This window comes from Grampus griseus, assembly GCF_964374135.1.
Source record: "Grampus griseus genome assembly, chromosome: 1".
Taxonomy (NCBI): Eukaryota; Metazoa; Chordata; class Mammalia; order Artiodactyla; family Delphinidae; genus Grampus; species Grampus griseus.
This window is the reverse complement of record NC_139017.1, coordinates 87,434,073-87,499,431: the sequence shown is the minus strand read 5'-3', so window position 1 is coordinate 87,499,431 and position 65,359 is coordinate 87,434,073. Positions and strand designations below refer to the sequence as shown.

At 48.9% G+C, this 65,359-nt stretch overlaps 3 protein-coding genes across 12 annotated transcripts; 2 read left to right on the top strand and 1 right to left on the bottom strand.

Annotated features, from left to right (window-relative positions):
* Nucleotides 1-15,656: 15,656 nt before the first annotated feature.
* On the top strand, nt 15,657-31,752 carry SYPL2 (synaptophysin like 2). Of its 3 annotated transcripts, XM_082650389.1 has the most exons (6): nt 15,657-15,927; nt 16,088-16,162; nt 23,341-23,465; nt 24,526-24,727; nt 25,667-25,858; nt 27,230-31,752. In XM_082650389.1, the coding sequence occupies exons 1-6, from the start codon at nt 15,874-15,876 to the stop codon at nt 27,374-27,376; spliced, it is 795 nt and encodes a 264-aa protein (XP_082506515.1). In that variant the 5' UTR covers nt 15,657-15,873; the 3' UTR covers nt 27,377-31,752. The 3 variants fall into 3 exon arrangements, with proteins under 3 accessions (XP_082506515.1, XP_082506516.1, XP_082506517.1); XM_082650390.1 differs by lacking the exons at nt 15,657-15,927; nt 16,088-16,162 and adding an exon at nt 17,133-17,743; XM_082650391.1 differs by lacking the exons at nt 15,657-15,927; nt 16,088-16,162 and adding an exon at nt 20,375-21,546.
* A 60-nt stretch (nt 31,753-31,812) lies between these two features.
* LOC309819891 (ataxin-7-like protein 2) lies at nt 31,813-43,816 on the top strand (the record flags this gene model as incomplete). Of its 6 annotated transcripts, none has more annotated exons than XM_082650339.1 (13): nt 31,813-31,943; nt 33,845-33,910; nt 34,295-34,399; nt 34,815-35,025; nt 35,324-35,610; nt 36,234-36,316; nt 36,654-36,907; nt 37,721-37,919; nt 38,060-38,181; nt 38,663-39,458; nt 42,066-42,174; nt 42,708-42,745; nt 43,316-43,816. In XM_082650339.1, exons 1-13 carry the CDS (start codon nt 31,817-31,819, stop codon nt 43,814-43,816), a joined length of 2,898 nt encoding a protein of 965 aa, XP_082506465.1. In that variant the 5' UTR covers nt 31,813-31,816. The 6 variants fall into 6 exon arrangements, with proteins under 6 accessions (XP_082506465.1, XP_082506466.1, XP_082506467.1 ...); XM_082650340.1 differs by lacking the exon at nt 43,316-43,816 and adding an exon at nt 42,978-43,158; XM_082650341.1 differs by lacking the exon at nt 42,708-42,745 and having other exon boundaries at nt 43,316-43,452.
* An 875-nt stretch (nt 43,817-44,691) lies between these two features.
* AMIGO1 (adhesion molecule with Ig like domain 1) lies at nt 44,692-56,680 on the bottom strand. Of its 3 annotated transcripts, none has more exons than XM_082650371.1 (3): nt 56,558-56,680; nt 54,493-56,077; nt 44,692-44,815 (listed from the first exon to the last, which is right to left on the bottom strand). In XM_082650371.1, the coding sequence occupies exon 2, from the start codon at nt 56,010-56,012 to the stop codon at nt 54,531-54,533; it is 1,482 nt and encodes a 493-aa protein (XP_082506497.1). In that variant the 5' UTR covers nt 56,013-56,077; nt 56,558-56,680; the 3' UTR covers nt 44,692-44,815; nt 54,493-54,530. The 3 variants fall into 3 exon arrangements, with proteins under 3 accessions (XP_082506497.1, XP_082506496.1, XP_082506495.1); XM_082650370.1 differs by lacking the exon at nt 44,692-44,815 and adding an exon at nt 51,383-53,337; XM_082650369.1 differs by lacking the exon at nt 44,692-44,815 and having other exon boundaries at nt 51,383-56,077.
* Nucleotides 56,681-65,359: the final 8,679 nt, after the last annotated feature.

The window sequence follows — 65,359 nt, the reverse complement described above, 5'->3', positions numbered from 1 at the left end:
TACTTAAAAACTTTTTTTTATAAATTTATTTCTTATTGGCTGTGTTAGGTATTCGTTGCTGCGCGTGGGCTTTCTCTAGTTGCAGCGAGCAGGGGCCACTCCTCGTTGCAATGCGCAGGCCTCTCACTGCAGTGGCTTCTCTCGCTGCAGAGCACAGGCTCCAGGCATGTGGGCTTCAGTAGTTGCAGCACGTGGGCTCAGTAGTTGTGGCTCACGGTCTCCAGAGCACAGGCTCAGCAGTTGTGATGCACGGGCTTAGCCGCTCCACAGCATGTGGGATCCTCCCAGACCAGGGATTGAATCCTTGTCCGCTGCATTGGCAGGTGGACTCTCAACCACTGCACCACCAGGGAAGCCTGATACTTAAAAACTTTTATGAGTCTTTTATCCCTGCTACTCTTCTAAGACTACCTTTACCTGGCTTCTACCCTCTTGATCACTACTACTGTAGTCCAAACCACCATCATCTCTCACCTAGACTTATCAAGGTCACCAATAACCTTCGTGTTGCCAAATCCAATTCTCAACTTACTTGACCTAACAGCAGCATTTAAGCAGTTGATCATTTCCTCTTTCTTGAAAGACTATCTTTACCTGGCTTCTACCCTCTACTGATTTTCTTCTCACTTCACTGGACACTTCTCAGTCTCTGTTGGATCTTCTTTCTCTTCTCAACCCTTAAGTATTAGAGTATTCTAGTGTTCCATCCTTGGACTTCTACTCAGTTTTAGCTTACACTCATCTTAGAAAATCTTAACCAATTCCATCATCTTAAATGTCACCTATAAGCCAATAAATCCAAAAATGTATATCTATAGATTTAACCTCTCCCCTGAACTCCAGACTCATATCTCCAATAACTATTCTACTTGGAAGTCTAACAGTATTCCAAACTAAACATGTCTAAAATCAAACTCTTGAGTCCCTGTTTATCAAACCTAATTCCCTTCAGTCTTCTCCATCTCAGTAACTGGCTCTGTGATTCAGCCTGTTGCTCAGGCCAGAAATATTGGGGTCATTGTTGACTGCTCTCTTTTTCTACTACCCTCATTCAATCCATCATCACATTGCATCAGCTCTGCCTTCAAAATATATCCCAGGGCTTCCCTGGTGACGCAATGGTTAAGAATCTGCCTGCCAATTCAGGGGACGTGGGTTCAAACCCTAGTCCGGGAAGATCCCACATGCTGTGGAGGAACTAAGTCCGAGTGCCACAACTACGGAGCCTGTGCTCTAGAGCCCGTGAGCCACAACTACTGAGCCCGTGTGCCACAACTCCTGAAGCCATCATGCCTAGAGGCCATGCTCCACAACAAGAGAAGCCACTGCAATGAGGAGCCTGTGCACCTCAACGAAGAGTAGCGCCTGCTCACCACAACTAGAGAAAGCCCACATGCAGCAATGAAGACCCAACACAGCCATAAATAAATAAATACATTTATAAAAATATATATATATATCCCAAGTCTGATCAGTTCTCACTAACTTGATCACTACTACTCTAGTCCAAACCGCCATCATCTCTTACATAGATCCCTTCCTTGTAACTGGCTACCCAGCTTCCACACTTCCCCCATGATAGTCTTTTGGGAGTGATCCTTTTACAGTATAAGTTAGGATATGGTACTCCCCTATTCAAAAATCCTCCAACGATTCACATCACACTTAAAATAAAACCCAAGGTTTTTTCCATGATCTACGAGGTCTTTTGCTATATTCTGACATTATCTTCTCCCATTCTCCCCTTCCTTTTTTTTGTGCTTCAGTCACACTAGTCTCATTGTTATTCCTCAAATATATGACAAGCACATTCCCATCTCTGGACATTTGCACTTGCTGTTCACTCTGCCTAAAATACTCTTTCTCCAGATATTCACATGGCTCATTTCTCTGTTCAAATGTCACCCCCTCACAGGGACTACTTCATCTAAAATAACTCCTTCATTTGCTGGGATTTTACTCTGCTCTATTTTCTTTCATAGCTTGTAACATTAAAGGGATTATATCATGTATGCATTTGGGTTTTTTTAATTATTTTTTTTTATTTTTTAACATCTTTACTGAAGCATAATTGCTTTACAATGGTGTGTTAGTTTCTGCTTTGTAACAAAGTGAATCAGCTATACATATACATATATCCCCATATCCCCTCCCTCTTATGTCTCCCTCCCACCCACCCTATCCCACCCCTCTAGGTGGTCACAAAGCACCAGGCTGGTCTCCCTGTGCTATGTGGCTGCTTCCCACTAGCTATCTATTTTATGTTTGGTAGTGTATATATGTCCATGCCGCTCTCTCACTTTGTCCCAGCTTACCCTTCCCCCTCCCCGTGTCCTCAAGTCCATTCTCTAGTAGGTCTGTGTCTTTATTCCCACCCTGCCCCTAGGTTCTTCATGACCTTTTTTTTTTAGATTCCATATATATGTGTTAAAATACGGTATTTGTTTTTCTCTTTCTGACTTACTTCACTCTGTATGACAGATTCTAAGTCCATCCACCTCACTACAAATAACTCAATTTTGTTTCTTTTTATGGCTGAGTAATATTCCATTGTATATATGTGCCACATCTTCTTTATCCATTCATCTGTCGATGGATAGTTAGGTTGCTTCCATGTCCTGGCTATTGTAAATAGAGCTAATGAACATTTTGGTACATGACTCTTTTTGAATTATGGTTTTCTCAGGGTATATGCCCAGTAGTGGGATTGCTGGGTCATATGGTAGTTCTATTTGTAGTTTTTTAAGGAACCTCCATACTGTTCTCCATAGTGGCTGTACCAATTCACATTCCCACCAGCAGTGCAAGAGGGTTCCCTTTTCTCCTCACCCTCTCCAGCATTTATTGTTTGTAGATTTCTTGATGATGGCCATTCTAACTGATGTGAGATGATATCTTATTGTAGTTTTGATTTGCATTTCTCTAATGATTAATGATGTTGAGCATTCTTTCATGTGTTTGTTGGCAATCTGTATTCCTTCTTTGGAGAAGTGTCTATTTAGGTCTTCTGCCCATTTTTGGATTGGGTTGTTTGGTTTTTTGATATTGAGCTGCATGAGCTGCTTGTAAATTTTGGACATTAATCCTTTGTCAGTTGCTTTGCATTTGTTTATTGGATATATTATCTGCCTTCCACACTAGAATGCAAGCTCTATAAGGGCAAGGATTCATGTTTTGTTCAGTCACCAAGTCCTATCAATTCTACCCCTTAGAAATATCTTCATTCCATCTTCTTCTCCATTATCACTACCTTCGCCTTAATTCAGTTGCCATCACCACTTGCTAGGACTATTATAGTATTCTCCTACTTGACTTTCTGCCTTCACCTTCTTTTGATGTCTTTCTCTCCCATTACTTACCAGTTTGATAGCACTGTAGTTGATATGTATTCATGTCTCTCCTACGTAGAATCCTTTGTAGGGGACACCCTCTTTGCCTACTGGATAAAATTCAAGCCCCTCAACACAGCATCCAAGTCACCTCCTGCAACCTCCTCACCTTTACCAGCAGCACCAAACTGCTTATATCTCCTCATGTCCTTGCCTGTGTCCTTGGGACATACTGGTTCTTCTACTTAAATGTCCTTTCCTGACTCTCAGAGATAGATAAATATTTCTTCCTTTGGCCATACTTCTATTGCATTTATTACACTGTGGTGGAATTTTTTTCTTTTTTTGCTTACATGTAGGTCTCTTATTAATCTATGAGCTCTTAAGGGAAGAGAGTTGTGTTTTATTCAGGCCACAGCTTCTGTCACACAATAAGGGGTAGATGAAGATTGGAGTAGGGCATGGAGAACGTTCACAGTAGAAGGGACTGTGTGTGTAAATACTCTGAGGCATGAGGGGGCTTGGCATCTTCAGAAAAGAGAGAAGGGCTGTGTGACTGACCCAGTGAATAAAGGGGAGAGCGGCAGGAGGCAAGCTAGAAAGACTGTGGGAACCAGATCACGCAAGGCCCTTGTCGAACATGCAAAAGATCTTGAACATCATCCTATGAAGCCTCTAAAAGATTTTAAGGAGAATAAAGGTAAAATTTGCACTTAAAAAGAAAACCCTCATGAAGCTTGCTATGTAAAGAATGGATTGAATGAGTACAAGAACAAATAGAGAGAGACCTGTTGGACACTAGTGCAGTCATCCAGGTGAAAAGGGATGATGCATTGGCCTGGGTTGGCAGCAGTGGGGATAGTGAAAAGTAAACAGATTCAAGATATATCTTGGAGGTAAAATGAACAGAACTTGATAGGACAAAAGGGGGTGAGGAAGATAGATGGCACAACTGAATGGCTGATGGTATCATTTGCTGAAATGCAGATTTGTCCTAGGAAGTTCAAAGGAGCAATAGCTAAGTTTTGAGAAGTTGAGTTTGAGATGCCCGAGTATGAGACATATAAAGGGATATGCTGAAAAGGCGGCTGAATATGGAGGTATGAATTTCAGAAGAGAGGTCTGAGCTGGAAGAATAGCTAGGAGTCATGAGCACACAGACTGTGTCTAAAGCCATAAGAGTTGATACGAGAGCCAAGGAGACATGGTAGCATGAAAACAGAAGAGGATTATGGATGATGCAGAGTTGAGAAGAAATTCATTGGATTGGAGATAATGAGAACAGGAAGCTAAGAGGCCACATGGACTTTATAATTGCCCAGGGGAGTGGCAGAAGTTGAGGGGACAGGAAGGCCATGAGCCAGGTGCTTGCAGATCTTCAGAGAATGAGAAAAGTGGCCAAGAGTTTGGAAGATCATTGCATTCAGAAGGGAGAAAAGATGAATGGATAGATGACATGAACCTGAAAAAGGCACATTTTGCAAGAGGGAGAGGGAATAGTGAGGAGAAACAACCTAAATTTCCCCTTAATTGTATTCTCTGTTTCAGATAATGAGGATCTTCAAGAATGTCTTCGAACTGCAGGTTAAATAGGCTCAAAGAAATCCCACCCCTATTGTTCCAGACTAAGCCCATCCCCTGGGGCTTAATCAAGGCAGAGAAGCTGCCAGAGCGAGGAGGCCAAACCTGTGGGAAGGTGGCATGGAATAAGAATGGCAACTAAGAAGCTGTACTAAGAGTTCAGGTGAGAGCAGGTGAGAGATTGAATGAATGCAGAGGCAGACAGGACAGCAGGGAGAGAGAGCTTGAGGAAACATCTCTAACATAGCTGGAGACTGAGTTCAATCATGTGACCAATGATCCAATCAGTCATGCCTTCCCAGTGAAATCCCAATAAAATGTCTTGATGCTGAGGTTCAGAGGAGTCCCTGGTTGGTGAACACGGGTGTGCTGGGAAGGTGACATGTCCTGGCTCCCCAGGGAGAAGATATGGGAGCTCCATGTTGAAGACCCTCCCAGACCTCACCCTATGTGTCCCTTCATTTGGCTGGCCCTGGTTGTGTCCTTTAAATAAAACTGTAATTGTTAAGTGCAGTGCTTTTCTGAGTCATTTAGTTCTGTGATTTATTCTTGTGAATTATTGAACCTGATGGGATAATGGGAACCCTTGAATTTCTGCCAGTTGGTCAGAAGTGTGGGTGACCTGGGGACTCTCAAACTGTGGATGGCATCTGAAGTAAGGGCAGTCTTGCTGAGGACCGTGCCCGTAAACCTGCGTAGTCTTACACTACCTCCAGGTGGTTAGCATCAGAATTGTATTCAGTTGGGGTTTGTGTTAGAGTAACAGGTAACAAACAGAGAATTCTACTCAAACTGACTTTAAAAAGTGAAGGGAATTTATTGGTGCACATTACCAAAAACGTCCACAAGTAACATGGCTTCAAGCATGGCTTGACACAGCAACTCAAATAATGTGACCAGGACCTAGTTTTTCTCTCCTAGTTTTTCCTGAGACTGGCGTCATCCTCAGCAAACTCTCCCTTCCTGGTGCAGGATGGCTGCCAATAGTTCCTGAAGCTGTGTGCATGTGGATTTACATCCAATTAAGAGAGAGATTTTTATTCATTCAAATAGATGTTCAGGAATTGAGTATAACTGGCCAAAATTGGGTCATATTCCCATCCTTGAATGAATTATTATGACCAGAAATAGTGCCATAAGTCAATCAGAACCTACTTCTAAAACCAGAGGTGGGATTTATCTTACTTAAACCATTTGGCCATAAATGGCTTGCCTTATACAAAATCTGGGTACTACTGTTGGAAAAATGGGGAAATAAATACTATGGAAGCAATCAGTAATGGAACCGTGTTCAGTTGATATTTATTTAATTGACATCTCATTTTGAAAATTAGCTGCATTCTGGAAAACAATCCCAGATTCCTTTAGTTCTTAAATTCTACACTTAAGAGTTGTTCTGTCTGTACTCCAGGTGGCTTAGATACCCTGTGAGGTTCTCTTTACAACCTAATGATTTGCTGGTACAATCCCAAATGAGAGAAATACAGCTTGTCAGATTATGGTACAATTCATCTTCTCCAGAGATCATTTATGTGACAACTTAATTATTCAGAGAATAAAACCCTAAGAGGTGCCCACACTTAAAGAGCTGACAGAAGATGATTCTGCAGAAGAACATCTCCATACCCTCAGTTCTGAAAAATCACTTGAAACTACTGAAAGAGATGTCACAAAGTTTACATACCAGAGTTCATGGACTTTATTTATGGGCAACATTCTTCGATCCTCTCTTAGAGTCAATTTGCCATGATTCTAGGTGCAGTTCTAACAGGTTTGTTACCTGATGTAATGATCATCTTTGTTTTTGCTTGTTCACTGTTCTTTATTTAGGCAAAAGCACCCTGATTTTCCATTGGGGAAACTAGTTCTCTCTAACTTTCAGTTTTGTGGTTTTGATAGGACTGATACTACCCACAAGGTCGAAGAATGAGTACAAGGATCTGGCCAGTCCCTTGGCCACACCGTGACTGATTCTGAAATGGGAATGTGGCCCAACCTGGGCTATTGAGAGCCCTACCCAGAACTTCGCCTGCAACTCTTATGGGGTTGCTAGGTTGTTACGATGTTAAGACCAGACATGTTGTTGGGCTATCAAGGGGGAGAATCCAGCTGGAAAATGAAACCGACATAGAGAGAAAAGCAGAGGAGAGATAGACAGAGACAGAGGCAGAGAAGGAATCCACTTCTGATGTTATTTGGGCCCCTGGAACGAGTCATGACTAAAACTCTTGGATGTTTCAGTTACAGGAGGCAACAAATTTCCTTTTCTGCTTAAGCCTGTTTGAGTCAGGTGTCTGCACTAAAGTAGTTTAAACTAATTCATCTGGTTTTCTGCAACAAGCAAATTGGAAGCAACAACAGAGGAGGGTTTTTGCTTGGAGGCATATGAATCAGCAGCAGTTTCACTAATTTTTAAAAAATGTTATGAATTCTGCACACTTAATGAAATAAAATCCAATATTTTGGTACTTGGTGCTGACACCAAAGGAAAGCAAAGGAAAACTACAAAATCTCTCTCTCTAATTTAAAAAAAAAAAAAAGAAAGAAAAAGAAAGAAAGCAGTTTGGGATCCAGATCATGACATCATATCTTACAGTACAGGACAATGTTTGATAGTCCTGATGTGACATTCCCTATTTTTATACCTGTCATCAATGGTCTTTCACACTTAAAACCATCTTTGATTCCTCTCTTAGTGAGTAGTTACAATACTAGAGCAAAATTATATTTTTAAACTTTCTGCTTTAATTTCCTGCAAAGCCAAAATACTGGATTTTTTTACATGTTTAGAATTTATAAAGTTTTAAAAATATTAATGTAACTAAATATTATTTAACACATTTAAAAACAAAAATTGTAAACAAATTACAAAATATCCTTCTGGCCACTACTGGCTCTGCTGCTTTCTGCAACTTCACTTCTACCCCACACATATCCATACACATCATCTATGATGTAGCTGGTTAGGAAGAGCTTCTAGACTTTCCTGCCCAGTTTAGCAACCCATAGGGTTTTCAGGACTACTTCTTCTGATTGAAAATGATTTCTCTCCTGTGAGCCCAAAAGAGATGGCCCTAGCTGGGTCTGACTCTTCTCCATCCCCTATGGGGAGATTTCCTACTTCAAAGACTCCTCCTTTTTAGTCCTCGCTCAGCATTTTTGCTGAGAGAGCGTAGTGGAGGATGAAGTTTGTAAGAGATGAAGTTTGGAAGAGGTAGGGAGTTACTGGAACGGGGTGGTAAGGAGGGGATGGGAGGGTTTATGGTGATAAATGGTATTGGTTTATGGTTATTGATGAGGAGGAGGTTAGAGCAGGAGGAGGAAGGAGGGTTTGAAGAGGACCTAAGAAGAGTAAATAAAGCTGCTGACTGAGGGCTAAAATAATGGTATTACACCAGTAAAAATACCTTAATTTCAGTGCTTAAAAATAGCACAGTATACGGGTACACTGGAATATAGAAAACAGTAATGCAGTCATGATTCCCTCTTCCCTGACCTTCAGTCAGAGTGCCTCTAAATCTTGTTAATTCAATTTCAGACACATGCCACTCCACCTGGAGATTCAACTTCCTGAAGTATTCTTGGCACAAACCTTGAAAGGCTCTGGTTCTGTTTTAAGAAGGAAAGCCATGTACTTACATCACTTATACACACTGCTGCCAGATTAATAGTTCTGAATCACAGTTCTACCACAGAGCAACGAATATTTATTGAATATTTGGTATGTGGCAGGCACCAGGCTCTCTTTATATTACCTTATTTAACCTTCATAACAGCCCTTCGTAGTAGATACTGTCATTAACCCCATTCTGTAGATAAGAAAATAGAAGCTTAGGAAAATTAAGTCTCTTGAAAAGGAAACATAGCTCCTAAGTGGCAGAACTAGGTTTGGAACTAATCTGTCTCACTCCACTTGGGTCCTTAACCTCTATTCTTTTTTTTTTTTTTTTTTCGGTAGGCGGGCCTCTCACTGCTGTGGCCCCTCCCATTGCGGAGCACAGGCTCCGGATGCGTAGGCCCAGCGGTCATGGCCCACGGGCCCAGCCGCTCCGCAGCATGTTCTATCCTCCCAGACCGGGGCACGAACCTACGTCCCCCGCATCGGCAGGCAGACTCTCAACCACTGCGCCACCAGGGAAGCCCTTAACCTCTATTCTTTATCACCTCTTCTGCTCAAAATCTGAGTGAGTAGTCAATAAAGTCTAAGGGCTTATCACTTAAGGCCCTTACCCCCAACTGCCATTCCAATTTTATTTTCTACTATGGCCCTTCATACATCTGATTTTCAGGGCAAATAGAAGTATTTGTTGATCACCAATATGCCTCAGCAATACACACTTCCATGTCTTTGTTTATGGAGGAATGTTTTCTCTGTGTCACTGGTTCCAGAAAAAAATAGAAATATTTAAATCACTGTTTCACACAATAATTGTCATAGTTTTTATTTTCCATTACAAAAACAGCCATTGATTTTTACATATATACATATATACACACACATATATATATTTCTTCCCTTAAAATAAACTATTTTCTTCTGAAGTATGTACAAAGATTAAGTGGTTTGGAAATGTATTAGGCCTTTACAAATTGTTTATAAATCCAAATCCAACAGAATTAGGATTCCAAATAGTAGAAATCATTTTACCAGAAGTCCAAAAAGTCTTCAGGGTCTCCCAAGATTATCTAAAATAAACACAGAAACAAAAAACTATTCAGGGCAGAAATTTGGCAAGTGGTCAGTCTCCTTTTGTAGGGTGCCTCTACTCCTAACAGGCATAATTTTCGAAAAAAAAACCTGCTGTGGAATAAATTTCATGGATTAAAAAAAATGCTGAGTGACGTTACCTTGAATGTACAGTCGATTTGGCCACAATACAGCTTCAGCTTTTTAAAAAGCAGTAGCTCTCCAGAAAACAGAAAGAGAAGGGAAGATTTTTCCAACTTATTTTAGGAGGCTACCATTACCTTGATAACAAAACCAAAGAGAGTCCAAAAAAGAAAACTACAAACAAATAGCCCTCATGAACATAGATGAAAAAAATCCTCAACAGGGGAATTCCCTGGCGGTCCAGTTGTTAGGACTCGGTGCTTCCGCGGCATGGAGCCAGGTTCGATCCCTAGTCAGGGAACTAAGATCTTGCATGCCGTGCACTGGCATGGCCAAAAAAAAAAAAAAAAAAAAAAAATTCTCAACAGAATTTAAAAATTGAATTCAACAATGTATAATATACACATATATATTATAGAATATATATACGTAAAGAATAACACATCATGACCAAAAATTCAAAGCTGACTGATTCAGTATTCAAAAATCAGTCAATAGACCCACAAAAATATAGTCATTTGATCTTTGACAAAGAAGCAAAGGCAATTCAGTGGAGAAAAAATATGCTGTTCAACAAATGGTGCTGGAAAAACTGGACATCCATGTGCAAAAAAAATGAATCTAGACACAGACTTTATACTCTGCACAAAAATTAACTCGAGATTATAGACCTAAATGTAAAATGCAAAACTATGAGACTCAGAAGATAACATAGGAGAAAGCCTAGATGACTTTGGGTTTAGTGAGGTCATTTTAGATACAACACCAAAGGCATGACTCATGAAAGGAAAAATTGATGCAGACTTCATTAAAATTTAAAACTTTTAAAAAAGTTTAAAACTTTTTTAAAAAACTATGCAAAAAACACTGTCAAGAGAATGAGAAGACAAACCTAACACTGGGAGAAAAAATTTGCAAAAGACATATCTGATAAAGTATTGTTATCCAAAATATACAAGAAACACTTAAAAGTCAACAATAAGAAAATGAACAACCTGATTTAAAAATGGGGGAAAGATCTGAATAGCCACTTCACCAAAGAAGACATACAGATGGCAAGTAAGCATATGAATAGAGGCTCAACATAACATGTCATTAGGAAATTGCAAATTAAAACAACAATGGGATACCACTATACACCTATTAAAATGGCTAAAATCCAAAACACTGACAACACCAAATGCTGGCAACGATGTGGAGCAACAGGAGCTCTCATTCATCGTTGATGGGGCTGCAAAATGGTACAACCACTTTGGAAGATAGTTTGGCAGTTTCTTATAAAACCAAACATACAATATGGCAATTGAACTGTATTTGCCCAGAGGAGTTGAAAATTTACATCCACACAAAAACCTGCACGTGGACATTTATCGTAACTTGATTCATAGCTTCCAAAACTTGGGAGCAATCAAGATATTCTTCAGTAGGTGAATGGATACACAAACTGTGACAATGGACTACTATTATTCAGCGCTAAAAAGAAATGAGCTATCAAGTCATGAAAAGACATAGAGGAAACTTATGTATTATTATATATATTTCACTTATATTACTAAGTGAGAGAAGCCAATCTCAAAAGGCTACATAATGAATGATTCCAACTGTATGATATTCTGGATAAAGCAAAAATAGGGAGGCAGGAAGATCAGTGGTTGGTTGCAGGGTGGGGTGGAGGGAGGGATAAACATAAAACACAGGATATCTTTAGGGTAGTGAAATTATTCTGCATGATACTATAAGAGTGAATACATGTCATTATACATTTGTCAAAATCCATAGACTATATAATACAAAGAGTAAACCCTAATGTAAACTATGGACTTTGGTTGATAATGATGTCAGTGTTGACTTATTGATTGTTACAAATAAATGTACCATACTGATTCGGGATGTTGATGATGGGAGAGGCTGCATGCAGGGAGGGGATAGGGAGGCGGGAATTCTCTGCAGTTTCTGCTCAATTTTACTGTGAACCTAAAACTGCTCTAAAAATAAAGTGTATGTATGTATGTGTGTATATATGTGTGTGTATATATATATATATGTACGTATGTGTGTATGCATACACTTTATTTTAAAATTATATATATTTTATATATGTATTTATGTATCCTTTTAATATTCTAAAAAATATATCAGTGTAATCTACCATACTTGTCATAATTGTCCAAAGAAGAAAAAATACATTATCATTATCAATTGATGCAGAAAAAGCATTTGACAAAATTCAACATCCATCCATGATTAAAAACTCTCAGCAAACTAGAAATAGAAAGGAACTTCGGACTTCCCTGGTGGCACAGTGGTTAAGAATCCGCCTGCCAATGCAGGGGACATGGGTTCAATCCCTGGTCCAGGAAGATCCCACATGCTATGGAGCAACTAAGCCCGTGCGCCACAACTACTGAGCCTGCGCTCTAGAGCCCACAAGCCACAACTACTGAGCCCATGTGCCACAACTACTGAATCCTGTGTGCCTAGACCCCGTGCTCCACAAGAGAAGCAACCGCAATGAGAAGCTCGCACACCGCAACGAAGAGTAGCCCCCGCTCACTGCAACTAGAGAAAGCCCGCGTGCAGCAACGAAGACCCAACGCAGCCAAAAATAAATGAATAAATTAATTAATTTTAAAAAAGAAAAAAAGAAAGGAACTTCCACAGGCTGATAAAGGGCATCTATAAAAAAACCTAGAGCTGATATCATATGAAATGGTGAAAAGCTGAATACTTTCCCCTAAGATCAGGAACAATGCAATGATGTCCACTGTCACCACTTCTATTCAACATCATACTGAAAGTCCTAGCCAGTGCAATAAGGCAAGGAAAATAAATAAAAGGCATACAGGTTATAAAGGTAGAAGTAAAACGTTCCCTATTTGCAGACAATGTAATTGTCTACATAGAAAATCCTAAGGAACCTACAAAAAACTCATGGAACTAAAATGTGAGTTTAGAAAGGTTACAGGATACAAGGTCAACAGAAAAAAATCGTATTTCTACATACTAACAATTGTCAAAAGGAAACTTAAATTTTAAATTATATAATTTATAATGGCTCCCCCCCAATTAAATTCTCGGGAATAAATCTACCAAAACATGTACATGATCTGTATGCTTAAAACTTCAAATGCTGATGAAAGAAATCAAAGACCTAAATTAATGGAGGGGCATGCCATGTTTATGGATTGGAAAATGCAACAGGGAAATGATGTCAGTTTTGCCTAAATTGATCTGTAGATTTAATGCAATTCTAATCAAAATCCCAGCAGAATTTTTTGAAGATATGGACAACCTGATTTTAAAATTTATTTTGAAAGGCAAAGGAGCTAGAATAGCTAAAACAATTTTGAAGAAGATGACTAAAGTTGGAGGAATTATATCACCCTATTTTAAGATTTACTTTAAAGCTACAGTTTCCAACACAGTGTGGTACTGGCAAAGGCATAGATACATAGATTAGACAGACAGTCCAGAAATAGACTCACACAAATATGGCCAACTGATTTTTTTACAAAAGTGCAAAAGCAATTAAATGGAGAATGAATAGTCTTTTCAAAAAATGTTGTTAGAACATTTGGACGTCTACATGCCAAGAAAGAGAGAGAGGAGAAGGAGGGAGGAAGGAAGGAAGGAAGAAATAAGGAACCTTGACCTAAATTTCATACCTTATACAAAATTAACTCAAAAATATCTAAATGGAAAGCATAAACTATAAACATTTAGGATAGAACATAGGAGAAAATACATGTGACCTAGGGTTAGGCAAAGAGTTCTCAGACATGATGCCAAAATCATGATCCATTTTTAAAAAAAGATGAATTAGACTTCAAAAAAGTGTAAAATTTTGCTCTGCAAAAGACACTTAAAAGAACGAAAAGACAAACTATAGACTGGAGAAAATATTAGCAAATCACATATCCAACAAAGGACTTGCATTCAGAGTATATAAAGAATTCTCAGAACTCAATTGTAAGAAACAACCCAACTAAAAAATGGGCAAAGGACTTGAACAGACACTTCACCAAAGAACATACACAGATGGCAAATAAGCACATACACAACGTTCAACATCGTTAGCTATTGGTGATGCAAATTAAAATGGCAATAAGGTACCACCACGTACCTTTTAGAATGGCTAAAAAAATTCTGACAGTACCAAGGTCTGGAGAAGATGCAAAGCACCTGGAATACATTGTTGGTGAGAAAGCAAAACAATAAGCCCACTCTGGAAAACAGTTTGGTAGTTTCATATAAAGTTAGACATATAATCTAGAAATCCTACTTCTTGGTATTTATCCTAGAAATAAAGACTTACTTCACTCAAAAACCTGTACAAAAAATGTTTTTTTTAACAGCTCTACTCATAATAGTAAAAAAATAAAATGGAAATAACCCAAATGTATTTTGGCAGGTGAATAAACAGTGATGGATCATATTTTGTAATAGGATGGAATACTACACACACAGGGGTTCAATTTTATATGCCATTTTAATTTTGTTTTTAAGGAATAGATTTGAGACAAATGAGGAAGAGTGTTAAAATTTAACAAGGCTGGTTGGTGGGTGTGTGGATTTTGCTGTGTTATTCTGATTCTTTTCTGCTTGTGTTGTATTCTATATGCATATTGTTGTCGACATCGGTAATGAGCAGATTATTTCATATTTGTGTAGTGTGGGCATTTACATACCTCACACCACTTAAGCCTCATGATCACTTTATGAAATAAGGACAGAAATTATTATCCCTATTCCATAGAAAAGGAATCTGAAGTGGATTGGGGACTCAGTAGTTTCTTGTTTAGCCTAGATTTGCATGGAAGTCCACTGGAGAAGTTCCCTTCAAGCCCAGGTGACTTGACCCCAGTCACTCCCCCCACCCCAACCTTGGAAGGCACTTATTTAGTGGGGGAACGAATTGTATTAATAATAGCTAAATGTTCAAAAACCAGTCATCCTGAAGTACCAGAAGGGGCCTCCAGGAATGATTCCCAGGCGATGGATACACATTTACAAGTCAATTCTTAGGAGGTGAAGGCAGGTTCTTTGGCTACCTCCCACTGGCTCACTCAGTGACCTTGGGCAAATCACTTAACCTTTCACTACTTATATTTACACTCCGGTAAACCGAATGTGTAATATTCATCATTACTCATTCAGGCTCCTGCGGAACACATCTTGAAAATTAGGGACCGATTTACGGTGGATCATATGCAACAACGTCAACTTTTCAACACAAAGTACATCTTCTAAGCCAACCCCCCGCCCCCGCCATTCCTCAAAGAATATTTTCACTCTCATTTAAATGGCGAGGGCTATTTTAAAGGAGATTGAGTTTATACTTTTAAATGATCCATAACTTTTAAATCACTAACGTAAGAATGCTTTTGGTGTTAACAAATTAAAGCAACGCCTAACTAGACAGAACAATAAGTCAGTTACATTCTATTGCTCGTTTCGTCTGTACTGGCTCTTGAAGATTTTGGAAGCAAGCAGTTTGTTAACCGTAAGTTTTAGAACTTTATTTCAGCCCTGATAATGCCTTTATGAAAATCCTTTAGGTTCTGAGTATTATGGTGTGAAAGAAGAAAAAACGGCACAGAGCAGCTCCAAATCCAGGAAAATTGGTAAAGATAAACTAGGAGCCGATGATTGCCAGCGCTCCAGGCTGGTTCCCGACTTTGGCTACGGGTCGGGGCAGCTGTGATGTCTCGCTTGGGACTGGCCCTGGAGGCTCCTGGCAAGGAACCTGAGCCCCCTCGCGGCCGAACTGCCCGCAGAGGCCACAGGTCCCTTTAAGGCATCCTGCGGGCAGGGACCCGGGAGCTAAGGGGGCGGGAGGAGGGTTCTCAAGCGCACGCCACGTGACTCTATTGCCAAGTTCGTTCGCGAGTTTGACAGAAGTTTGAATTGGACTCGGGGGTTTTCTGCAGCCGGCGGGGTAGAGCGGCGGCTGCGGCCTCGGCGAGCGCGAGCACCAGCGCCCCCGCGACCCACCCAGCCAGACTGGATCCCGGGCCGCCGACGGCCGCTCGCGCTTCGGTACAGCTCGCTTCCCCCGCCGCGGGTCAGCAGCCCCGAGCCCCACCGCGGTCCCCGCGGACCGCGCGCGCGCCCCAGCCCCGCCGCGCCAGCATGTCCTCGACGGAGAGCTCCAGTCGCACGGCGGACAAGTCGCCGCGCCAGCAGGTACTCCCTGCACGCCCCTAGGGCTCTCTCGCCGCCCCTTCTCCACCTGGGTGTCGGGCCGACCCTTATTCTGCCCTCTCTCCCGGGTGTGAGTGGGAGGAAGAGGGCCAGCGCTTTCCTGGGTCCCCCACCGCCCTGACCCCGAGCCCTGTCTCCGCAGGTGGACCGCCTGCTCGTGGGGCTGCGCTGGAGGCGGCTGGAGGAGCCGCTGGGCTTCATCAAAGTTCTCCAGTGGGTGAGTCGCTGCCCTAGACGAGGGCTATTTCGGGAGCCTGGGCTGTGACGCTGACCCGAGCAATGTGGCCGAAGTGGGGGGCGGGGAGGTGCTGAGGCCGGTCCCGAAGGAAGGGTGGGGGGCGGTGACAGGTGGGCGGGGGAGGGGCGGGCTGGGGCTGCTTCTCCAGCACTTGGTGGCAGGAGGGTGAGGAACGAAGCACGCGGAGCCCCGGATTCGGTCCTTCTATGTGCAAGGAGTCTTTGCCCAGGGCGCTCACATTTCACCCGGGCGAGAGGACCCGGGTGTAACCTTTCCAGAACTCTGATCCTGCACATACCACTCCTCGGTGGCGGGAGGGGCGAAGAGGACAAGTGGGAATGAGGAGAGCTGCAGAGGGCAAAGGACGGAAGGAGGCAGGCGATGGAAACCATCCTGTCTCCAAACCCACCAGGACCTGACTGATCCTGGAGGTGGATTCATGGGACAGGGTCCTGGCTGGCAGCTGTTTTGTTGAGGTCACTAGAGTAATCTGTGTTCCTGTAACTGCGTGAGGGAGTGGATGAATGAATGAATGGAGTTCATGGCTCTAGGATTACATAAAAGAAAAAATAGTAAGACAGAATAAAAATCAGCCAAAATGTGGCTTGTAGAATAAGATAGAATATTGAGCTAGAAGGCTGGGGCCCTGGGTTCTAGACCTGGACCTGCCTTTTCTACTTACTTGACCCTGGACAATTCTCTTCTTTGGACTTCAGTTTCCATATTAATCAAATGTTCAGACCATCCCTAGGGTCCCTTTCTGCTCTAAATGGGTTGGCATGCTAGAACATTGCCCTTGGGTTAGACTTATCCTGTGACCTTGAAGAAATCATTTGCCCAGGGCCTCAGTTTCCCCTGCAGTGGTATAGGGGAAATACCATCTTCTCCTGCCTCACTGGTACTTTGAGACATTAGCATGTTCTCTGTCCTTCGTGGTGCCCAAGGCCTCCTGGGTATAAATTAGGAATGTGGACAGGTGCAGTCGCTCTTTCAAATCATAAAGACTTTTCGAGAGCAGTTATTGCACTGTCACAGAAGAGATTTAAGTTAGACAATCCACACACCAAATGGTGTGTGAAAAACTTAATTAATGTGCTTTCAGCACAGAATTCAGCTAGGGAATAAGTTACCATTAATACTGAGGAGGATTGAGTTCTAAGGGGCTTTTAACTCATTGGAGACAGGAGTTAGCACTGTGTCGCTGATTCTTAAATCATCCTTTGGACGAGAATCATCAGATCTGGAATTCGGGGGCAATAGTGCATTTGGGGTTACCTCTGGATATCTGAGACCCTGACTGGGGCTACAGGCCATCATGCGGAGCTCCCAAGTGCAAACTCTGGGACCTGTTGGGGACTTTCCACTCTCTCTACTGCCTCAAGAGCGGTTGGAACTACTGCTGACTGAGCTCTTTCACCTCCCCCCCACTTCCGTGCCATGAGCCACCACTTGAGTACTTGAGGGGGCCGTAGAAGAATGATATTAAGACTCTGTGTGTCTACCATCCAGAAGTAGGGATCCATTATGAGTGGTCCAGAGGAGCAGAACCAGAAATGTAAGGTACGATTTTATCATTAAACTAGACAAATGGATCTAAGGGAAATTTGAGAAAGGCTGTCAAGGGATGAGGGAAACAATGAGGTTGTTAGACCATGGAATCATCCTCCATGGGAGGGATTCTGAAAAGCTTCCTTCTTTAACCTTTCTACCCTTTTCCCAACCCTCCCCCAACCAATACCCACAACATTTCTATAAGGCTGCACAAAGCAATGCCTAGTCTCCTCCCACAGTCAGTTCTGATCCCTAAGAATTAAGACCTGTTTGACTTTTTTTTTTTTTTTTTTTTTTTTTTTGTGGTACGCGGGCCTCTCACTGTCATGACCTCTCCCGTTGCGGAGCACAGGCTCTGGACGCGCAGGCTCAGCGGCCATGGCTCACAGGCCCAGCCGCTCTGCGGCACGTGGGATATTCCCGGACCGGGGCACGAACCCGTGTCTCCTGCATCGGCAGGCGGACTCTCAACCACTGCGCCACCAGGGAAGCCCCCTGTTTGACTTGTTAAGATCCTCAGCTTCTTAGAGAGGAAGTTATGCCTTTCTCTCGTAATACTCAATCCAAGAGTCCAGGGCTAGGCTCTGCACTCAGCCTTCATTCGAAGGGTAGCATCATAAAGAGACATGATTTGCTTTTACTGCCATCCTGGTAGCCTGAATTCAGAGTGAGTTTCACTTGCTCTGAGTCTCTGCAGGTGAACACAGGAACCAGCACCAGGAACCAGCACCAAAATGACAGTGAAAATGTCGTCTGGGACTTTTTGCATATTTCCTGCTTGGAGGGATCAAATACTCCGGTCTGGAAAAGGGGGGAAAAAACCACAGACGAACCTGCAGTTATTGTAATGATAATTGAAAACTTTGTTGTCACTATTACAAAAAGCAAAGGTTTTACTGGAATCCTGGTGAAATAAAAGTAATGTTATTCTTTTATTAGTGAGGAGCTTAGCTTGGGGTATCTCCTTAAAATTTAAAGATTAACTAATCTCACCTCAATTGCAGTTCTGGGGTCTCACTAAGTCTACACTAAGCTAGGAAAATAACATAGGCATATACCAATTATTGGAGAACTAGTTTTCCTCTGCTTTCTAGCTATGGAACCTAGGGTAAGTGATGAAATCTTCATGGGTCTCAGTTTCTTATCTGTAGATGAGGGTAAGATCTATCTCATGAGCTCACTGGGAGGATTACAGGAGCTAATATCTGTAAAGCATTGGAGCATTCAGGAAGACCATGGTGAGCCTGGCAGTCCAGGAGGTATTCAGCAAGTGTTTGTTCCCAAACCTCTCCTTCTCCCTAACTTTCCCCCTTATGCAGACTGTCAGCTAGACTTGTCCTTTGGTGAGATTATTCAGATGTCACTGCCAAATCCTCACTTTGAGGGTAAGGTACGAATCTCCTGGATTACTCAGTTACTGTATCGATAATGTCACGTTACCTTTAACTTGTGCCCTTGATCAGTAGTTCACCTTTGAGGTGCCAAGGTCACTTATTTGGCCCTGGGGTCTCTGTAATGAAAATAAGGTATTTCTGTAAATGTGGGGAGTTCGAAAGTACACCATCAGAGTCCATAAAAACCAGTGAGATGATTGTGGGAATGATTGTGGGGATGATTGTGGGAATAGGATTTGGGGAGAACTTGTCTTTCTTGTGCCCTGCACTAAGTGGAAATGTTAGTGTTCTCAGGACTGACAAAGGATTATCACCAAAAAGCAAGTCAGCACCAAAGTGGAGCCTCATCCTTAAAGTAGCAAGGTTATTCTGACATCTTTCCAAAAGAGATGCAGAGGGCTTCCCTGGTGGCGCAGTGGTTAAGAATCCGCCTGCCAATGCAGGGGACACGGGTTCGAGCCCTGGTCCAGGAAGATCCCACATGCCGTGGAGCAACTAAGCCCGTGCGCCACAACTACTGAGCCTTCTCTCTAGAGCCCATGTACCACAACTGCTGAAGCCCGCGTGCCTAGAGCCTGTGCTCCACAACAAGAGAAGCCACTACAATGAGAAGCCCGTGCACCGCAACAAAGAGTAGTCCTGCAACTAGAGAAAGCCCGGGCACAGCAACAAAGACCCAATGCAGCCAAAAATAAAATAAATAAATTTATTTAAAAAAAAGAGAGAGATGCAGAGGGAGGAGGGGAAGGGGGAAGAGGAAGAGGAGGAGGAGGAAGAGGGGTAGGAGGGTGGCAGTGTATGACCACTGCTGTTCCCAGCAATGCAGGTCCATGAGGAGGAAGGCTGGTTGGTACCAGAGCTCTGGAGTTGCCCCTTGTCTTAGGGTCTCCATGTCTTTGTGGCTCCTGTTCTTTATGACCAGCTTGTTTGGCTCAGAGCCTTGTGCTTGGTGACAGGGGGGGTTTCTGTTCTTCCCCACTCTTCCCTGTGGCTCAGTCACCTGGCACAGTTAAGGAAGAAAGTATATCTGATACAGAAAGGTAGAGGAGGCTGGGAAAGCGTGTCTTTCTCTGCTCCTGCATCCCAGGTGCAGAGCTACTTCCTCTCTCTTTGCAATCCTCCCTGCACACGGTAGAGATCTTTTTCAGCCTTTATAACTCTGTGATGCAGGGTTCTGTTTTGGTTTTTATTTGAGCATGACTCTCTCCTTTCTGGATGCAAACTCTTGAGAGCAGGCACCAGGTCTTATTCAACTTAGATTCTGCAGCACCTGGCACAAAGTAGATGCTCGATAACTCTTTGTTGATTAATGAATGGGTGATGTAGAAAGAGCACAGAACCGGGAATCAGGAGTTGTGAATTCTAAGCCTGGCTCTCACATTGGCTAAATGTGACCTTGGGGAAGTCACTTAATCTTTTGGGACTTCAGTTTCCACCTCTATGAAATGAGACTATTGTGCTTGATAATCTCTGAGATCCTTTTTGCTCTGTGAACCTGTGAGATTTTGCTGAGATTCCTCCATCCGTTCACTTGCATAGCCAACTGTCATCTGACACCATCTGACTGTGTTATGTTCAAATTTAATCATATATTCTGGTTAATAAAGTTATATAAGGTGTTTAGAGGCTCCTGACTTTCAAAGAATCAGAATAGAAGAGAATACAGTTAATACTAAAGTTACTATGGGTATATTTTGCCCAGAGAGGAATCGTAAAGGAGGGTTCAGGATTTTCAGAACCTCAAGGTTGTCATCTGGCCATAGCAGAACTTCCCGCAATGATGGAAAAGCTCTATAATCTGTGTTGTCCAGTATGGAACCTGCTAGTCACATGTGCCTAGGGAGCACTTGAAATGTGGCCAGTGTGTCTGAGCAACTGAATTTTAAGTGTTATTTAATTTTAATGAATTTAAATGTAAATAGCCACACTTGGCTAGTGGCTACCATTGTGGATAGTGCAGCTCTATAGTAGGCGCTCCATGAAGACAGAGGTTTTTTTTCTCTTTTGTTCACTAATAAATCATATCGCCTAGAACAATGCCTGGTACATAGTAGATGCTCAGTAAATGACATCTTTCTGTAAATGGTCAGGAGTGCCAGTCAAGAGAGTGCTAGTAAAAAGCAGGCTCCATAACTAACTGTTCATTGCCCCAAGTTAGGAGTACCTACTTTTGGGGGGAACCTATTACAGAGTCATTCACTGGCTAACTGCCAACAGTAAACATATATCCAACTGTCTGCCCTTCCCAGAATGTAACGCCTTAATTGTGTCCAGTTCTGGGCACCAGAAGATAAGAGGAACAAAGAAACTTCCAAGAGGAATCAGAGAACTGACAAGAAACAGAGCTGACAAGATTGGAGAATTCTTACGAGGACGAGCTAGAGAAGTTCCACTGTTATGCCAGGGAGGCAAATTGGAGTATGTAAAGGATAATGATGCAGAGGCTTTGAGTAACTTCTCTCCAGGCCTGTCAAGAAGATGAGCAAACAGGGCTCTATTGCAGCCTCTGTAATGTAAGTCAGATCAGGAGGTTAAGCAGGCATTGGAGAGAGGTTATACTGTCTCCTTTCCTGGACGATTTTTAAGATGGAGACAATTGTCATTTGTTTGAACTAAACCTCCTAGAAACAGAGAGGTACCCATTATGACCTTTAGAGAGGGGTCAGTGGCTCCAGCATGAAGAAGATCTGCCAGGCCAGGCGATGCAAGGTGGGGCAGTGGCACCGGACACCACCCAGGGACAGAGCGCAGCTGCTGGCAAGCCCAGCCAAGGGCACACTGAAAGCGTTACCCTCGGAGAGTGAGAGAATCATAGAGTTGGAAAAGGCATTTGGATTACCTGCTCCAAACTCCTCATTTTACAGAGGAGGAAACTGAGACTCAGAGAGCAGAATGACTTATTAGAGGTCACCCTGCCAGTTAGTGACAGGGCCAGGACCAGGACCTGGATTTCCAGACTCCTGATCCAGGGCTCTTCACTCCACAATACTATCAAGCATTAGCAAAATAATGTGAACACAACTCTATTCTATAAACACTGGATGCAGGACTGGGATGTGAATTAGCTGTCTTCTAGGTGCTTAATATCCAAGATACCAAATCGCAAAGAAACGTACAAAAAGTGAACAATTAACAGAATAAGCTCACTGCTTAATACAAATGATTATATCGTGCACAAGCCAATGGTAAGTGCACAGGAAATGAGCCCTGAACAGATAATGTGGGAGGATCAGAGACTCCAATTTCTCACCTCCTTCTAACCAAAGTGTGTATCCTCAGAAAGAAATTAGAAAATCATAGGATGAGGGAATTTCATGTCATTCAAGGCAGGAGGTTTAGTAAAATGTGATGAAAGGTGAAGAGGAAAACAATTCATGTGATCTGAAACGCCTCTGGTTCTTAACACTGAGAAATGGCAGCAGCAACGGATTATAAAGGGAAACACCACTGGGGAAAAAGCAGAGGCTGATAAGGCAAGTTGAGGATACTTTTCTCTGGGCTTGAGCCAGGACTGCCATCATCAACCCAGCCAGCACAGTTGCCAAAGGAAAGGTGCCTTTGGGGGAGAGGAGTTAGCTGGCAGTACACAGCAGCCGGGCCCCTGCCCCCTTGGCCCCTCGGAAGGCTTGGCAGAGGTTGTCCCCTCTAGCTATACCTCCACTGAGGCAGGAAGCCATTGGAAGTTAGCAAGAAGGTAATGGCAAGATTCATTGATGGCTTCAAAGGAGAAATGGAAAGAATTCCATGCACTCCTGATCTAGATTGGTGCAGGGAAATCTATTTCTAGGGTGCCTCTCCCTTGGGGAGGAAATTCAAGTCCAACTTTGAGATAGAAGTTTCCAAAGCCTAAATTGCTTTGTGTTAGTCATCATCTTAAGGAGGCTACCTGTGGTCTCCAGTGTCACATCCGATGGGGAGACCTGGAAACTGCCCATTTCTCCCTCTTCATCTCCCTCCCAGGTACCAGTCAAAGTCAACCTTATTCATTTGGCTATTTGGTCCAGCACGCTGTGCAGTGAACACAGCACCCTGAGGCTGGGAGACCAAAGGAAGCCATGGGTCCCCGGCCCGGAGGGACTTGATCAAAGGGACTCCTGGCCCTCCCCCCGCCCCCATATCTGCACCGGCTGAGAGTCAGAGGGTGGTTCTGAAGTGATAGACCTTGGCCAGCTGAGACCTTCTGACTCTCAGAGGGGCTTCACTCTCCCTCAGCTCTTTGCTATTTTCGCCTTCGGGTCCTGCGGCTCCTACAGTGGGGAAACAGGAGCAACGGTTCGCTGCAACAACGAAGCCAAGGACGTGAGCACCATCCTTGTTTCGTTCGGCTATCCCTTCAGGTGAGCAGGAGTTGATTCTGACCCCGCATAGCCTCTCTCATTGGATTGGCAGGACCTGCTTGGTCTCTTTCTCCTCCAGAAACCTAAAGACCTTTTGTTGGGTGCCACTCCAGTTTCAGATAGAATACAAGGCTCAGGTCCTTCCTGCCCTTTAGGAATTTCAGACACACTGGCCAGAGAAAAATATAAGGGAAACTCAAATAGATCCCTGTTATAATAATGTTGCAGTCCATGGATAACCAATAGCAGGTAACAACAGCTCTTACAGAAAGAACCTGTGCAGTGTGGGGTGGAGGCTTCTCGACCCTCAGCAGCCTCCTCCCTGCCTTGAAGGTAAGGAAGCTTGTCAGTACTCAGATCCTGAAGAGCTGATGGGGGATGCTCACCAGTACCACCAGAATACAAGGGGGTATACCTTGGCCGGGAGGTAGAAGACAGTACTCTTTCCTGAGTGTTTGGGAGCTTAGAGAAGGGAGAGCCCAAGTGTTCAGAGGGGAATGGGGACAGCGCTCAGCTTTTCAGAAATTTCTAGTAGCAGCAGCTAAGTTAGATTAGCTGTCTCTTGTTCATAATAGGGTATTTGTTTTTCTCTCTTGATTTTGTCCAGTGTGGTCTCATTGGGGGACCTAAATAAAGCCTGAGAATGGGTGATTCCAATCTTAACTTGGCCACTGTGGACCTGTGCTTTCCGAGGGACAGAATGAAGCTGATTTCCCTGGTGGTTTGGCTACCAGAAATAGATGAACTATATATACTGTGGTTACAATCTAAAGGGTCGTGGAGATACGTGGAAATACAGGGTCACCGTATCTGGGCAGGGTGGATGAGTGTGGGGTGGTGGCTGAGAGGGAGGTAGAGTTTGACCAGAATTCCAGGAAAATTCCTGTTCTGACTGCAAGGTTCCCTCCAGAAACTTTGCTCCCTACCTGCCCCTTTCTTGGTTCTGTAAGAGTCCTTGGGTGAGAACTAGTGCAGGACTGCTCCTGGGGCAGGGGAAGCCCACTGCCTCCACAGGGGGAGGATCGCCCTGAGCTCAGGGTGGGCTCCGTGCCACCTGCAGGTTGAACCGGGTCCAGTATGAGATGCCCCTCTGCGACGATGAATCCACCTCCAAGACCATGCATCTCATGGGGGACTTCTCTGCCCCCGCCGAGTTCTTCGTGACCCTGGGCATCTTTTCCTTCTTCTACACCATAGCTGCACTCGTCCTCTACCTGCGTTTCCACAACATCTACACGGAGAACAGGCGCTTCCCCCTGGTGGTGAGTGGGCACAGCCAGGAGGGATGGGGTGGAGGCACTGAGGAGACATACGTTTCCGGGCTGAGGACAAACATGGTGGCTTTCCTGGGTCCCTGACACCCGGATGTGAACCTCCTCAATTTCCCTGCCAGCTCTTTGCTGCTGGTCCCTTCGGGTGCTGGGGCTGCCACAGGTCCTCGGGCCAGTGGAAGGCCCATGTCCCAGGACTCTGCGTCTACCAGCCTCCCATCGTTTGCTCTACTCAAAGTAGGCACAGTAGCTTCAAGAAGCAGGCGCTGAAGTCTGATTGCTTGGGTTCAAATCCCAGCACTGTCCCTTACTAGCTGTGTGCTCTTGACAATTTCCTTAACCTCTCTAACTCTCAGTTTCCTCAACTATAAAATGGGAATAAAATAATAACTATCTAATAGTGTTTTGGAAAGATAAAGTGAACGTGCATGTAAAATATCTGGTGTATAGTTAGCCTCCATAAGTGCTAGCTATTATCAATATTATTTCCCCTTTACTTTCTCCCTATCCCAGGCATGCAAGGTGGAAAGGGTGCCTTAGGGGACCCCTTTTATCTCCTGCAGTCTGCCCTCACTCTGCCACCACTTGTAACTGAGCAGTGGTGATCAAAGGAAAGGCTGGGCGTGGGGAGAGTGTCAAGTTTAGGCCACGTGGGTTTAGGGATGACACTGACCAACAGATGCCTGGGCACATTGTTACCTGACCTCAGTTCTGAGGGCATGGGCAGGGGTAGCCCTGGCTGGCGGGATTCTCTTGGTGGCAGATTCCCTAGGATGATCTGAGTTCCCTGAAACTCTAGGTGTTTGGTAGGATAGGAAGAGGCAGCTGTCCTGAGACCCCAATATCCCAGTGCCTTATGGCAAGACGAAAAGAAGTACAGAATCATGGGGGCCTTTCTGATTGTATTTCCTGTCCCTCTGCTCCTCCCAGGACTTCTGTGTGACTGTCTCCTTCACCTTTTTCTGGCTGGTAGCTGCAGCTGCCTGGGGCAAGGGCCTGACTGACATCAAGGGGGCCACACGACCATCCAGCCTGACAGCAGCCATGTCTGTGTGCCATGGAGAGGAGGCGGTGTGCAGTGCCGGGGCCACGCCCTCCATGGGACTGGCCAACATCTCCGTGGTGAGACCTGTGGCCACTGAAGGGGTCTGGGGAAGGCAGCACACTCCCAGCTGCCCAGGCCTGTCACAGCAGGGTCTGAGAGGGACAGAGAGGGTGTCTTCACAGCTGCCCTCCCCGGCACTGGCAGCCAGTGCTTCCGCTGCACCTAATGCTGGCTGCTGGCCCCTGGCTGACCCTGAGGGACATTTGGGCAGGGGGAACCCAAGAGCCACTCAGCCTCCTGTGCCTTCCTCCTTCCGCCCTCTGCCTCCCATTTCCCTCTCTTCTCCCCACCTCCAGGCGTGCTCTTTGTGACTGCCTCTCCCTCCTCCTGCCTCTTTACAGTCTGTGTGAATGTACACACATGAGCAGGTGGAGGGGGAGCCTAGGGCTGTGACGGGGCTCAAAGCGGGGGAGGGGGGGCAGACCCAGAGTGGGTGAGAAGGGGCTTATTGTCACTCAGGCCTCCAGGCTGGAAAAGGTCTTTGGGCAGTGGTGGGTCTAGCTGGTATGCATGTATTTGGCCACCCCAGCTGTTAGAACATTGAAACATCTCCATATTAGTTGGTAAGTAGCTGAGCTTTGCAAATGCCCTCCTGTCAGCCCAGCCGCCTCAGCCCTGCCCTGAAAATGGCCTGAACCTTCCCCGGGCCCAGCAACTGAAAGGTTTAATGGCTGGCACACCAGGGAGCCTTCTAGACCTTGCTGGAACCCTGCTGATAGGTGTTAGCCCCACAGCCTTTTACTGTAAAAATGTTCACACATTCGGCAAAGTTGAAAGACTTTTACAATGAACAGCCACGCACTCATCAGCTAGACTGTACTATTAACATTTTACTAGACTTGCTTTGTCCTGTATCTATCTGCCTCTCTTCATCTATTGATCCATCTTATTTTTAATGCATTTCAAAGTTTATTGCAGACATCAGTACACTTCCCCCTAAATACTCCCTGCTGATAGGTTTTTAAATATTTTGAATAAATATTTGGATAGAGCTGGCTGGGTCGCTACCCTAGGGAAGGAGCACCTTGGACAGCTCTGGCCCCACCCACCCTGACAAGGCCTTCGGAAAACGGCCTGCGGACGCTGTGGGAAGTGCCACTAGAGCCCTTGCTCCTTACTGTGCTTTGCACGGTGCTCCACTCCAGGAGCCAGGTTCTCCTAGCGACCAAGCCACAACTTGGGTGCATGCTGTGGACAGAGTTAGACACTTTCACCAGAGAATCCCTTAGTGGGTGGTGGCCTTAAACCCTGACTCTACATCCAGTTCTCTTTTAGTCTTTCTAGCCCTCTGCACCTCCCCCTCCCCCCAACACACAGGTACTCCCCCTCCCTGTTCCCAGGATGCCCTCCTATTCTCATAAGCCATCCTCCCCCTGATGTCTTTGCAGCTCTTTGGCTTTATCAGCTTCTTCCTGTGGGCCGGGAACTGTTGGTTTGTGTTCAAGGAGACCCCATGGCACGGGCAGGGCCAGGACCAGGGCCAGGGCGCCGGCCAGGAGAGCGCAGCTGAGCAGGGAGCGGTGGAGAAGCAGTAAGCGGCCCCCACCCGGCTACTCCCGAACAGGACAGCGCCTCTTCAACCGCCTCTGGCTTCCAGGACCTCCTCTTCTTCCTCCCCCAACTCCCCTCCCCCATTATTCTGGGCTCTGAGCTTTGAGACGTCTTCACTGGATGGGCAGGCATCAGCTGTCGGAAACCTGGGCAGCCCTCCCAGTGGCTTCCTATCCCTCCTCTTGCTGGAGCCCCGGATGGCAGGAGCTCAGTGCTTCTTATCTACTGCCTGGACCCAGGCATCTTACTTGGGGTCTTACGTGTACCCTCACAGCCTTTGAGAACCAGCCTCTGCTACAGGCAAAGGTTGGGGTCAGGAGACCTGAGACTGGTTCCTAGCTGCCACTTCTATCAGTCTGTCCAGCGTCAATAAAAGTGGGGGGAGAGGAAATTGGCTGGCAGCCTTCTCCCTGCCCCCTTGCATGGAGGGGCCACCAGTGGTTTAGTGACCCCTCTTCAATGGCTGTCACCAGGGCCCCGTGTCTGCGCTGACCTCCAATCCGCCTGAGCTCAGTATGCTCCCCACCCTCTCCTCTGCCTCCTCTGGCCTCTGTTTGCCCACAGAGCCCATCACGTGGGAACCCAGGAGGCAGACTAGCCTAGAAAACAGCCTTTCAGAGGGTCCCAAGTAGGCTGAGACTTGGTGGGGAGCAGATAAATTGCAACTGAGTTGCAACTTAAACAGAAGCCAGAAAACTTGCTGGGGAATAAGTTTTTTTAAAATTCCCTTAGTCCTTCCACCCCTCCAGGCTGGGGCACTTCCACCAACACTCTAAACTCATACTTGCCCTAGAAACTCCTTACCTTCCTCCCTGTCCTCCTACTTGGGCTTGGTCTCACACTTGGGACACAAGATGAGGGGTCTAGGAGCATCTCCATTTCAGCCCTCCCCGCCTCCCACCTCTCTGTTCCTCTCCCTTCCCCAGCCTCTTGGGTCTGAGGCATTCAAGATCCTTTTCAAAGTCTGTCCAGGCCTTCCTTTCATTCCTGTAGGGCCAGATAGGGGCTCTGAAAGGGTAATAAAGGACCATCATGAGTCTAAGTTGCCCCAGAGCCCCAGGACATGGATGGATGGGCCCATTTCTTCCTCACTCTCTGCTCGTTTTTTTCCCCGCCCTGCTCCTTCTCTGGCCCGTTTCATACTTCCCCTTCTCACCTTTATGAAAGAACATGCCCTCTCCCTTTGCCCGCCATTCCTCCCCTGCTTCCGCATCTGTTCCAAGCTCTGTCCCCCTACACACCCACCCCAGTCCAGGGCAGGCTGATGCTCTTGGTGCTTCTTCACTTCGGGACCCAGTTCCATATTTGTCTTTGGTGTGTTTCCCCTTCCTGACACCTCCTCAGTCCCTCTGCGGACCCCAGGGCCCAAGAGTCAGTGCTGACTGGATAAGGGCCATCTGTCTCCCATCCAGCTCAAAACATTTCAGTCTGCCCTGGCCATATGGCTGCCCAGGGAAGAAGGAAGAAGGCAGAATCCAGCCATTTTCCAATCCAGTGCCAATTAGCCCAGATGTCATCCCAAAGGTAAATGTGCCCTGTGCCAGTCTCTCCTCAGGACTGAGTCAACCCCTCCAACCTCCTCACCTTCCTCAGCACCCTCCATTGTAATGTGTGCATTACTGGGGTACCTAGGCGGCAGGACCTTTGACTTCGGGCCAATCATTTCTTCTTTGGGTCAGTTTCCCCACTTGACAGGGGAGTGTGAGGTTTACATCTTCAAATGCTCCAGAGTCCTTCAGTGAAAAATTAGGTGTTTTGTTTTGTTTTTTAGATTTGGGGGAAGGCATTTGAGGAGGGAAGGTAAGAGATGGGGATAAGGGTGTTTCTAAGTCTGAACCTCTCTGTCCTGAGCTGTCCCCATGATTACTCAAGGACAAGGGGAGACAGTTTTGCCCACAGCTATAGAGACACAGAGAACAAAGGGATGACCTTCAGTTTTCTTCAAGCTGGCCCCTGTGAGGGTCTGTGAGCAGCTTCTACTGGAACTCTGTTTGGATTCTGTGTACGTATTTGTAATTTATCTGAAATGTGATGGATAAAGTGTTCTCATTTGGGGGCCTAAGTTACTAATTGGCCCTTCAGCTAGGGAAAGGGGGTGGGTGGGTATGCACTCCTGCCAAGGACTCCTAGCCCAGAACTCTCCCTAGAGCAGAGAAGGCTCTTTCTCCTCTTCAAGAGGCTGGCTTGTTCTCAGCCTGAAGAGCCTTGATTTAGGCTATGGCCTCTCTCTCCATAGCCACCCTAAGAGGAAAGGCTACTTCACCTCATTACCTTCAGAGGGCTGGGCTGGGTCAAATGCTGAGTGCGCGTCTGTCCTCATAGGACTCATGTCCCCTCCAACTAGGGCTGGCATCGCCACTTTGCCTAGTGGGTCCTGAGATAGAAGGTGCTGGTTTCTCCAGTTGCCACAGGAGGCCAACAGGCAGGGCACTTGCCCTTTGCCCTAGTAAACTCTGACCCTGCCAAGGTGCCCACCTAGGACCTTTCTTGAACATGAGTTCCCTCCACTATCATGGTCATAGGTATCCTTCTTCTGGGATTGAAGATCAGGGGTGGGGGGAGAATGTTGCATGTTGTTTTCTGGTGCTTGTTATTATACATTTGAATAAACAGTGCTTCAAGCATTTGCTATGAAGGAGCCAAGAATGTAGCCCTTCTGGGGACCTTTTTCCTCCTCCTCCCCTTGCTTTAAGTTCTTGGACAAATATCAGCACTTCCGCCAAAACATCATTCCGCTCCTCTCCACTCTGCACTCCCAGCGATAGAGTCTGCAGGCTGAGGAGCTGTTCCTGGCGGACCCCAGTCTGGCAACATCTCCTCTTCTGGTGGCACCAATTAGTCCAAAGTAACTGAGACTCATTAGTAAATTTAGAGCAAACTCAGAAGGCGAGAGATATTGGCTTCCACAATGCTGTTTCCACTTACTCTCCTACCATCTGTGACCTAGACAGGCTTCCTGTCAGGAGTTGAGGGCCACGTGCTTTGCCCTTTTAACTATAAAGGTTCTTGCTGAACAGACTTGCACCTCTATGCCCCTTCTGACAAACAGTCACAGGCTACATTTACATTCCCTAGAAAAATACACTTGGGCACAATATTACGTTCAATGTCACCAGTTTCCCACTCCCCTTAGGAATCATCCATGGTTCTCAGGTTAAGAATCTCTACCCTCAGAGATTATCCTTGAAGTACTTAAACCTTCCCTGGGTGAAAATGAGACAGTCTGAGGTCTTGAAGTCACAGACCTTGACTTATTTGCCTCCAGTTTGGTTTCCCCTTAGATGAAAGAATGAATATATGTGGTGAGGTGTAAGGGGTTGAGGAGGGAAAAGAGAATTAGTATCTCTTTTCTGATGTGATGGGGTGGGGGGCAGGCTTTTGTCTCTTGATTATGTGAGGGTGGGAGGGAATGTTATCAGCTGAGAAAAGAGAAAGAGGTGGATGATTAAGGTGTTTTCCAGGCCTTAGCAAGGAAAATGACAGATCTGATGAGAAATCTCCTTGTGCCCAGGCTCTGGTAGCAGCCCTGCCAGCAGAGAAAATATTCGTTAGAAAAAGAAGCCAAAGGGATGGATGGAGTCAGGGTCCAGCCAGGGTTTGGAAAGAGGCGGTACAGGGTATCGATCGCAGTGCTCATGAGGAGAGAGACGGATCAGCAGAGATGCTGCAAACACCAGCAGCCTCGGGGCCACCCCAGTTCCGGGGCTGGCTCTGGCTCGGAGATAGCCTTCTGTCATCCTGACAGGTGATCCCGGTCAGCTCAGCTAGGTCCTCCCAAACCCAGACAACGCCACTTCAACCCTCTCCTCTGCGTCAGGGCAGCGTGGGTTTGCCACACAGGAGGCACAACCCGAGAGTTGAGGACCCTCCCCCCACTCCAACCCCTGTGTCCTTCAGCACATCCTACAGACCCCCTCCCTTTGCCCTTCTGATTCACAGCGCCCACCTCCCTGCACCTACCGCATTCGATCTACGGGGAAGCGAAGTCGCTTCGTGGCCGCCAGCCCGGGAATGGGCGCCAGCCAGCTGGCGGAGGCACGGTTTAAAGGGGCATCTTGGGCAGAGAGAGGTTTGGGACTGGGGTTTGTGTGCAGCGAACTTAAGAGAGTGGGCTGGTAGCACAAAGAATGGGTTCACAACGGTTAGGAGCAGAGGTCCTGGGGCTTTGGTCTCTTTTTCCTCCGCAATTGTGCATTTTGGAGGGGCTCTCTCGTCAAGCTCAGTAGACAACCTCACCACCTCTAAGCCTACGTTTCCCAGAAGGCTATGCGGCAGGGAGAGTGAGGGGAAGGCAACCAGTGCTGCGCTTGCGCAAAGAGTGAGCTGGAAAGGTGGGAGGGAGAGGGGAGGCGTGCCCGCGGCAGGGATGGGGGGAGGGGGCCGCGCAGCGGCGGCGCCGGGGCGGGCGCGCGTCCGCGGCGGTGATGGCGGTGCGTGAACGCGCGGCGGCAGCAATGGCCGCTCTGGAGCGGCGGGTGCCGAGTCTCGATGACTTCGCGGGACAGAGCTGGAGCTCGTGGGTGGAGCGGGCCGAGCTGCCCGCGGCCGACGGTGAGTGAAGCACCCCTAGAGTCTGAAGACCCCATCACTGTCTCCCCTCCCCCCCTCCGGGCCCCCGCCAACAGAGGGGAGCTGCCGACGGGAGCCGCCGTCCGGCTCCCCGGCCCCCCAAACAAAGGACCCGCCGGGTCCTAGTGCCCGCCCGCTCCTCCACCTTCGCGCCTCCGGGTCCTAGCGCCGGCTCTTCTCCAGCAGCCCACCCTGCCCACCTCTGCCTCTGCCGTTGCCCAGTACCTGCCCCCACATCTGCTTGCTTTTATGTTTCTTCTCGCCTGCTGTCCTCCAGCTTCCGCCCCTTCTGCACCTGCCTCAAGCTTTCCCCATCCGCAACAGTCCTCTCCACGTGTTTCCCACGCACCCCACTTCTGTGCCCCCCTCCCAACCCCCCTTGTTCCTTCGCCTTCTGCCCTAAACCTTTTGCTCCTTTTCGGCGTTTGCCTGTCGGCTGCAGTGCCACTAGACCCCCGCCTCCTCCGCATTAGTTCGTCGGTCCATCCATCCATCCATCCTCCCTTCCTTCCTCCTCCGTCCATCCATACATGCCTCCAACCCTCCGTCCTTTCCCGGGCCTCTTGCCCTGCCTCCCGGGCTCTCTCCCCTGACCCCACCTTCTCTAGGCCCCTGAGTGCTTTTGGTGAGCGGGCTGACAGCCCCTTCTCCTGATCTTTGTCTCCTGGGCCCCAGGGGGCATCTGGCCTCGTGGCCTTTGGGGTGACAGCAGGCATCACACCCCTGAAGAAGTTTGCAAGTGAGAAGAGGTGGAGGAGGAGACCACATGGAGCGGTCTCTGATGACACTTGTTCTCCTCTGAGACATCCAACTCCCAGCTCAGTTCTGTCCATCACTGCATTTTAATGGACTTAAGAGTGGGAGCTGCCCCTTGTTTCTTGCATGCCTAACCCACCACCCCTCATATCTGGAGATTATATAAGACTGTCAGTATTCTTCTCATTCTAGAAAGGTGCACGTCTGTTAGTAGGTGTCAGAAGCAGACCTAAGTGGGAGCCTCAGGCCACCCCAGAACTGCCCCATGCTGGGTGGGCAAGGATGGGGCCATTGTCAGGGTCTGGGTGCATTGAGAACCGGAAATGGAATCAGACGGGTTTGGTGACTCAGAATTGATTTTTTTTTCCAAGGGACAGGGAGGGGGCGTAGAGGAGGGAGGGGAGAGGAGTAAGATAGGGGGATGGGGAAAGAGCTACTTTGCACAGCTAAAACGTTTTTGTCATCAACCCAGAAACTGAGGTACAAGGGCAACCCTTGCCCAAACCCCCTCTTAAGAGGAAAAGGGCTTGCATAGCTGATCAAGGGGACTTTGAAGATGCTGAAGGGCCCTAAGACAGCAGTTTCTCTCCTCTGTGGCCATCCTATCAGTGCAGGACCTGAGAAGCTAGGTGTAACTTTGACAATGCCATGGCAACACAGGTGGAACAAAATTGGGGATGGGGATCTAGGAGATTATCTGTTTGGGATGCCACAGAAAAGCAGAAAGGACCTGTCTGAGAAATCTCAAGAAGGGACTCAGGGATCTGTAGTAAAATATGTTAAGGACTGTTTCCCGTTTAAATGGGGAAGCAGGCCCAGAAAAGAGATAATTACCCATAGTCACCCAACTAGTCAGCAGTGGAATCCTGAACTGTACCTTGGAATGAAGGATCCATAAGAAAGGTGGCTGGATCCCTCCTCATGGGGCCAGCTCATTCCAGAGGCAGCAGGTGAAGGAAGAATGGGCACTTGAGAAAGATCCACTGAAAGGTTCTCCAAGTGGTCCTGAGCACCAGGTGCTTGTCAAGTAGTGAGAGCTTCCTCCTGCTTGGCCCCAGGACCTGGTCGGATGGGAGATGGGGTTTCTGGGATGGGGGTGGTCCTTCTGAGCTGTGTTTCTCCTCCAGGGGCTGAGTTGGAGGAGAGTAACAAAAACCTGAAGAAGTTGGATGCCATGACCCTCATTAAAGAAGGTGCGAGTTGACACATGCTGGGGCTGGGGCCCAGGGCAGACAGGACCACCTTCCCTTCTTCCACCACAACCCAGGAGGTGGCTGCCTGAAGCAGCAGGTCTGGGGATTCTCACTTTGTTAGGTCTGAGTCAGCCTATTCCCCTGGCTCCTGTGACTTATTGAGGGAGATCCTAATCATTGGTGTTTGGTGCCCACTCACCTGAAAGCCCACATTCTTAGGGACTGGTTAGATTGAACTCTGGAAGCTGGAAGCATCCAATATAAAGCTTGTCATATCAGCTGGGAGGGGAAGTGTCATCTGAGTGGTGGGTGGGAGTGTTCTCTGATCTTACAGGGAAAATCTGGTGTCCTCAGCTCCAGTGATAAGGGCTTCTGTCATTGCAGACATGTCCATCTTCGGGCACTGCCCTGCCCATGACGACTTCTATTTGGTTGTATGTAACCATTGCAGCCAAGTGGTGAAGCCTCAAGCTTTCCAGAAGCACTGCGGTGAGGGGAGCCCTCGGGAGGAGATAGAGGGGACAGGGGAAGGTGGAACATGGAACTCTGAGGACAGGGCCAATTGGGAGGTCATGTGAGTAATGGAGGGAGGCTGTGGGAATAAGAAGGTGGAGGCGGGGAGCTTCACAGATTGTGGTTGGTTGGGGTTATTGTTTAAGCAACCTTTTAGCATCTGGTGGAGTAAAGTTCTAGCGTCTGGGAAGAGCTAAGAGGTTCAGGAAGCTGATTTCTAGAATTTTGAGTCTTGAAGGCTCAAATTCAAATGGGAAGGAGGCAAATTTAAAATCTAAACTTTGGAAACCCCAGGTTCTCTATCATGAGTCTGTGAGCAGGGTTGGGAGGTTGGGGAAGGAGACAGTTGATGCCACTCACCTCGATTGCTTTCTCCACCTCCTGGTGACAGAAAGAAGACATGGGCCGCTCAGCAAGCTTTACGCCCGGGCCCCACCCCCACCTCCAGCCCCTGCCAGCTCTCAGAAATGCCATGTAGTGAACGGTCAGGGCCCAGCTTGTAGGGCCCCAGGTTCCACCAAAACCTCCTCCAGGGAGAAGGGCCAGGGGTCCCGGAGCCGTGGCCACCAGCCTCCAGAGAAGACCCAGAAGGACAACCTCTGGTAAGGAAAGGCTGGAGGCTCCCTGAGACAAGCCCTGACCCTAGCCCAGGGAGGGGTTGGCACACATGGAGGCAGCTGTGGGGCGATGGGCACTGCTCACTGCGGGAGGCGGCCATCTCTCTCTGCAGCTCCCTTCTACTCGCTCCAGGGAATATGGGGTCCCCTTTTCCCATGTTCTGCACCCCTGCAGGAGCCCACCCAAGTTCCAGGGCTGGGAAAGGAGATGGCTCTGGGCTAGAGTCTGGGGCCCAGGCCCAGCCTCCCTACCTCCCAGCCTGCACCCTCTCTCCATGTATAGCCTTTTCGTGCCTGTGGTGAATCTGGAAAAGATGTCCAGTCTCCCGAAGCCTGATGGACATGGAATCAGGGTGGCTCCGCCCTCTGCTTTCCTCAGCCAGCCGGCTGGCCTCACCAAGGACTCCCCTGGAAAAAACCCCATGGCATCCCCTTCTAAAGAACTTCCTGGCAGAGGGAGCATCGAGATAACCCCCAGCGAGGGCTCCAGTCACCGGGCTGAAGGCAGCCCGTCTGAAAAGGAGCCTGGTGGGGCCAGGCTGCCCCCTAAAACCCACCGGAAGATGGCTCGTGAGTAGTCGTGGTCTTGGGGTCAGGAAGGTAGAGTGGGGACTCCTTTGGACTGCTTTGTCCTTGGGCCTGATGGAGAGGGGGGTCAGGAAAGGGTGGGCTTGGCCATCACAGCGTGCCAGGGTACAGGAGCCCCTGGTCATCCCTTGACGTGGACACTCACTTGACCTGCTTGCTCTCTTGGAAGATTCTCTTCAGCCCAGGTCTCCTGATTAAGGCCATGGGAGCCTGTGCCCAAGAAGGTGAAGGTATTTTTCCTCACCTTGGGCTGTTGAACTTTATCTCTTTTCTCGTCTAGATCCAGGGCACCAGAAGCCTCCCATAGCTGGTTTCCCTGGCATCCCAGATGCCTGTAGCTGCTTTTGTTTCCTGGTACATGTTGCCCTGTTTGAGACTTGGGGCCCCCCAAAAGAGTGCCGGGGCTGGCATGGGGACGGGATGGTTCTTACACCCAGCAGAGAGCTGCTGTTGCCCAGAGGAGTATCTCTGGAAGGCTGCAGCCCCAGACTTGAGGCCCAGAGGCTCTCCAGCCTTAGGCCCAGCTCTTCCCAGGCCTTTGGCCTGAAGACGCCAGACCCTCCCAGAAATGGCCTTGGGGTTCATGAGAACCGCTTTCCCCACAGGGAAGGAGTGCGACCTCAACAGGCAGTGTGGGGTAATAAATCCAGAGACCAAAAAGATCTGTACCCGCCTGCTGACCTGCAAGGTAATCCCCAGTCCCTCTGCACAGACACGGGCCCTGGGCAGGGAGAGCAAGTGAGATCTCATCCAAGATCCAGCTGAAGGGATGGGGGTTAAGCCCAGACCAGGCAAGGGGAGGGGAGGCTCTCCATACTGGGCCCAAGGTGGGGACAGCGGGCAGGGGGTGGCTTCCAGATCCCCCTCTCCAGAGGAGGGTTCTGGCCCTGTTAGGAAGTGAAACAAGGACACTCAGACACACCCACACTCACACGCCCAGTCTCTTCACTTGCCCAGGCCAGAGCACACCGCTGCCCCTTACCTCTGCTCAGCCCCTCCCCACCCTCCCCCCTGCTGTGTTCTAGATCCACTCCGTGCACCAGCGCAGGGAAGTCCAGGGCCGAGCCAAGGACTTTGACGTGCTGGTGGCAGAGCTGAAGGCCAACTCCCGCAAAGGGGAGTCTCCCAAGGAGAAGAGCCCAGGGCGCAAGGAGGCAGCTCTTGAGCGCCCCTCCCAGGAGCCCCCCTCCTCAGTCCAGGTTGTGGCAGCAGTGGCTGCTCCCAGTAGCACCTTCTCTGCTCGTGCCAAGCAGACCTACCCATACTGTGCACTGCCCAGGTACGTCCAGGATCCAGCGCCCATCTTACCTGGGGACACTTGGCCCCAGGCCATCAGGAACCCCTGGAGACAAGCCCAGGGAGTGCCCTGGAAGATGCTGCTCACTCCACCCTGAGTGTGTGGGGAGGGGCCCCTGGCGGTGGTGTGGAGGTGGGTGACTCCCTGTTCCTAACCCGGCATACCGCAGTACCCCAGGCTCTCTGTAGTGTTCCAACACCGAGGAAAAACCATTTTCCCAGCTGCTTCCAACAGGCCAAAAGTGGTAATTGGGGAGCCAAAAGGGTCAGGGTCCTGGGTGAGGCAGTCCTACTGTGTATTAATTCACTGGCCCCTTCGTGTGCAGAGGCTGCGCTGGAACCTGGGGAGAGCCTGCCTTGCGGAAGGAGACACACACGCATCTCTGCCTGTAACATGGGGGCAGACACGAAACATAGGCTCAGCTCACAGATAGGCTCACAGGAATATGTGATGCAAGAAGGGGGTTGAGAAAATTGACTGGGCTGACCAGAGCTGGGTGCGGTTATACTCAGATTTTCTGGAGGAGGCGAATGTGAAGCAGATTTTCCCCCTGAGGAGGCAGGGCCAGGGAAGTGAAGGGGCTGGGGAGAAAACCCCTTGGGAGCTGTGGCCCCTGATCTTTCTGGCTCTTACTCTGTGAGCTCTGTTGTTCCCTCCCTTCCTGTCCTCCTTCCTCTTTGTCTGATCGCCCAGCAGGGTGTCTGCCCTGACTTTTTGAGCTTGGCAGGTTCAGGGACACACCCACCGTGACCCACTCTCATCACATCACCCTCACATCCCCTTTGGCCCTTCCAGGTCCCGGGCCTCCTCTGAGAGTGAGTTGGATGATGAAGGCCCTTGTGGCGGTGATGGGGACCCAGGCCTGTTCCCCTTCCCCCTGCCTCGGGGTGGTGCCCAGGCCTCCAGCGAGGAGAGTGAGGAGGAGGGGACATCTGATGACCTCCACCTCCCCACTGACTGCCATTATGCAACCCGGCCCCCTCGGCCGCAGGCGGTAAGGACCTGGGGCAGGGACCTGGGGGTGGGGAGCCAGTCCTCCTGGCCCACAATGTGGGGAGGAGGTCAGATCCTACGTGAAGGTGCCCTCCCTGTATTTCGGGCCCCTTTAACCATGTGCCTTCCTTCTGCCTCCAGTTCTGCACCTTTGGGAGCCGGCTGGTGAGTCCAGGATGCTACGTGTTTAGCCGCCGGCTGGACCGGTTCTGCTCGGCACTGAGCTCTATGCTGGAACGGCACCTCAGCTCACACATGTGGAAGTGAGTCTCTCGGCCCCAGAACCTCCCTTCCCAGGCCCCAGGCATACACGGGCTTCAGAACCCCTAATTCGTCACACATACCTGTAGATGTGGCTTGGCTGTTTGCCAGGAAGACCCCAGGTAGGGTGAACAGGAGGTGGGGAAACTTGGCAGCCTGGAGCTGGGCTAAGGCAGGGCCTGAATGGGTCGCCTGGGAGTGAATCTTAGCTCTCACCAATCACTCCCAGTACCTTTTGGGTAAGTAGGGATAGGGGATGTCCAGCCTGAGATTTAAAGTGAGGTTTTTAAAGGGTCTGTATATTAGTTCATTCCTGCCTTTCCCTGTGCCTTCTTCCTATCCCTGAGTTCCAGCGTTTCCCAGCAGAGGGCGGCACTGCCAGGGCTCTGTGGGCCATTTCTACTTGGGTGGAAAGACTTGTATGTTGGTGGGGAGGCCCTCTTGCTTGCTTGGCATCACAGTGGGGCTCTCTTCTTGCTGCAGGAAGATCCCCCCGGCGGCTGAGCCTCCATCCCACCTTGTCAGCTCCCCGCCATCTGCTCCCCTGAGCCCATCCTCTACGGGCAGCTGCCCCCGCCTTCCAGGCCCACCCCCCAGACCTGCCTGCCCAGCCTCCACGCCCCCCACCAAGGACAGCCTTGGCCCTGGCTACCCTGCAGGCTCCCCCAACGTGGCAGCCGCCTGCAGCCAGGCGGAGTGCATGGGTGGGAGCCAGGCTATCACCTCACCACTGCCTGCCAACACACCTTCCCCGTCCTTCAGCAAGCTCCCACCTTCCAAGGCCAGCAAGTCATCCAAAGGCAAGGACGGGCTCGAGGTGGAGGCTCCTTCTCGAAAGCGAAAGTTATCCCCTGGGCCCACCACTTTCAAACGGACCTGCGTCCTGGAGCCCACTGGAAAAGGCAAACCCTCTGGCTGCCGGGGCCTCTCGGCCAAGACTAAAACAGGCCTGGGCATGGGGCTTAATGGGACGGTGGAGCCAAGAGTGAAGCGGGCAGGGCCCCTGGACTGTCGGGGTTCCCCTCATCAGCCCCCCACGCCAGTCAAGGCTTCTCAGCTGGACAACCAGGGAGTGGCTGGACACCCGGCCAAGGCCCTGCCGACCAACTGCCTCTCTGAGGAGGAGGTAGCCAAGAAGCGGAAAAACCTGGCCACTTACTGCCGGCCAGTGAAGGCCAAGCACTGCCAGGCTGGTGCCCCTGCCGACGCGGCCTGCTCTGTGCGCCGCAAGAAGCCGGGTCCAGCCCTGGCCTTTGAGGAGAAGTGTTCTACACTGAAGGTACCAGCCCAGCTCCCTGAAGAGCAGGGGCAGGGAAGGGTCAGGATGGATGAGGTTGGAGTGCACAGGCACCTGACAAAAAGAGGTGCTTAAGTAAACATCTGGCAGGGAAGGGAAGACTGGGGAAGTTGAGAGAGCATTCCTGGGCCATCTGCTCTAGGCAGAGGTGACCCCGGCTTTTGCTTGGTGGGCCTTCCCCTATCCCCAGCCCTCTCCTTTGGGCTAAGGAGATGTTGCCTCTGCCTCTCCCCCTTCCCCTGCTTGCTTTAATCAAAGGGCCACTTTCTGAATTGGCTGTGGCCCTCACTCCAGGACTTGGAGCTACCTCTGTTCCCTGAAGGAGAGAAAGCTGGACTCCATGAGCTCTGATAAGAAAGGTTTGGGCAGTGGGGTTGAGCTTGGGTCCCTGAGCTGTGGCCTAACACGCTGCGCACAGGCTGGGTGGGCTGGTCTTGTTCCTTGGTTTTGCCTCTGGGCATCAGGGCATGAAAGGGCAGGGACATAACCCAAGGTCCCCATATGCATGTCTGCCCATCTTATACATATACCCACTGCCAGGTTTTGAGGTGGCAGGCAAGCTCTCCAGGGTTTCTGGTAAAGCCAGCAGCCAGGTTTATTTGCCTCTTCTGATGGGAGCCCTGGAGTAGCATGCGATGAGCTATCCATATGACCTTAGCCAGGAGGAACGCATTGGAGGTGGGAAGGGGAGATGCCCTCCTGGTTTAGGCACTGGCCAGATGCATACCAACACCTTTGGTGCCCATACGAGAGTAGTAAGTTTGACAGCTGCATGGGGCCTGAGTGTGTTTTTGTCACACGTGTGCATGGGTGATCTCCAGGCTGCCTCTGCTGGGCTGGCATTCATCCTCCCCCTTGCCCAGCTTTACTCACAAGACCAGCAGGAGGAAATCAAGCCTTAGCTTTTCTGGCCCACATAGTTTGCTGGATAGGAGGACAGTTAGACCCCCAGCCCGACCCTGTCTCTTGCCTCTTGTCTTCCTACAGTCAAAAGCCCATTAACAAGAAAGTGCCTGCCCACTGCGATGGAGCCGCCAGCACCTCCTCCCCTCCAGATCCGGGCCCCAGGCTGCTGCCGCTTTTTATAACTTTATATTATTTTTTTTAAGAAAAAAAACTCTTTAAAATACCTCAAGACTGTCTCCCTGTTCTGTTGCTGCTAAGAAAATATAAAAACAGAAACGTAGAAAAGGAAGGAAAGAAATGTAACAAAATGAGTGTCCTTACTGTCCCCAGCTGCTCCCCAGGAGGCTGAGATGATAGGCAGTCAGACTCCAGCTCCCGTCACTTGCCTGCAAAAAAAATCTCTTACACTCGTATATTTTTGTCCTTTTAGTCTGTGGAAATGGCTGGGGGTTGTATCACTGGGGGAGTCTTAGGATGAGGAGGCATGTGGCTCGGAGCGAGCAAGGGGACTACAGTCCCGCTGGGAAAGGAAACTTGATGGGGGAGGGGAGCCACACCTCTGTCTCTACTCTTGGATCTTGGCCTTGAAGGTCTGTGGATGTCCGCCTGTGGTCCTTTTCTGGTCTTCCAGCAATCCTGCTCCTCCGTCCTGTCTCTGAATTTCTGCCTCAGTTTCTTCAGCCCTTTCTGTCTCTTACTAGTAGCCTTATTTTCTCAACCACTGGAGCTTGAGTTGGTAATTGCACTCAGGATGTCCCTGATTTCTGTGGGACAGCCTGGTTTTGGTCTTTCTCCATGGCCTGTGGGTTTACCCTTCAGGAAGGGGTACGGCCTCTCCCAGGTAGGCCTCCTTAAGCTGAACCACACCCTTTTTTGGAGGCAGGAAGGGAAAAGGTATCCTCACTTACAGAACTTCCCTTGGTGTGGGAGGCAGCAGCTGTGTGGGAGGCCCTAGCCCCTCAGGTTCGCCTGGCTCCCCAGGGCTGAGCAGATGGTGTGGAGGCGGCAAGGGCTGGGAGTGCCCTAGTTTTTCCATTTGTCTCACTGGGGACAACAGCTACTGTGCAGACAGGGGATACGACTGTTGCACGTCCCTCCTTTGGTCCTCAAACCTGAATTCACCAGGCACAGGGCACTAGTTTTTAGCCTTCTCCTGTCCTTTCCGTCTCCTTGCTTTTAGGCAAGGAGGGATCTTATTCCCTTAACAAGACAGAAGAAGAGGTGGCAGGAGAGAGTGGGCAACCAGGGAAATCCAGTATTTCTGGAAAACTGTTCAAAACACTGGTTTCACACTCTTGGTTCAGTATACCAAATCTGTGATTCGGGTGAAATAAGTTGTCGTAAATGTAGTTTCCACAGGCTATTTGAGACATAAGCCCCGTCAGCCCGGGTAGACATAAAGATACACATGAGTTGGGCAGAAGACACACGGTGGGCCCGGAGCTGTCCAGTCGCCTTCTGCCCTCGGGGCTCTCCAGGACGGATGCGCTTTCCCCCAGCCCCCAGAGGGCGCTGTGGACGAACCGCCGCATTGCCGGCGGCGTCCCGGGGAGGAGCCTCTCCCGCAGCCGAGGCCGCCTCCGCGATCGCAAACCCGGAAGACGTGCCCTGGCAGCTGGAAGTGTGGGGCGGCTGGGCACCGCCATGCAGTCCCTGGAGGTAGGTCTGGTTCCCGCTCCACAGAGGGAGCCGAGACTGACCCGGTGGCTGCGGAGAGGCAGTGGGATCTTGGCGCACCTGGTCGCTTTGGGCTTCACCATCTTTCTGACAGTGCTGTCCCGGCCAGGAACGAGTAAGTGTGCAAGGCGGGGCGGGGAAGGGGGCGGAGCCGAGATGCTGGAGGGGCAGCGCTTGGGAGCGCTAAGAGGCGTGGAGTGGGGACCCTAGCTGTGGATGGGCGGACTAGGGAGGGGTAGTAAGGGCGCGGTGGGGCGTGGCCTTGGGGGTGGGGCCTGGAAGGGTGGGGCTTTGGGTGATGGGAGGAGAGGAGGCGACTGAAGTGAATGGAACTCACTAGTTCATCATAAGCAAAGGCCCTCGTGGATGATACAAGTAAAGGAGGGCTGCCAAGGTCTGTTCTAGGACTGGGCTGGTAGTTGCGAGGTGCTGAATGGGGAACGCAGGCCAAAGTGGTATGTTTGCCCTCTTGGTTACTCACCCTAAGGCCCTTTGGCTGCTCCACTTTGCCCGGAGTTCCTGATTACCCATTAGGGTTGGAGACACTCCTCTGACCTTTCCCCTCCAGCCAGACTCTTTGGGCTCCAGCCAGCCACAGGGGTAGAAACAACGGTGCCCAGTCGTCAGTCTGTTCTCTTTGATTCTTAGGTCTTTTCTCCTGGCACCCTGTATTCATGGCCTTGGCGGTGAGTTTGGGCTTCTTTCTGCAGGTGATTTGTTTGGATATGCCCCTAAGGAAGCATCCAGCCTTCAGAAGGCTTAGCCTTTCTGAGGCTCAGAGAGGTGGGGGGAAATGCCCAGGGCCCCATCTTTCCCTGCTACCTGTGAGATCAGGAAACATGGAGGGCTGGGCTGTAGGTAGTCAGGTGGTTTAAGGGGGTGGGAGGACATGGAAGATACCATTTTTTTCTCCATTAGGGCCTGAAAGGAGGAAGTGGAAGGGGTGCAATCCAGTTGCTCCCCACTCCCAAAGTTCAGGAGGAAGTTTAACATTTGCTGTTCCCATTGGTCAAGAAATGAGGGTCATTGTCTGTGGTGGAGGTGGGGGCATGATGTCAGCCTGAATGATGAGACTTCCGCTCTAGCATGGATTCCCAGTTCTGCCCACAAATGCGGACCTGTGTGGCAGGCGGTCCTGGTGAGAGTTCTTTAGCCCCCACCCTCTGTCCTCCTTGTTTGGATGTAGGAGGGCACCTCTTTTTTCTTAGGCCTCCAAGCTGGGTCTGAGGCTCACTGGCCCTCTCCTGTGTTCACAGTTCTGCCTCTGCATGGCTGAGGCCATCCTACTCTTCTCGCCTGAGCACTCCCTGTTCTTCTGCTCCCGAAAGGCCCGGATCCGACTCCATTGGGCGGGGCAGACCCTAGCCATCCTCTGTGCAGCCCTGGGCCTGGGCTTTATCATCTCCAGCAGGACCCGCAGTGAGCTGCCCCACCTGGTGTCCTGGCACAGCTGGGTAGGGGCTCTGACATTGCTGGCCACTAGCGTCCAAGCACTGTGTGGGCTCTGCCTCCTCTGTCCCCGGGCAGCCAGGGTCTCAAGGGTGGCTCGCCTCAAGCTCTACCATCTGACATGTGGACTGGTGATCTACCTAATGGCTACGGTAACAGTGCTCCTGGGTATGCACTCTGTGTGGTTCCAGGCCCAGATCAAAGGTGCAGCTTGGTACCTGTGTCTGGCGCTGCCCCTCTATCCAGCCCTGGTAATCATGCACCAGATCTCCAGCTTCTACTTGCCAAGGAAGAAAATGGAAATGTGAATTCCTCCAAACTGTGAATCAAGATGGGACACTTGACTTGGACTTCAGTGGTTCCTTTGGTGACCTTCAGGGATCTACTTCAGAAGTGGTAGGGTTTTTGTATTTCTTAGCTGGGCTAGGGGCTGCAGAAACCCAAACTGCTGTTGCTGACAGATGACTCAGTGGGCCCAAATGGGGAAATGTATGGGGCGCAAGTGAAAGGTGATGGGGAGCTTGATCCTGAAGCCTCCACTCTTGATGGGAGCCAGAAGTGTCGGGTGGTGGTGGTGATGGTACTGGCAGTCATTTCTTGCTTGCATGCCTGGTGAAACGTTGGATTCCTGTAACTTATGAATGACAGCTATGGCTCTTTGGGTCACTTTGAGAAAGCAGTGTAGTGGAGAGAGCCAATGGGTCTTGTTTATGGGGTGTGGTCCTTGTACACGCTATTGTGGGACCTGATGCGAGTCACATGTCTCAGGACCTCAGTTTCCTCATCTGTGTAATGAGTGATTGTTTCTAAACAATTTCTCTTAACATTCAGTGTCTGTCAAGTTGATGTCACAGAACACCCTCCCAGGTCTGAACTGTGGGTTGGCCCACTCAGCAGACTCAGAGTGTAATTCTTACATTCATTGCCTCCTTACCCCTCTGGAGGGACAGGTCTGCTCTCGTGGCCTTTCAGGAATCTGTGCCGATTTGGCCCCTGCACCAGGGGACAAGGGGTCAGGCACTGTGGAGAGAAGGGGCCCAGGTGAGGGTCTCCAGAACATCAAGACAGTAAAGGCACTAAAGTCACTTTAAAACTTTTGGAGGAGCAAAAGGGCATTGGCTTAACTAAGCCTCGGCTGGGCTTCTTAGCCCAGCTAAGAACGTCCTTCAGCTCACTTCAGGATCTGGGCTTGAGGGCTGCGAGACATCCATTCTCAGTGGCAAAGTAGTCCTGAACATCTCATGTTTTGTCCTTCTTAGGGCTCAGGTCCTTGCCTTAGCACATAGCTTCGTGCAGCTCTTCCGAAGCTGTTAGAACAAAATAAGAGTCAAGGAAATGGGGCAGGGCTCTTCTGATCTAAGAGAAAACAAAGTGTCTCTGGTTCCCCTTCTCCCCTCGTCAGCTAAGCTTTCCTCAAGTGTCATCTCTTGCCAGCTCTTTGGCCCAGGACGGGGCTGAATTTGGTGCCAGCTGGCAAATGAGGGCTGGGCTCTCTTCCCTGCAGAGACCCCTCCTTGTTCCAAACTGAAAGTATCAGTAGTTCCCCAGACTGCCCTTGGTGATAAGGGCTGGCTGCTAGATTGGTTGACTGTCGTCTGGCTCAGTCGGGGAGCTGGGACCTCCGTAGACCATGGCAAATACTGAAAACGGCTGAGCCAGGAAATTGGTGTTAAGGCTGGTAGAGAGAGCTCAGTGGGAACTCTGGGAGGCCTGGGGTGTAGGGCCTGGAGCTCTAGGTCCCAGGAGCAGGGGTAGATGTTCCTAGATAGCAGTATTTTGGATATCTCAGGTCTTTAGAAGATTCAAGACCTCCTTTCTGGGTGGCTCAGAAGCAGGGAGGTTGGTATGGTTCAACAGTACAGGAGTGAGAACTGCAGGGGCAGAGGGGTTCTCTGAGCGGACCTCGCTAGGATCCTCCCGGGTCAGGTGTCATCTCCTAGGAGCTCTCCAGACCCTGAGCATCTCAAGGGGGACCCCTGCTATGCAGAGGGTGATTGTTCCTGTCTTTTTCATTGACCTCTCTCCCCTCTCCAACTCCTCAGTGTGTTCTGAACTTGGGAGAGATGGTTGCTGGGGCTGCATGGAGGAGATTCTCACTGAGGGTCGCTTTGATCAGGGAGCCCATCACCCCTTGCCCACCACAGTCAGTGCTGGGAGTCTTACTCTGTCTATAGCAGGGTAGGAAGGCTGGGTGGGGTTCACCAGCTTGCTCTGGGAGCCAAGCAGGCAACACCATAAAGCCCGAGCCTGCCTGAGGTGTTGCCTCCTCCCAGGTGGTGCGGGGGCTGGTGAGCGGGCAGGCTGGCTGACAGCCGGCAGTTTGCGTGGGCAGTGCCAGCTGATGTCTATTCCCAGCCCTGGGAGGAAGGGGGAAGTCATTTATATTCCGCAGGAGGAAGGGGTCCCAGCTGTCACTTCTCTGACCGGTAGGCCTTGGGGGTGGGGGGGCAGAGGCACAGGGCAGAGGGGGGCACAGGTGGTCTCCTGCTTAGCCAGTCTGATTGCAGTATAGGGAGGAGGTCGCCAGGAGGAGCCCTTCTTCCCAGCTGGCCAGATTGTAGGGGGACTTCCCTCCGCTCCCCTCCTTTCTCCTTCCATCACCACCTGCCCTCACATCCTGGGGCAGCAGCTGGGCAACCATTAGACCTCAGTGCCAGAGCACTCTTCCTCCAGCTGGGATCTCAGGGGCTGACGGCTGCATATGCCTCTTGCTTGTGTGTTTCCTCCTCCCTACACCTTCTATCCCCCCACCTCCCTGTATCTCCCCATCTGGGGTGTTATCTGGGCTCCTCAGGAGTGAGGCAGAGGCCTTGTGGGAGAAGCAAATGGCTGCCCTTTTGCCCTTGTCCCCTAACTAGGGAAAGCTGCTAGTAGCCAGCCTGTTTTGCCTTTAAAAAAAAAAAAGCCAGGGTGTTCAAGTTTTTTTAAATTCTGTGTCATTTGCACAAATTTGCATATCAAGCTCACTAAGTCCTGATTCCGAATATGATTACATTCAAACTCAGCCTTGAGGACATTAGAAATATAGATGCTTTTTGTATCTAAATCCAAATGGTAATAGGATCACCATTCTGGGTTCACGTACCACCCCAAAGCCCCCATCTTTCCCATAGCCACCGCTTTCCCACCCCAACACTTCCCCCCGCCCTGCCCCTGGCTGGGGGGTGGTGTTGAATGGCAGGAGCTCTGTCTGGGGAAGTCTCCCAGCCTCACCTTCTTGGCTTTTCAGCTGCATCAAAGGTAGGCTGCTATCTCTTGCCAGCCTGTGCCTCCTCTGTCCGCACCCTCTCACAGCGCAGACTACCTCTCCCCACTCCAACACCGGCCTGTCCCTCCCTTCTCATCGTCCCCACCCTTCCACCCCTGGGCATGGCTGCCAGTGGGTCTTGTTTTTAAAACCTCACCGTGGGAGATCCAGGCATTCTTCCTGAGCCAGCTGGCTGCTATGCCTAGACCCGTTCGGAGTTAACAATAATCATTAGCTGAACAGTGCTGGGGCTTTTCAGCTCCAGATCTCTAAGCACTTGCAGGCTGAGTCAGCCAGCCCTCACCTTCCCCCTCTTCTTGGGCTGCAGAGGGAGGAGGGGTCAGGAGTCTCACTTCCCAGCCAAGCCTCATCCTTCCTCTGGGAGCGGGCCCTGAGCATCCTCTGAGTAAACTAATAAGGCCTTTTCACCTGACAAAGGTCAAGATGTAGGGAACGTAGTACATGCTCCACTGACACTGGTAGTGGTGGCTGTTGACCTTGAACCTCTAGTACCCCTGCCCTTCCTTCTGTTGACCTGTCTTGGCCTCCAGGGGACACCCCTGACTCCCTCAGCATTTCTGGTGGCCCTCTGCAGGCTTAGGGAGCAGGGAGGCGTCTGGTTCAGTGCTCCCGCTGCCCCTGCGTCTGGTTGGCATAAAGAGCCTACGTATCATGAAGTGAAAAGTGAATCGACCTGGGAGCTAGGAAACCTGCAGTCTGGGTTTACCCAGCTCCTAACACTGGTGTGGCCACAGGCAAATCACTTACTGCTTGACATATCTCACAGGGATGTTGTGAGCGCTAGATGACAGAATGCTATGTTAACAGGCATTGGGAAGTTCAAAGCATTAAACAGATGTAAACAGGTGGTATTACGTGCTTGTCCTTATCTCCCTTTCACTCAACCTGGCTCTGGGTTTTATGCTTCTTTTAGGGAGGCAATAAACAGTTATGGATAATGATGCTTAGAGGACCCAAGTCTCTGAGAGGTTGTGTTGCTGGCCATCACTGGAGAACACAGACATTTCCTCCTAGATGCAAGGTCAGGAATGCCACCAAGGCTATGACTCTAGTGAAGCTTGCCCTGCGTGCTGCCAGCTAGTGCTTTCAAGTCACAGGGCTGATTGCAAATCTGGGAGTCAGTTATCCCCCAGGTCCAGCCTGAAGTTCCTGGAGCTGGTCTTAGTCTGGAGCTCCTGGTCACAAGTCTATCTAAATTTCTCCTACCTAATTCTGCTCTTCTGAGGGAAAGGCGGAGCAGACAATCCAGGAAGGGATTGGACACAGCAATGGACACAACACTGCCACACCAGCCCTCTGGTTTCCCCCATAGCCACAGGCTGCCTCAGGCCCTCACCCAGGCACAGCGTGGAGGTGGGGAGCTGTGAGACACAACCCCTGGCTTGTTCACGGGTTTGTTTCTCCTTCCTTGTTTCAGGCTCTTGGAGTAGGATCACAGCCCCTTCCTCCTCAAAGGACTTTATTGGAATTAAAACACACACGCACATGCACACACACATACACACGCCATGAAAGCAGTTATGTTTCAATTAGAAGAAGGATACTTTCCATTCCATTGGTCTGAGAACAGCCAGCAGTCTGCCTGGAGTGGACACAGAGAGGCAGGCACCCCAGGAGCGCAGAGGCTTCAGTATTTGTTTTTTAATCTTGGTGGGTTTTATTTTATTTTATTTTCTCTGTCCTGGGATCCAGGAATGAAACACTAGTCAGGCATTGCAGTCATGGCCTCAGCAAAGCATAGGCACAGAGAAGACACAGCTGAAAGGCAGGAGGATAGTGGCCCAGAACTGCCCTGGATGGTGGTTTGATGTAGACAGTCTCCAGCACTGGGCTAAGCTTAAAGCAGACAGATTTCCTCCATTCCCTCCAGTAAGACCGCCTTCTCCCTACCCACCCACCCACCCAGAAGGCTTGACTAAGTTACCAATGTGCAGGGAATAAGTTCCGGTTTTTAATCTACCTGCTATTAGAATTTCCCAGATTTTTTAAACCTCTGTTAAAAGCAGATTAAGCAGCTACTTCAGGCTGGTCTCTGGTACCAGAGGATTCAACTTTGTCTCATTGAGTATACATGAGAGGCCCCCAGCACCCCTCTCTTTAAAGCAGATTCCCACTTATCTCACAGTGCTTTCTAAGGATGCCCAAGACTGGGCTCGGCCTTTCTGCTTAGGTCCACGCCTAAAGCAAACTACGGCCAAGTGAAGGAGCAGTGGGAGGTGCAGGAAAAGCAGCACAAAGTTCTATCCAGCTACAGTCCTGTGTGCATGTTTGTATGGGTGTGCACATGCATACACCCCCCCCCCCAACTTTGGGGTCAGTGACTCTCACCTTATGTGTGTCAGTGCTGTAGGGCACCTAGAAGTTCCTGCAGGGCCTCATGTCCTAAAGGTTGGTTCTCTCCATGCCCTCTGTGATTGTGGGACTAACAAAGCCTATGAGGAAGCCCTCAGGGCAGGAAAACACTTCATGTTTTCCACACAACAATATATAAGCCTGATGAAAGGGCTTGACGTGGCAGCTGCTTTAGCTCTCCTCTCTGAAGCCTGGGGAGAGGAAGCATCCAGCATAGGCTCACTGTAGCCAGACCAGAAGAGCTAACCATACTACTGCATGGGCCTGAGACTTTTCTGCAGTGTGGGTGGGAAAAGTGACGCTTCCCCAGCGGTTGCCCGGGAGACAAGATAAGGGGTACAAGAGCTGCATCTGCAGAAAGGGAAGGAGTTTGAGAGATCAGATGGAAGAGAGACTAGGCTGGGCAATCCACTGAACTCCCATTTTCTGTTCTAAAAGGTAACCATCATACTAACCTCATCCATTCTCCTGCAGTGCCACCTAAGAGGAGCTAGGGGAAGAGCTGCAAAACATGGCAGACAAAACTGCACATCTTGGCCAGAACCTATGGAACTCCCTGGGGGGCTGGGGAAGGGGGGAGAAGGGGAGGGTTGAAGAGATGCAGCCACGGATTCCTTGGGATGATGGAGAAAGGAGTATCAAAACGTTTCAGGCACAGAGACAGGGCTTGGCACAGGCCAAAATACAGGGGAGAACTCTCAGTAGTCTTCCCCAGATCTGTTCTCTTTATCAGCTCACCCTCTTGGCTAAACTCAGCCATAGCAAAAACTGCTTTGGAAAGATTAAAAAATACTATATAAATGTAGACTCTAGGGGTGCTCTGGCATCAACATCTGTCATTGCATTGACTGCCAAGGTTGACTGGTCTGATGTGGCTGGCTGTGAGGTCTCTCCATCCATCACCACTTTACTTGTTCCTCATGAAGAGAAAAAGACAGCTTTCCAGACAGAGGAGGACTGTCCTTTGGTCAAGATTTTATCAATGTAAGAAATTAGGTAATTATTCAAATTCTGATTCTTATTTTATTTTTTGACTGCACTGCATGACTTGCGGGATCTTAGTTCCTCAAGCAGGGATTGAACCCGTGCCCCCCTGTAGCGGAAGTGTGGAGTCCTAACCACTGGACCGCCAGGGAATTCCCCAAATTCTGATTCTTTTAGTTTCTCTTTTCCTTATACCATTTCCTCTTCCCTTGTGGAATCTACCATGACAATCCCCTACCAAGAGAGTAGCCAAAGAAACTGCATGTTCAGACTTTAGTAGAATCCAGTCCAATTTCTGGTAAGCTGTCTTCTGTACCAAGAAAGTGGGGACCGCATTTCTGTGTTCTGTGCAATGCCTAGGACATATTACACTGTCAATGAATAATAACCTTCCTATTAAATTAATATACTTTAAGCCAAACTAAGATGGTTACCATTCACGACATGAACATATACCGGTAATAATCAAAATACTGTGAAACCGACCTGCTCTCCCATCGTTTCTTTTAACCCAGTCCAAGCATTTTTCCATGGTACAGTTTGCAGGCTTGATCCAGACTTTTAAGAGAACTCTTCAGGGAGACAACCCTCCTCCCCAGGGATCCAGAAAGCCTTCTTTATTTACAGGCTCTAGCCCCAAGTCATGGAATTTCTAAACTCTCTCTTGCTAAAGCGTCAGTGACATTTCTTTTGAGAATATCTGCCAGGTTGGCAAACTATGGTCTGCTGGCCAAAACCAACCTGCTGCCTGGTTTTGTATGGTCTGTGAGCTAGTAAGAGTTTGTGCATTTTTAAATGGTTAAAAAACCTCAAATACATGTTACAATGATATGGCAATCGCATTTTAATGTCCATAAATAAAGTTTTACTGGAACAGAGCCACAGTCATTCATTTGTGTGCTGTCTGTGGCTGCCTTCCTGCCACAACGGTACAGCTGAGTAGTTGTAACAGAGACTATATGGGCTGCGAAGCTGAACACGTTTCCTGTCTGGCTGTTTACAGAAAAGGTTGGCTGACCCCTGGTCCATCTTAATGCCTAGATGTGGATTCAACCCATGCCCTTATAACAGCATTTAACTCTTCTCCCCCTAGACAGGCCACACCCTTCTGAGGTCCAGTGAACCCCAGCCACAGGCTGAAAAGATAAATAAACCAGTCACAGACTATGCCAGAACAGAGACTCAAGCCAGGTTTAATGATCATTGTCTAGTTTTCAGAGCCCAGAGGCTCCAAGGTTTGCCAGCCTGAGAGTACATAAGTGGGAAGACTAGGATCCTGGACATGGGGAGGCCTGCTTGCTCCGCCAGCAGGGCTACGAGGAAGTACAAAGGTAAGGACACACGGAAAACTGGAATCAGTTGGCTTTACTCTCCCCAGCTGGGGGATACCTGCTCCTGGCTCCTTCCTAGGAGCCTCATAAATACAGGCAAAGAAAAAAAATCACAAATAATCACACAGACAGATTGTACAGCCCTGTCGTTCTGTCTCCAGGGACACCTGCTTCCTGGGAGACACGTCTGGTTTATGGGAGTTGGGGTGATGGCTCGACCTTTATAACCAGAGCTAGCAGTTTCCTACACGGGGTTCTACTGAGCTTACATACGCTGAGTACCCGATCCCCCAGGTAGAAAGCTACCTTTGGGTTCTATCAACTGAAACCATGGGAGGAGGCTCATCACTTCAGTCTCTTGGTGGGGCAGCCAGGCACGTCTACCAGTCTCTCAAACCGGTAGGTACTGGCCAACCTAGTGGATACAGTGGGGAGACTTAGATCCTCAGGGCCTTTTATTGATATTATGCCCTAAACTGGGTAGGATTTATGAAGCAAATGGCCCTCCTAGTCCTCAGGAACTCAGCTAGAAGGCCCCAGAAGACCCACTTCATTTGACATTCACTTTAAAGATTTTCAGAGCCCCAGATGGTGCCTAGAGGGGAAGCTGCAGTATGGAGGTGAGATTTTTCCCCGATTCCCTGGTAAGTCTGAGGAGGGAGTCCTGGTTCCTATAGCTTCAGTATCAGAATCTTCAGAAGTCTCTGAAATATAACCAGACAACTTTTTCCTCCTGCCCCTGTCTTACCAGGGCAGTTAACACAGGAAGAGCAACTTACAGCTCCCTGGTCCCCTGCCAGTGTTCTGGGTCCGTCACTGACCTAGTTCTACATTTATTTCTCACATATATCATCTTTAATCCAAGGAAGGTTTCTGAGGGGTCTGAAGAGCCAGCTAGCTCCTCATCACCCCTCCTCTCAAGATCTTCAACCTGTAGTTCTCCTAACTCCAGCCTTTGCTGAGAAGTTATTCAGTGTCGTGGAGATGTGGGTGAAGCTTCAGGCCGTTCAGAAATCTAAAGTACAAAAGTTTGTATTTGTGGAGCCTGGCATGGTCACTGTCTCTCCTACAGGGCAAGAAAACTGTGTGCATGAAGTTGTGCACATGGGTGGAAACCACTCTGGAAGTGGACGTTAGTGGGGACTGAAGACTCACTGTCTTGATGGAAGTCAAGGTGCTGGGGTGCATGCAGACCTATAAGCATGCATCCCTATGAGCATGCAAGTACTTGAGGGAAATGCTGCACCTCTCTTGACAAAACTAGGTTACTAATAAAGGATGGACAGCAGTCTTGACATCCCGGGAACAGACAAGAAGCAGACGTTGAGTTCCAGTCCCCTCCCCGAATCTTAATAGGCAGCGGGAGTTAGGCCCTCCTAGCAAGCAGCTTTCACCCGCAGGTAAATGACACTTCTTGGAACCTAAAGAGAGATCAGAAAACTAGAAGATCTGGAGAACTTCCGATGGAAGGAGACTTGGTGGGAGAGAGGGGAGAGACTGAAAAGACCAACGTCAGAGAACGTTTTCACCTTGGCCCTGCTCGTCCCCTTGCCAAAGCTCAGAGCAACCAACTCCCAGGGCCTGCAGTAGAGTCAAAGGGAGTTGTCGTCTCTATACCCAAAGTATCCTGCAACTGGGTTGGAATGGAACGTTGGGCCTGTTCTTAAGTTCCTTGGGCCTGACAACCACAACTGCACAGACCTCTGGCTGACAGGGTCTCCTTTTCAAAGTTTAGTGCCACTGACTGTCTGTTACAAGACTGCCTGGAACCTCGTGGAGAGGGCAAGACTTAGCCACACTCCAAATTGCCATTCTTCTGTGGCAGAGACCACTCAATTCCATCTCCTCGGATGATGAGATCCCATGCTTTGGCCTTGCAGCAGGGCTGAGATCTCTAAGAGAGGAGCAAAGCGGCTTTGTCAACACAGAAGAGATACATACCCGGCCCCCTCCATCCCCGAGCCCAATCTAACCCAGCTGGGGCCAGACTTTCCCGGACTCCTTCCTTTGCAGAGCAGCATATTAGGGAACACTCAGAATCCCACCTGAACTTGACCAGGAGACTGAATGAAGAGATGGCATACACAAAAAAATCAGGTAGGTCCAGCTGGATGCTACATGATAGAGGCTGATTTACCCTCCTCCTTCTAGTGCAAAGAGGCCCCCATCCCACGTCTGTGGCAGGCATCCACAGAAGCTCTGCTTTCAGCACCCTCCACCCTGGTGCTACACACAGGTGCTGGGAATCAAATGCTAACCAAGGGTTTCACCAACCAGGGAATTAGCCAATCTGGAGTTTATCCCCCATCTCCAAGTTCTGTGCTGGCACCTATGCTGTGACAGGGACCCCTCGGTTCATGTTGTACCCCTCTGTACCACTGGTCCCAGGACAAGGCACAGATACCACATCTCACATTGTTGCCGTATCTGACAGGCAACAGGCCAGGCTCCTGCAAAGAACCATCCACCCAGGGCTCATCCAGAAAGAGGAAGGCATTAGTGGGAAGTCTTACAACGGCTTTGGGGAGTGTTACTGATTAAGGTCTCAGCCTTTTCCTGACTCGTTTTTCCAAAGGTTTCCAATTTCCCCAGCTGTGAAGTGTGACTTCCTGGTCAAAGATAACATAGCTTTCCCCCAACATGGCTGCTGTGGAAGCTCCCGCCAGCACACACAACATCGCAGGTGTGGGTGGGCAGAGATAGGAAAAAATGATTTTTTTTTTCCAAATAATTTTCTCTTAAGGAGCTATGGATGACCTCAAAAAAGTTTAAGGAATCCGCTCTTCCTCCCACCCCTTCCTCATTCCCACCAGCTCAGATACACTCCTCTTCTTTCACCACATTGAGAACTGTCAGGGCTCTGGATAGGGGTGTAGCATTTGCCTGAGAATTAGCATATCCATATTTGAAAATCATGGCAGCCACACCCTGCTTGGGGTCTTGCCTGTTGCTGTAACCGTGACCAATTCCCTTGAGTTCGGGGGGAGCCCACTCCCTTGGGCAGCTAGCCCTCTCTTCCATCCCCTCATATCCTTCAGGGGTGCATTACCTCTCCTGGGGCAGAATCTCCCCACCAACCCATCCTGCTCACACCACAATGGGCGTATCAGAGAAGACCGAGCTGACTGATTCTGGATCTGACATCCTCCGCTGGCCCTTGCCTGTCGCCTCAGGCACCGGCAGGGTGTTGCCTGGCTTGAGCTTGCCGTTCTGACCCTGCCCGGGTCCAGCAGGTTCCAGGAAGGCCACCCGCTGGTCAAAACCATCATCCTTGTCCCCACCAGCCATAGGATCGTGGTTGGGTGTGGTACTAAGCATGGAAGAGCTGAGGCTGTCTCCTTGATGGCTGGAAGGCTTCTCGACACCCCGGCACCAGCAGCGGCAAGGGGTGAGGTACAGGTATATGAGGACCAGGACCACACTGAGGATACAGCCCACGAGGGTGGTATAGGCTGTGTTGAGGGTGTCATGGTGTCCGTGCAAGGTGAAATTGTATACTTTCAACTCCACAGACAGTGTCTCATTGAAAGCCTCCCCCACGGCATAGCAGGTATACACGCCCCCATCCTCGACCTGTACCCGCCGGAAATGAAGACTGCCATCCTTGGACACCGTCACTGTGCTGTTGGCCACCTCATCTAGCACCCGTTCATTGCTTGGTGTCACCCACACCTTGGTCATCCCCTGCTGCTTGGTGTCACACTTGATGGTCAAGGTGTCACCCAGGTGGGCCTCCCAGGCACGTTCCTTGTACTCGCTGCAATTGAGGAAACTCAGACTGAAGACATTGTGCAGCTTCTTGGAGCTCATGCAGTACAGGTCCTCCTGAAAGTCCATCACGGAGCTCAGCTGCCGGTACTGCCAGTGGGAAAAGAGCTGATAGAGCTCACAGTCGCAGTGTAGCGGGTTGTTGTGCAGGTACAGCCCATTCTTGATCCAGGCGGGCAGCTTCTGCAGGTCGGGCAATGGTAAGTTCTTTAGCTTGTTGGAGGAGAGGTCCAGGAGCGTTAGTTTGGGTAGCTTGGCTCCTTCCTTGACCAGTTCCAGAGGGAAGCGGGAGATCTGGTTCTGGCTCAAGTAGAGTTTCTGCAGCTGGACCACGTCGTCGAAGGCGCAGCGGTCAACTGCCATAATGTGGTTATTGTAGAGCAGCAGCACCTCCAGCGCCTGCAGTTCACTGAACAGGAACTCGTCCAGGGTACGCAGCTGGTTGGAGGAGAGGTCCAGGTAGCGCAGGTTGGGTACTGGGGAAAAGGCCTCAGAGGAGATGAAGTTCAGCTGGTTGTGGCTCAGCAGCAGGGAGTGCAGGTGGGTCAGGCGCGTGGGGGTCCACTCGGCCCGCAGGCGGCTCAGGTTGTTGTGGCTGAGGTCCAGGAGCGCCGTGTAGCTGGGCAAGGAGTGGGGCACGTTGGGCAGCTGCTGCTTGGAGCAGCTGAGGATGTTGCTGGCACACAGGCAGGCGGCTGGACAGCTAACCAAGGGACGGCCAGCTCTGGCCTCCTCAAAAAGGAGCAGGAACAAGGACAGCAGCAGGAGCCAGAGGCCTCGCAGGTCACACTGGGGTTGCATAGTGTCACTGGGGAGGGCGAGGAAGGCCACAAGGAAGATCTGGGAGGAAGTCACCCGGGCATGTTCTGGTGGGGTAAGGAAGGGTCACTTTCACCATAGGCTTAAGAGAAAGAGGATGGGTTTGTGGTCACTGGGGCCTCTGGCAGGAAGGACCGACTCTCCTGCCTTCCCCTCTTCTCCCCCACCCCTCCACCCCGCGGCCCCATCCCCGTTGGGCTAGAAGAGAAAGGAAGAGATGCTGGGTAGTTCCCAAGCACTGTGCAGGCGGTGAGCTCAAAATACTGGGACCGAGAAGGAGGTGGGCACAAGGGCCTGCTGCGCTAGGGTCACAGGAGCGGAGGATGGGGATCGCCGGGGCGTCAGGGACTGTTGGGGTTACAGGGATTGCAGGGCCCGGGTCTGGAGGCAGGGTCAGTAGGACCTTTGGGGAGGAGCTGAAGGAAGGTCGACGGGGCACAGGCTGGGTAGGGCGAGCCCTAACCGGGCTGAGGGGCCCCGGGGCCTGTCGGGGCGGGCTCCCCCCGCGGGACCTCTGCTCACTGCACCTGCTCGGCGAGGACGTGTCTCAGCCCATGGCGGGTCCGGGAGCTCCGTCGCGGCCTCCCCTGGCGGCGCCTCACCGGCCGGCCTGCCGCGGCGCCCGCCTTTCGCGGGGGCCCGCGCCCGGCAACATCGCCTCCCGGGGACTTGCCGGGCTCCGCTCCGCTCCCCCCGCGCCGCAGCCTCGACCGCTGCGCCGTCGGAGCCCCCAGACCACGGCCACCGTCTCCGGGTCCGCTGGGCCGGCGTGCAGCGGTGATGGGAGCGGGAGGCGCCGCGATCCGAGCGCTGGGAGCGGCGTGGGGGCAGCGAACACCGCGCGCGCGCCCGTCACCGCCGCCGAGCCTGGGGGCGCGTGCGCGCGGCGGGGGCGGGGCGCACGTGCGTGTGTTTGTGTCGGAGCCCGACTGGCGGACCGGCGGTCGCGCGCCGCTCATTCCTTCTCAGAAAGTGTTGGGACCTGGCGAGGAAAACTGTCGAGAGGAGGGCTCTGGCCCCTTAGTTCCCCAATTACTTCTTCCACCTTTTTCCAGCCCCTTCACCACCCCATCCTTCTACCTACCAAAACCTCTCTCAGGAAAAGTAGGTCTAACTGAAGTGAATTCGCTGCAACTGGCTCTGGGCCAAGATGCGTCACATGTCTTCTAATTTTACAAATTAGAGAAATCTGGTTGAGCTCCCGGCTCTTAATGTTGGCGGGAAATTCATTAGTCACGTTCTGAGGTTCCTCCCTCCCCTCTTTCTAGGTCTGTGAAGTTCCAACATTTGGGGGAAAGATTTGGAGAAGGGCCTTTATTTTTCAGTCTTGATGCTACTGTTCCACGACTCTTGGGGTACCACTGAAAGGGTACAGCTCCACAGCCTACAAGGTGGATGGGCAGGAGTAGGGGTAAGGGAGGATCTTTGGTGCAAGCACAGACACCCTGTGAGGCAACTCTCTCTCGCTCTCCTTCTCACACACACACACACCCCGACTGCATACAAGCCAGGGACAAGTTTCCATTCCTGGAAACTCCAAAATCCTTCCCAGCCTGGGGGAAGGATTCATTCATTCATCCCTTAACTCTGGCACTTGCCCTCTTCCTAAACCAGTATCAGCTCTTTCCCCTCCCCTTATGGAGCAATTCCAGCATAGTTTCTCTGCTACCTAATCCTCAAAATGAAGGGGGCGGGGGCGTGTCTTCTTTAGGGTGGTCCCTGAAACACCAAGAAGCTGTTAACCAGTGTGTGTTTTGGGGGTTGGGCATGGGAATAAGGGGACGTGAGAAGAGCCTAGACCTTATAATTCAAGACTAGCTGTTCTTGAGATGGTAGACCCTGAGGGAGAAATTACCTTTTTATTTTTTCTAGTTTCTTACAACAGCAAGAACAAGACTGAAATTAATGTCTCAATATATTAGCCTGCTAAGAGTTTTCAAAAGAAAGAATTTATATGTCACATGTTTTACCATGGATTTAAGGGAATGTATTATCTCTTCAAGGGGTATTAGCATGTTAACCCTATGCACAGTGTGAAAAGGTCTTTCCTGTTTATTTCAGGCATCAGTGATAATGTAGGGAGGGTATTCAGGGTGTGGGAAATTCTGAAATCACATTGCATCAGTTCTTTATTGCGGTATAACAAATTGCCCCAAATTCAGTGGTTTAATACAAGAATATACATTTATTGTCTTTCACAGTTTCTGTTGGTCAGAGATTCAGGAGCAGCTTGAAAGGCAGTTCTGGCTTGGCAGTTGCAAACAAATGGAGCTACAGTCAATGGAAGGCTTGACTGGGGCTGGAGAATCAACTTCCACAGAGGCTCAGTTATATGGCTCGCTCATGACTGGCCGGCTGTTGGCCGGAGAGCCTGGCTCCTCGCTGGAGAGACCTCTCCACAAGACTGAGTGTCCTCACAGCACGGTAGGTGACTTCCCTCAGAGCAAGAGATTCAAGAGACAGCAAGGCAGAGGTCACCCTGACCTAGCTTTATGAGGTCACACCTGTCACCTCCACTTTGATCACATGGACCAGCCCTGATTCAGTATGGGAGGAAACTACACAAAGTTATGAATACCAGGAGGAGATGATCTTTGGGGACCACTTTGGAGGCTGGCTATCACACACATCATCTCTGAAATCACATCTATTTTTCAATTTAAAAAAATGTCATACATACACAAGAGAAAATGATACTGTGAATGCCCATATACCCATCATCCATAGTCAATAATTATCAAGGGAATTCCATCATTTTGTTTTGTACAGGTATCCCTGAGAAACTCACGCTCTTCCCACCGCACCCCCATCCGCATATCCTGTACTGACTTTCCTTAGACTCGGTGTTCCAGGCTCTCTCCCTTCTCTCATTTCCCCCTTTCTGCTATGCTTAAGGGATGGATAAGAGACAGATACAAAGAAAGAAGCCCCCTTATGCTGGACACCAGTCTCAGATGCGGATATCTGCAATTGAAGAGGTCACCACAGATATGGTTCTCAGTCAATCCTTTTTTTTTTTTTTTTTTTAATTTTCAGGTCATTCAGAAATAACCTTGCCATTTTCAGATTTTAATGTGCATACAGATCACCTGGGGATATTGTCAACATGCAGATTCTGAATCCGTAGGTCTAGGGTGGGGCCTGAAATTCTGCGTTTCTAACAAGCTAATAAAAGGATGCAGACACTGCTGATCCACAGGCCACACTTTGAGTACCAAGGGTCTAGAGCTGTGCTGTCCAAGTCAGTAGCCACTAGCTACACGTGGCTATTTCACTTAATTAAAATTAAATAGCATTCCATTGTAAAGCAATTATACTCCAATAAAGAAGTTAAAAACAATTAAATAGCATTATAAATCACTTCCTTAGTTGCCCTAGCCACGTTTCCAGTGCTCAGTAGCCATATTTGGCCAGCTACCCTTTTGAACATAATCATGGAAAGTTCCACTGGATGGCCCTGGTATAAAGAATTGACTCATGATAATTCTCCTGCAGATGCTTTCTAGACCAGAACAACCATCTATTAATTTACAACAAAAAGAGGACCTTGGCAGGATAAATAGCAACAGGTTATTTATAGTGGGTGTTTATTTCCTCTTGCTGCAATGGATCAACCCAGTGTTCCTAAATACAATTTGAAAGATTGTTTGGTCAGCTCAGCATCTGAGCAAAAAAGGCTGGATATGTATATCAGGTTATGAGATGGGATAAATTGCTTTTCTCCATACTAGAAGTACTTTTTTTTTTCTTTTTCAATAACTAGTACTCATCACTTCAGTCAGAGCTGGAGGAAAGCACCCTGTTAGGAAGCTACCTTTTTTTTAAAAAAAAAATTTATTTATTTATTTTTGGTTGCGCTGGATCTTCGTTGCTGCGCGTGGGCTTTCTCTAGTTGCAGCAAATGGGGGCTACTCTTCATTGCGGCGCTCAGGCTTCTTATTGCAGTGGCTTCTCTTGTTGTGGAGCACGGGCTTTAGAAACACGGGCTCTAGGCACACATTTTGGGGATCAAATGAGGTAACAGGTGTGAAAGTACTTTATTATTTATAAGTATTATCTTTTTAAAAACCTGGTTTTCTCCGTAAGAGTTAGGAGATCCCCTGATCTTTTTTTTTTTTTTTGGCTGCGTTGGGCCTTTGTTGCTGTGCGCGGGCTTCTCTAGTTGCGGAGGGCAGGGGCTACTTTTCGTTGCGGCACGAGGGTTTCAGTAGTTGTGGCACGCGGGCTCAGTAGTTGTGGTGCACGGACTTAGTTGCTCTGCAGCATGTGGGATCTTCTCGGACCAGGGCTTGAACCCGTGTCCCCTGCATTGGCAGGTAGATTCTTAACCACTGTGCCACCAGGGAAGCCCTGATCCCCTGGTCTTGATGTCGACATATGTACAGATCACCTTGCACAACTGTCTGCCTTGTTCCCACATTCTAGGGTATTGCCTGTTTAGAACATTCACTCATGTTTTCAAGCTCTCACTCTCTGTGCTATCTTTTATAATTTAAAAATATTTACAAATTTAAAATAAAAATTTAAATTAAAAATTTTTAATTTTAAAAATATTCTGCATTTTATGGAGAACTTCAGTGGTATTACTACTATCAGCACAGTCTTTGTAGTTCTTAGAGTATCTCCAAAAGAGCTGGCTCCAAAATGAAGCTATTTCTGGGAGGGGTAGCAATAAAGATGACTGCTTTGTTAAGTATTGCTTAAAGGGTTGAAATTGAAGCCCTTACCATTGGGTTGAGCTGTTTCTATACCTAGCAGTTCACCTATGTTTCCATTTTTAGTTTGTTCCTGAAGGTGCTCAATCTGGAGGATTCCTGTTGCCATCCTCCCACCTCCACGCCATAAACCATCACTCATTTCACTGATCCTTTTAACCTTTTAACTTGCCTTTTAGTATGCTCACCCATTATTTACTGTCCAGGAGACCAATATGTCCTCTTTTTTGGACAACTGACATCCAAATCCCTCTTTGCTGCTCCTTACTCTTTTCCACTTCAACCCTGCACACTTTCTGGAAGCTCCACTTGACCTGCAGGAACCACAAGCATGTGGATACTAACCAGGGGCAGAAGAGGAATCACTGCTGTGGGTGGAGGGGTGCCATTGACACCCTTCAGTGTCTTGTTCAATCTGCAGCGCATGCTCTTGGTCAGGGTTATTCTGCTTCCTTAGAGGTGATCATTCCTGATGGCTCAATCATGAACACTTTCTTGGCTTTTGACACCCACATATGGACATCTCAAAATAGTCCTGCACTGAGTCATCAGATAGATGTGGCTTTGAAGTATTGCTGACAAATAAATTCATGGCTCAAAACGTTATTTTAGCCTTTAGCGGTGGGGTTCCCCCACCTCAGTCAGCCTGCAGCTGGCTGGACATCCAGAGATGGAAGACTTTTGTTCCAAAGTATTTGACGAATAAGACTACCCTGGAGCTCCTGCCTGTGAGTCTGAATAACCAGGAGGTCCTCCAAAATGAGTTTGGTGTTTTTTCATTAAGAAGTTTTGTCAAAGTTTTGATATTTTCTTTTCCTGTACACGCAACTCTCTCTTTTGATTTTGAAAGACTTTATATCTAAAATTAGAATTTAGCTAACGTGAGACTTCTAAGCTAGTTCATATCGTATGAATCCTTGACTAGTTTGTATTGTATTTGGAGAGTTAATATCCAGTATAGGGATTCAGCACTTTTATGATTTTGTAAAGGATTATAGTTAAGCTAAAGGTTAAACTTGTAGTTAAGGATTTTTCTCACTTATCTAAGGCCATTTGACTAACATGACTAACTCTTTGAATTAATAGATCTTTTCCCTCGAATCATACTTTTTGAGTCCTTACCTATTCATTTATGTTTCTTTTTTTGACTGCACAGCATGCCGGATCTTAGTTCCCTGACCAGGGATAGAACCCATGCCCCCTGCCTTGGAAGTGCAGAGTCTTAACCATTGGACTGCCAGGGAAGTCCCTATTCATTTCTGTTTGAAGTTTCTACTCTTTGACCACTTATACAGTTCTTAGCCTATTCTCAGGCTAATCATTATGTCAGCTGGTCTGGACCTTACCTATGATGAGAGAAATTTAGACTACTAGTGTTGGAAGATACCTTAGCAGTCAAGTTCACAAGCTGGGTCATGGCAGAACTGAGTCAGCCTGGAGAAGGAGTGTAACTTTGTGGTTAAGACCATAGTCTCTGGAGCCAGGCTCCTTGGGATCAAATCCTGGCTCTGCCACTCACCAGGTGACCTGAGCCAATTAATTACTTAAACTGTAAAATGGGCATAAAATATCTACCTAATGGAATTGTTATAAGTATTTAATAAGTTCATGTACAGAGTCTCTAGCATGTGGTAGGCACTCTGTAAATGTGGGGAGGTAGGAGTGGGCTGTGCCCTTCATCCTTGTTTAGGGTTCTTTTCAATGCAGGGTTATTTTCCAGGAGTTCTTTTCCAGGAGTAGTGCAAAGCATATAGAACTGGGGGAAAGCTGCTGAGGTTATGGGCATAGCAGAGTTCTAAGTGTTGATGAATGGGAGGCTAGGGTTAGGAAGCCACAGTAGAGGCTGAAGGAGTGAGGCGGCCAGTAGTAGATCAGTCAGCTTATATGAGTTTCATGAGGGTACACCCCAGACCAGCAGGAAGGGCAAGGTCTGGCTCCCCAGAACAGGCAGCAGTTCCTGTAGAAACATGGGCAAAGGAGCTCCTGCTGTACTCAGTTTGGGTCAGACTATAACTGGTGTATCAAGTTCATTTCTGGGCAGCTCATTTACAGTCAGGAGCACAGCCAGAGGTAGTTGATGGAGTGGTAACAGTCCAGTAATCATACAACAATGCATTCTCTCACAAATATCTGTTGAGCCCCTAGGGCCGACCACTGTGTTTTATGCCTTGGGGGTAAGGCTGGGTGGAGTGAGATGCAAACATGCTTTATAGAAATAGTTTCTTCCCTCTAGAACCTGTGTGGATTCCATTTAACGAATCTCTACCAATTGTCTATTATGTTCAGGCCTCTATGTAGTGGTGTGGCCTTTGTGACCCAGCAGAAAGAGCATTGGACTGAGTGTTGAGAGAGCTGGATTCTAGTCTCACCCCTGACATCAATTATCTGTATGACTGTGGATAAGTTATTCTGGGTCTCAGTTTTTTTTTTTTGTTTTTTTTTTTTTTGCGGTACATGGGCGTCTCACTGCTGTGGGCTCTCCTGTTGCAGAGCACAGGCTCCAGACGCGCAGGCTCAGCGGTCATGGCTCACGGGCCCAGCCGCTCCGCGGCATGTGGGATCTTCCTGGACCGGGGCACGAACCCGTGTCCCCTGCATTGGCAGGCGGACTCTCAACCACTGCGCCACCAGGGAAGCCCTGGGTCTCAGTTTTATCACAGATAAAATGGACGTTATGATAACTGCCCTATTTAAAGTACAAATTCCAGAGCCCCTGATCCACTGAATCAGAATTTTTACGGGAGGAGTCTGAGAAGCATTTTGATCATCAAGGCAGTTGGGAAACACTACCCTGTAGGGCAATGTTTTCTTTGTGTGCACTTCAGACTACCTACATCAGAATCTCCAAGGAACTTGTTTTAAAAATGGATTTCAAGGCCCAACCCAGACTTGCTTAGAACCTCTAGAGATGGGGGTTTGGGAATCTGTATTTAGGGTGAAGCTAGGTGATTCTTTGTATCCCACCCCCAAATTTGAGAACCACTATTCTAGGATTTTTGTGAGGATTTAATGAGAATGTATGTGAATACTTACTTTGGTAGTCATATATGAGGGATAACTTAGCAATGAGGACCTTTTACTTTGGGAGGAAGCCATAATAACCACTTCTGAAAGTTGAAGTGTTGTGTATTAGTCAGACTCTTTGGAACTGCAAAGAAGAGTCCTACCCAATAGGTTTCAGGGAGAGAAGGTTATTGCAGGACCCTGCAGAAGTGTATTGTAACTAGGGAGTTGCGTTATTAGCTGGAGTCACTATAAGCCCAGTGCCTTCAAGGCTAGGAGAACTGAAAAAGTGGTTTGAAGTGGCAGAAAGAGGCTTGCAACCCAGAAGTTACCCACCTTCTGTGGGTACCAGCAGGATGTTTATTTCCCCAGGAAGAGTCTTTGAATGAGTCAAATTGCTACCATCCAACATGGAACACCCTTGTGATAAGAATTCCTATCAAGCTCTTTCCTTTAGCCTCCTGTGTGCCCAACCCATACATGGTTAACTTCAGTATGTGAATTTATCCCCATCCAATCATCTGTGGTTAAAGTAGCAGAGCTAGTTTTGCTCAAGATACATAACAACTTGGGGATCTGCTTTCTTTGGAAAAGCAAGGAGGGAAAAATCTAAAAAAGTAAGCATTTTTGAGGACTTTTTATTTGTCTAGTATATATTTCATGAGGAAGAGGGAGTAAACAAATGAAGTATGGCTCTAAAATTTGGTAATACAGACTCCTTTGTGAAACAGTGGATTCCCTGCTCCTAAGTACATATTTCTTGGGGGCAGGGATCTCATAAAGCTTATCCATGGAATCCTAGATTGAAGACTCTGTTCTTCTGGGCCTCTAAAGGGAAGAGCTGCTCTACCAGGTAGAAGGGTCAGAAAAGCAGATTTCCATTCCATGACCAGAAACATCTTCTGACATTTCAACTGTCCAGTAATGGATCTTTTTCATCTTGAGGTAATGAACACCTCATCACGGGAAGCACTCAAGCAGGTGCTGGATGACTGTCTTGCTCAGATGTCCCTTCATTTGTTTGTTCATTCATTCTATCACATACCCCAGTCACATACAGCAGAACTCCTGTGAGTGTTTAGGGGTAGAAAAGTGAAATACAAAGGTGGACACATAAGAAGCTGTGTCTGTTCTTAAGTGTCATTGTTTGGTGAAAGAAACTGAGACATAGATGGTCACAATGCATGGTGACAGGTGCTATAAGAGCCTGTGTGTAAAGGGCCAGAGAAGAGAAGGGAGCAAACTTGTGGAGGAGTCCTATGTAGGACCCAAGGTTGACCAGATGATCCCTAAGTTCTCTTCCAACTCTGGGATCCTATGCAGCAATGGATCCAAGAAGAGGCTTGCGAGAGCTTTATCCATGCCCTCCGTACAGATGTATGATATCTGTAAAAAAAAAACCCAACATACTTGGTATGCAAATACAGCTTTAGTACAAATCTTCCAGCTCCCTCACTCCCTGCCTTCCAACCAAATAGCAACCTCTTAGCCTGCCCTATACAGAAATTCTGAAACTGCTACTGATTCTAAGGTTCTATATTTTGCAGAGTTATCAAGTCATAGGTCTGAGCCCTTACCAGAGGTTGTTATTTGGATAGAGCATCTGGAAAT

What these genes read in the sequence shown, in the direction of transcription:
- AMIGO1 (XM_082650371.1), bottom strand. Translation starts at nt 56,012, where the DNA reads ATGCAACCCCAGTGTGACCTGCGAGGCCTCTGGCTCCTGCTGCTGTCC.
- SYPL2 (XM_082650389.1), top strand. Translation starts at nt 15,874, where the DNA reads ATGTCCTCGACGGAGAGCTCCAGTCGCACGGCGGACAAGTCGCCGCGC. An exon ending in TCATCAAAGTTCTCCAGTGG is followed by an intron (nt 16,163 to 23,340) that starts GTGAGTCGCTGC and finishes ACTCTCCCTCAG; the next exon opens with CTCTTTGCTATTTTCGCCTT. An exon ending in TCGTTCGGCTATCCCTTCAG is followed by an intron (nt 23,466 to 24,525) that starts GTGAGCAGGAGT and finishes TGCCACCTGCAG; the next exon opens with GTTGAACCGGGTCCAGTATG.